This window comes from Scardinius erythrophthalmus, assembly GCF_964197995.2.
Source record: "Scardinius erythrophthalmus genome assembly, chromosome: 18".
Taxonomy (NCBI): domain Eukaryota; kingdom Metazoa; phylum Chordata; class Actinopteri; order Cypriniformes; family Leuciscidae; genus Scardinius; species Scardinius erythrophthalmus.
Window position 1 is genome coordinate 27,224,295 of NC_138238.1, and position 72,089 is coordinate 27,296,383.

Consider the following 72,089-nt stretch of genomic DNA (forward strand, 5'->3'; position numbering starts at 1 on the left):
GTTTAGGAAGACAAATTCCGGTATTTTTTGTGCAAAAGAATAAAACGTATTGTAAATAAAATCATTCATTTCAGTATTTGGCATAGGCCTATTATAAATTTAAATTTGAGCACTACATCTTAAAGCTCTTGGTATAATCTATCATTTACAGAAATAAACACAAAGTTTTGTCATTTTTATGGCTATGACTACTTGACGTTCTTAATCTCAGTAGATTATGCGACTTTAGCCGGTGTTTAACAGGTGGGGTCACATATGGTTTATCTGTTCTTCAAGCCATCTTAGGTATTTTCATAAGGATAATGTATATTTATAATGAAATGCCAGTCGACATAGACTTTATCGTTGTATAGAATACTATAAAATAATATAATTCCTGCCTCATCCTGTGATAAGAAGCCACATCAGTTCACAGAAGGAAGTTGATTTAAACTGGTTGACATTAAAGGGTTAGCTCACCCAAAAATTACAAAATTGTCATCAATTACTCACCCTAATACTGTTTCCCGAAAGACCCGAAAAGACTTTCGTTCATCTTCAAAACACAAATGAAGATATTTTAAATAAAATCTGAAATTTCCCACCCTTCATTGACAGCTACACAGCTACCACTTTGTCGCTTCAAAAAGTTCATTAAGAGAATCCATATGAATCGAGCGGTTTAATCCAAATTTTCTCGCTTTATATGATGAACAGGATGAATTTAAGGCTTAGGCACATATAAAAATTGATCAGCGAACATAAACAGAATTCAACCATACTGCTTGATGCACAAGAACAAACCTCATTGGTTCTTGCAGAAGCTCAAATGTGCTGCATAACATACGAGAACAAACCTCAATGGTTCTCGCACGTCAAACGAGCATGCTTGAGCGTCTGTTTACCATAACTGATGTGTGCGTTTATGAATGTTCATATGTGAATAAAAGCCTAAATTCAATCTGTTCATCATATAAAGCGATCATGTTTTTCTCCTTCTAGAGACTCCCGCTTTCCCTGACACGATCACGAAGGCCGTCCTAGAGACTCCCGCTTTCCCTGATACGGCCACGGAGGCCGTCCCCGAGACACTCAGCACTTAACAGCCAGCTCTGCCCTTGTCCCCTGAGCTGCCTGATCAGCCCTGGTCCCCGAGCTGCCGGCTCTGCCCTGGTCTCCCAAGCTGCCGGTTCTGCCCTGGAGACTTCCTATCCTACCTAAGGCACTCCAAGCCAACCTCCAGGGCACCCACCCTCCCACCCCACTTGACCATTTTTGCTCGATGTCGCGTTTTCCTAAGGGGGAAGTACTGTCACATTCACCAACTCAGTAACCTGTCAGCACTACATTTCTCAGCATACCTCCTGGGCCCCACCTGCACTCAGTCAGTCAAAGCTGTTAGAAAAAGTTGTGCAGTCACAATTGATCCTTGTAACGAGGTTAGATGTTGTGGGAAGGAGGAGGCGGGAACCGGTGAACATTTAAATACTTTAATAAATAAACACAAAATGAAAATAAAGACGGCAGCCCCTCATGGTTGACTGCCGCCACACATAATAAAACAAAACATCAAATAAAAAAGTCCAGGCCTGGTCCTCTCTCGTCCTTCACAATCGTCGCTCCTCCATGAGAGATACGAGACTGGTGCCTCGCGCAGGTGTCGCTCATCAGCAATCACGCCACCGGCCTCACGCCGTTCTCTCACGGCCCTCAGCATCGTCCTGCTCGCTGCATACCCCCATCGTCCCTCGCAGGCCAGGGGGGTACCCTCAAGACTGTACTCTACTTTGCTTTGCTAAAGGTGTCCAATGACATTTTACTTGCAGTTCATGCTGGTAAAAATGGTTTTGATGCTACTAGATCTTACAGCTGCCGATCATGACGTACTTCTTTGGCATTTAAAGCATTTGATTTGTATTAAGGGTACTGGCTTACAATGGTTCAGTTCATATCTTAAAGACAGATCATTTTAAGTTTTCCTCCTCTTCAGCTCCTATAATAAGTGATGTATCTCAGGGCTCCATTCTGGGCCCTCTTCTCTTTAACTTATAAATGCATCCACTGGGGATTATTATTAGGGGGCAGGGGCGGACTTAGCCAATAAGTGAGGTAAGCAGCCGCTTAGGCCCCTGAGTCTGACAAATACCAAGAAGCCTATATAAATCATATATTACTTATTCGTTTTCTATCATATATTGTATGGCCTGTCTATAACCATTAAGATTTTAATGTTATTATTACATCTGCTTGAATGCAGGGCCAATTAACTGTAAATAGTTTGTGTGTGTGTGTGTGTGTGTGAATTCAATTGTATTTAACTTTACATTGAGAAAATAAAAGTTCCAGGTTACAGGAACTTTAACATTTGTTAACATGCAGTTTATCTACAAATGTAAAAAAAGTCCGACCCTGTTATGGGGGCAAAGTCTTGTTTCATTTATATGCTGATGATACCCAGTACATACCATTGAAAGCTGACAATTCCATTCAACCCTTGTTGTACTGTCTTGATGATGTTAAGAAATGGTTAACAAATAACTTTCTCCAACTTAATGGGGACAAAACAGAAATAATTGTCTTTGGTCCCCCGAGATGGTCTCATTAATGAGCTTAGCAATCATTTCCCCTCAATTTCTTCCCAAGTCAGGATCCTTGGTATCATCCTGGTTTTGATCAATTACAGATTATTTCTAAACTTAAACAATTTTTGTCTTTCCAAAATTTGGAGAAGGTAATTCATGCTTTCATCACATCGCGGTTAGATTATTGGAATTCATTGCTGGGTCTTCCTCAGTCATCTCTTGCTCGCCTCCAGATGGTTCAAAATGCAGCTACAAGGCTGTTGACCAGGGCAAAGAAATATGACCATGTCACCCCTATTTTAGCATCACTTCATTAGTTCCCGGTAAATTTTCGGATCCAGTTTAAAATTCTGTTGTTTGTTTTTAAAGCTCTTATTGATCAAGCTCTTTATCTAAAAGATCTTCTTATTCCACATTCATCTAGCAGATCTTTATGATCTTCAGACATTCAGTTATTTTTGTTTGTCCCTCGATCCCGTTTAAAAATTAAGGGTTTTCCATCGCTGCCCCTCGCTTATGGAATCAACTGCCATTGGATATCCACCTTGCACCTTCTATTATCCTTTTTAAAAAGAGGCTGAAAACTTATCTCTTCTCCCAGGCATTTTAATCTTCTTTTAGTATTGTTTTACTGTACATATATACTGTATATATATATATATATATATTAAATTGCAGGTTTGTTTATGCATATATTCCAAATTTAAAAATGATTTCAGTGGCTTCTATGCATATATTATATCAAGCTGCCCAGTACAAATAAGAATAAACAATTTTATTCAACCTTATGACCAAAGCAGCAATACAAGATACAGCCAAAAATCATCAAACCAGGTTTAAAACTCATAAATGCCTATAAATGTTTTTCTTACAACATGACAGATGGAAACTAAATTAGAAATAATACATTCGCTTTATACTACACAAGAGTGTTGCATTCATAACTCAAGGCTTGCTTTCTAGGGTGGCCTCATCAAAGAGGTTGAGCAAGTTCTTTGGCTCAAAGTTGCTTTTATCAGACAAATCAGTGGAGATCCAGCTTCTCTTTCGGCTGCTGGGCGAGTCTGAGAGACTGCGCTGGTAGCTGTGATGAATCAGACTCGAGCTGCTGCTGGAATGGATTCTTGAGGGAGTGTGTGTGCGCTGGCTGTGCGCTGATGTATGGGTGGAGTCGATGTGCGTGTTCGACAGTGGCGTAGATGTACTGCCAACAGATAAGCTCGCCTGGACTCTGTACAAGTGAAAAAAACAGAAAATGAAAATGTAGACGATGTAGTCGATTTATAAATTTTCTGTGAGTGGGCCTAGTCTGTAAAATTCCCCACCATGACGGTGTTGTACAGTAATGGTAAAGCTGATGTGTCGCTAGGGTGTTCTGAGAGCAGGGCTCCTACTTTTTTAATGAACACCATATTCAAGGACTGTTCCAGGATACAAGGTATCATGAAAGCCTCAAAGATCATATATATTGTAAATGATTGCATTGACTGTGGAATTAAATGATAATAAGCACAATTAACATAACCGTAGGAAAGCCCAAAGTATGTGAGCACATTGGACTGACAGCACTTTCTCCTTGTTCAAATCATTACATAATCCCTCAGCCCTGCGTTTTCCAGTACCTGCTCATCACATTGTGGCAATAGAGTCAGGCATGAAAACAGGTCAGTGGTAAAAAAGGTGAGAAGGATGCGGCAGCAAAAAATCCAATCCAATCAACTTATATATATATATATATATATATATATATATATATATATATATATATATATATATATATATATATATATATATATATACACACACACACACACACACAGAGAGTTAACAGGTGAAATAAGTAAAAAAAAAAAAAAACACTTATTAATAGAACTGAACTATACTCCACAGTAATGAATCCCCAAAAAAGCTGTAAGCTGCATTGGCATAGCAATACCAAATTTTTCTCACAGGATTTTTGGATCACTGTGGTGAGTGGACCTGTCCCTCTAGGGGGGTTCGGGGGCATGCCCCCCTGTAAGAAAATTTTGTGCTTTTTAATGTTAAATTCATCAATCTGGTGCAAATTAAACAAAGAACCTCTTTTTGTTAAAGTGTCTGTCTACATTACTACTACATAATAATAGTTATAATATTAATCCAATGATAGTAATAGCCATATATTGTAAAACAAATGCACTGAAAAATAAAGGAAACTTTCATAATTAGTTTTGTACTAATTTCTATACTTCACATTAAAGATGTGATTGGGCTAGCCCAGTGTCAATCAAGAAAAGAACCAATGGGCCGCTGATCTACATGTTTCATGGGGTGTCAGAAAAAAAACTAACTCTGACTTTTTTTTGACCAATGAATTACACACATCGCTGTCTGTATCTGACAGGACAGTTAACATTGTAAGCTAACTTACCTAAGGCTTGCTTTCTGACGTTCGGTTCTTTGTTCGGCAGTTTGTCCAGTTGTCAGACTCTCGGTGTAAAAGACTTTGAAAACAATTCGGCCCTACTCTGACTCGGACTGGCTGTCAGGTTTCGGCATTAGGAATGATGATTGTTTTTTTAAAGCTGCGAAGATTATGGTAACTATAGAGATATAGCGGATAAATGCTGGCCACGATCACAACCACGACCCCCATGCTGAAAAGACTGTATCTTTCTCTCTAAGAACACGCATGTTGACGGAGGTGCAAAAAAATAAATAAAAAATAAATAAATAAATAATAAAAAAAAATATATATATATATATATGTAAAATATATAAGAGAAGGAGAGCTGTGGGCGAATATATATATATATATATATATATATATATATATATATATATATATATATATATATATATATATATATATATATATATATATATCAGCTCTCCAAGAGAAGGAGAGCTGTGGGCGAATATATATATATATATATATATATATATATATATATATATATATATATATATATATATATATATATATATATATATATATATATATATATGCCCACAGCTCTCCTTCTCTTAACACTACAAAGACAGTTCACCTATCAAAATAAACCACATAACATCTAGAATAAAGGTATATCAATGTGCATTTCATGCCAGTCCTGTGTAAACTACAATGGCATGCAAGGTTTTTTTTATCCAACGTTATCGTGAGATGCGGAGCGGAGCACAAGAGAATAATGGAGTCTGAAAGTAGCCTCTCAATCGTCCAATTTCAAAACAGTTTTCACAGAATGAATTTTGAGTTCGTAAGATTTTGAATGATACCTAATCTATGATGATTACTAAAATATGTGATATGAAAAAAAGGCAAAAAAAAAAAAAAAAAAAAGCGCCAATCGTCCCGCTTAATTTTTCTCAAAATTCTGTTCCTGAAAATCATAGTGATCAGCCGACTTCAGATAACCATAACTTTTGTTACCGACAAATGATGAAAGAAATAAGTAAAATTTCACAATATTATGGGTTTTCCCAGATCGCATCACATATGGTCATACTTCCTGGTTCTGGTAAGAACTCTAGCTGCTGCGTTTTGGACCAGCTGTAGTTTGTTTATTAAGCATGCAGGGCAACCACCCATAAAGAGCATTACAATAATCTAACCTTGATGTCAGGAACGTATGAACTAATTGTTCCGCATATGTCAATGAGAGCATATGACGTAATTTAGATATAATTTTAAGATGGAAAAATGCAGTATTACAGATACTAGACACGTGACTTTCAAATGAAAGATTGGTATCAAAGAGCACACCCAGGTACCTAACTGACGACGAAGACTTGACAGAGCAGCCATCAAGTGTTAAGCTAGGTTTATCCTCGACACGTCCGCACGAGCGCGAAGGTGTGCGCGACAAAAATGTGGTGTGGGCGGTCGTGCGCGTTGGGTGCGCAAGCCCCTATTTCGCTTGATGTGTCTTATAAACGCTTATAAACGCCTCGTCCGTTTGGGGAGGTGCGCGCGCAGTCTGCGGAGACTCGCACTGCGGAACCAGGCGAAAGTATAAACAAGGCTTTAGACAGTATTCTAGGTTATTACGTGAGGAAGTTTTTTGTCCAATAATTAGAATCTCTGTTTTTTTCAGAATTAAGTAGTAGGAAATCACTAGTCATCAAACTTTTTATATCAGCTATGCATTCCGTTAATTTTGTGAATTTGTGAAATAAGTTTTATCAGGGCGTGAAGAAATATAGAGCAGAGTATCATCAGCATAACAGTGAAAACTAATGCCATGCTTCCTAATGATATCTCCTAAGGGTAGCAAGTACAGAGTGAACAGCAACGGTCCTAGTACTGAGCCTTGTGGTATGCCATACTGAACTTTTGATCGATAAGACATCTCTTCATTTACTGCTACAAACTGATAATGGTCAGATAAGTATGATTTAAACCATGCTAATGCAATTCCACTAATGCCAACATAATTTTTTAGTCTATTTAAAAGAATGTTGTGGTCAATAGTATCAAATGCAGCACTAAGATCGAGTAACACTAATAGCGAGATACAACCACGATCGGATGATAAGAGCAAATCATTTGTGACTCTAATGAGAGCTGTCTCAGTACTATGGTACGGTCTAAATCCTGACTGAAAATCCTCGCAGATATAATTTCTTTCTAAAAGGGAACATAGTTGTGAGGATACTGCCTTTTCTAGTATATTTGACAGAAAAGGTAGATTCGAGATCGGCCTGTAATTGACTAATTCTGTAGGATAATGTTGTGGTTTTTTAACAAGCGGTTTAATCATAGCCAGCTTAAAAGTTTTTGGTATGTACCCTTAATGACAAAGATGAATTAATGATATTAAGAAGAGGATCTATGACCTCTGGAAGGATCTCTTTCAATAGCTTAGTTGGCATAAGGTCTAAAATACATGTTGTCGATTTAGATGATTTAACGAGTTTAGAAAATTCTTCTTCTCCTATAGCATTGAATGAATAAAATTTTTCCTCAAGGAGACTACATGTCACGATTCTGTTCTGTCTGAGTGTTTTTTGTCACTAGTCACATGTCTTCCTTTGTTCTGTTTTCCCGCCACTCCTTGGTTTCCATGGTTACCCTCATTAGTTCATTTGTATCACCTGGTTCCTCGTTAGTCTTGTCAGCTGTGTCTTGTTTCCCTGATCTGTTCTCCCCTGTATTTAAGCCCTGAGTGTTTCAGTCTTCACTTGTCGGTCAATGTTTTATGTTAGGCGATCTTTGCCTGAGCACATGCTCCCTGTTCCTTGTTTTTGTGAGATTGTGAATTAAAACCTTGGATTACTTCATCTGCGAGTTTGCCTCCTACTTCATCTACCCTGCAGCCTGACAGATTGACCGACCTCAAAAATGGATATCCCCGCTGTCCGCCTCCTGTGTTTGGATCAGGGGGATCAAACATTGGAGGACCACACGCAGAGCTTTCTAGAGACTGCTTCTCTCACTCACTATCCGGACTACTGCCTCTGCACATTCTACCGGGTGAGTCTGGACGACTCAAGCAGAGAGAAGTTGACTGGAGAAGGCCCGAAAGATAATTTCGCTGCCTTTGTGGAATGGGTGTTGGTGAGTTGTAATTCTGCTTTCACAGTATGCTCTGGTGAAGAGGATCTCGCCAGCACCCTTCCAGGCACTCCTCTCATCAGTCCAGCCGAGCCTGCACTTCACGCCAGTCCAGCCGAGCCTGCACGTCACGCCAGTCCAGCCGAGCCAGCACGTCACGCCAGTCCAGCTGAGCCTGCACTTCACGCCAGATCTGCCGAAGCCAAGACAGTGAGCGTCATGCCCGCCGCGCCTGAGACAGTGAGCTTCATGCCCGCCGAGCTAAAGACTGACAGCGTCATGCCCGCAGAGATTTTGTTTTCTTTTATTCCGCCGAGCTTGAAGCTCCCTTCGCCGCTGGTTCCGTCCAGCTCAAAGCACTCTTCGCCGCTGGTCCTGCCCAGCTCAGAGCCCTCTTCGCCGCTGGTCCTGCCCAGCTCAGAGCCCTCTTCGCCGCTGGTCCCGCCCAGCACAAAGCCCTCTTCGCCGCTGGTTCCGCCCAGCTCAGAGCCCTCTTCGCCGCTGGTTCCGCCCAGCTCAGAGCCTTCTTCGCCGCTGGTCCCGCCCAGCTCAGAGCCTTCTTCGCCGCTGGTCCTGCCCAGCTCAGAGCCCTCTTCGCCGCTGGTTCCGCCCAGCTCAGAGCCCTCTTCGCCGCTGGTTCCGCCCAGCTCAGAGCCCTCTTCGCCGCTGGTTCCGCCCAGCACAAAGCCCTCTTCGCCGCTGGTTCCGCCCAGCACAAAGCCCTCTTCGCCGCTGGTTCCGCCCAGCTCAGAGCCCTCTTCGCCGCTGGTTCCGCCCAGCTCAGAGCCTTCTTCGCCGCTGGTCCCGCCCAGCTCAGAGCCTTCTTCGCCGCTGGTCCTGCCCAGCTCAGAGCCCTCTTCGCCGCTGGTTCCGCCCAGCTCAGAGCCCTCTTCGCCGCTGGTTCCGCCCAGCTCAGAGCCCTCTTCGCCGCTGGTTCCGCCCAGCTCAGAGCCCTCTTCGCCGCTGGTTCCGCCCAGCTCAGAGCCCTCTTCGCCGCTGGTTCCGCCCAGCTCAGAGCCCTCTTCGCCGCTGGTTCCGCCCAGCACAAAGCCTTCACCGCTGGTCCTGCCCAGCACAAAGCCTTCACCGCTGGTCCTGCCCAGCACAAAGCCTTCACCGCTGGTCCTGCCCAGCACAAAGCCTTCACCGCTGGTCCAGCCCAGCACAAAGCCTTCACCGCTGGTCCTGCCCAGCACAAAGCCCTCACCGCTGGATCTGCCCAGCACAAGGCCCTCACCGCTGGATCTGCCCAGCACCGAGCCCTCACCGCTGGATCTGCCCAGCACCGAGCCCTCATCGCTGGATCTGCCCAGCACCGAGCCCTCATCGCTGGATCTGCCCAGCACCGAGCCCTCATCGCTGTCCAGCACCGAGCCCTTATCGCTGCCCAGCATCAAGCTCTCTTCACGATCCCTATCAGCCCAATCAGAGACTGTTTTTAGCCATCCTTCTCCTGTACCCGGGACTTTCCCCAAGTATTTTTTGGGGGGGGGCCATATGCCTCCGTCCTGGCCACTCGAGGGGCCATGGCCACCGGAGGGGTCCTCACCACCATGGCCGCCTGAAGGGTCCTCACCGCCGTGGCCGCCTGAAGGGTCCTCACCGCCGTGGCCGCCTGAAGGGTCCTCACCGCCGTGGCCGCCTGAAGGGTCCTCACCGCCGTGGCCACCTGAAGGGTCCTCACCGCCGTGGCCGCCCGAAGGGTCCTCTCCGCCGTGGCCGCCCGAAGGGTCTTCTCCGCCGTGGCCGCCCGAAGGGTCTTCTCCGCCGTGGCCGCCCGAAGGGTCTTCTCCGCCGTGGCCGCCCGAAGGGTCTTCTCCGCCGTGGCCGCCCGAAGGGTCCTCACCTCCGTTGCCGCCCGAAGGGTCCTCACCGCCGTGGCCGCCCGAAGGGTCTGCTCCACCGTGGCCACACCTACAGTCTGCTCCGCCCTGGAGGCTTCCTGCCTTGTCTCCCTTGCCTTGTCTTCCCCGTCAGCCTCCAGGGCGCCCACCCTCCCACCCCTTTGGTCTTTCTACGGCGCGAGGACGCGCCTACCGGGAGGGGGGAGTTATGTCACGATTCTGTTCTGTCTGAGTGTTTTTTGTCACTAGTCACATGTCTTCCTTTGTTCTGTTTTCCCGCCACTCCTTGGTTTCCATGGTTACCCTCATTAGTTCATTTGTATCACCTGGTTCCTCGTTAGTCTTGTCAGCTGTGTCTTGTTTCCCTGATCTGTTCTCCCCTGTATTTAAGCCCTGAGTGTTTCAGTCTTCACTTGTCGGTCAATGTTTTATGTTAGGCGATCTTTGCCTGAGCACATGCTCCCTGTTCCTTGTTTTTGTGAGATTGTGAATTAAAACCTTGGATTACTTCATCTGCGAGTTTGCCTCCTACTTCATCTACCCTGCAGCCTGACACTACAATACACTGCCTAATGCGATACTGTAGTAGACAGTTGCAAATTTATAATTTTCTTCCTGATATTATCAATCTTTCTAATAAAGAAGTTCATAAAGTCATTACTGCTGTGCTGCTTGGAAACGTCTGGGGTTGAAGATTTATTTTTCGTTAATTTAGCCACTGTTTCAAATAAATACCTAGGGTTTATTTTATTTTATTCTAATATGGTTGAAAAATAAGCAGATCTAGCAGCTTTTAAGGTCTCTCTGTATGCAATCGTGCTCTCTTTCATTGAAATGCGAAATACCTCTAGTTTTGTTTTCTTCCAGTTGCGCTCCATTTTTCTGGCTGCTCTCTTAAGGGCCTGAGTATGCTCGTTGTACCACGGCGTTGGACTATTTTCTTTAATCTTCTTTAAATGCAAAGGAGCAACTGTGTCTAAGGTGCTCGAAAAGAGAGAGTAAAAAGTTTCTGTTGCAATATCAAGTTCTTTTAAGCTATCTGGGATGCTGAGGAGATGGAACTGATCAGGAATATTATTAATAAAGCAATCTTTAGTGGCAGAAGTGATAGGTCTAACATATTTGTTACACGGAGTGGACTTTGCAGCCTTGGCTAAATTAAGTATACACAAGACTAGATAATGATCTGAGATGTCATCGCTCTGCTGTAGAACTTCAATGGTATCAACATTGATTCCATGTGATAATATTAGATCTAGAGATCCTGACACATGTTCTCTGCTGTCGAATTTCAATGGCATCAACATTGATTCCATGTGATAATATTAGATCTAGAGCTCCTGACACATGCTGTCTAACTCCAATAGAATTCAGAATGTAAATGCCAATCCCAATGCAACTTTTTCGTTGTATATTAAAATAACCAACAATTAGGACTTTACCTGCAGCCAGTACTAAGTCTGTATGTTGCCCTGGTGGCCTGTATACAGTAGCCAGCACAAATCTCAAACGTGATTAATCATTTACACTAGATAGTGTTACATTAAGCACCAACACTTCAAAAGAATTATATTTAAAACAAGACTTCTCAGTAATTCATATTACTATAAATTACAGCAACACCTCCCCCTTTACCTTTCAGATGAGGCTCATGTTTATAACAGTAATCTTGGGGGGTGGACTCATTTAAAGTAATGTAATTGTCTGGTTTTAGCCAGGTTTCTGTCAAACACAGCACATCTAGGTTATAATCTGTAATCATATCATATTAACAATAAGTGCTTTTGAAGTAAGGGATCGAATATTCAGCAACCCGAGCTTTATCATTTGTTCATATTATATCTGTTTATTTATTTGTTGAACATCAATTAAATTTTTACCCTTAAATGGGTTTAGGAGTTTTTTGTATGTCCTAATTCGGGGTACAGACACAGTCTCTATATGATGATATCTAGGTGAAAGAGTCTCTATGTGATATGATTTATCTGACCTCAGTGATGTGAGACAGCTAACAGATGGTCGGTTTAGCCAGTCTGTCTGCTTCCTGACCTGAGCCCCAGATTGTCATGTTTGAGCTCTAAGACTATGAGCCATATTACTAGAGAGAAGAGCAGCACCATCCCAGAAGGGATGAATACCATCTCTTTTCAACAGGTCAGGTCTGCCCCAAAAACTTTTCCAATTGTCTATGAATTCTATATTATTTTGCGGACACCACTCAGACAGCCAGCCACTGAGTGAGCAAAGTCTACTAAGCAGCTCATCACTCCTGCGAACCAGAAGGGGGCCAGAGCAAATTACTGTGCCTGACATCATACTTGAGAGTTCACACACCTCTTTAACGTTAATTTTGGTGATCTCCGACTGGCGAAGTCGAACATCATTAGTGCCGACGTGAATAATAATCTTAAAGAATTTACGATTAGCATTAGCAGCACTTTTAAATTTGCATTGATGTTAGGCGCTCTGACTTCCGGCAAACATGTGACTATGGTGGCTGGTGTCTCTATTTTCACGTTCTGTGTAATAGAATCACCAATAACTAGGGCACATTCATTCTCAGTTGAATGAATTCTCAGTGCGTGCTTCAATGAGTGGAGAGAACCTGTTTAATGTTGTAATCAGAATGGAAGATCGGTGTTTTGTCCCGCGACTACAGCGTCTCACGGTTACCCAGTTGCCCTGCTGCATGGGCTCTACAGCCGGATCCGAACAATGTACAGAGTTCACTAAACTAGTCGCATTCTGACTATCCTCGATTAAAGTTTGGATGCGTGTCTCTAGTTCTGAAATCTTCTCCGTCAGCCTGACTGTGTCCCCGCATTTATCACATGTATATCCTTCATTGCTGACAGAGAAGTCTATACTATACATGTGACATGAAGTACAAGTGACAATAACAGGAGAAGACATTACTCTTTTCTACTCTACACTAAATATGTATATATTTTTAAATAGATATAGAATAGATGAGAAAGTAGGGAACCAGCAGAGAACAGTCCAGGTGACTAGTATCTGTAAAACCACATTTTTCCATCTTAAAAATATATCTAAATTACGCCATATGCTCTCATTGACAAATGCGGAACAATTAGTTCATGCGTTCATGACCTCAAGGCTAGATTATTGTAATGCTCTACTGGGTGGTTGTCCTGCACGCTTAATAAACAAACTACAACTAGTTCAAAACACAGCAGCTCGAGTTCTTACCAGAACCAGGAAGTATGACGATATTAGCCTGGTTCTGTCAAAACTGCATTGGCTGCCTATTAAACATCGCATCAATTTTAAAATATTGCTGATTACTTACAAAGCACTAAATGGTTTAGCTCCGCAGTACTTGAGCGAGCTCTTAACGCATTATAGTCCTTCACGTCTATTGCGATCTCAAAATTCCGGCCAGTTGATAATACCTAGAATATCAAAATCGACTGCTGGCGGTAGATCTTTCTCCTATTTAGCACCAAAACTTTGGAACAGTCTTCCTACCATTGTCCGGGAAGCAGACACACTCTGTCAGTTCAAAGCTAGATTAAAAGACACATCTCTTTGACCTAGCATTCACATAATACATTATAGACTTCTATAATTCAATGTTAGGCTGCATAGATTAGGTCAGATGGAACCGTGAACACTTCCCATAAATCTTGATGTACTCGTTACATCATAAGAAGAATGGCATCTATGCTAATTTGTGTCTTTGTTTATCCCGAGGTTTTCCCGCAGACAGCCGGATTCAGGCCGTATCCAGATCTGATGAAGGACCTTCGCCTGGACCCGATCCAACGCAGTGCTGAAGTGCCAACTAGTCTCTCCCTATGGAGGATCCCTTTACCACTCTACAGATAAAGCGTTGTCGGGAAACTCAATTTGCATACCTACCCTGAATTGATAAAATAAAATAAAATTCTGTATCAAAAATTATAAGGAAACACCAGTACTTTGTTTAGGCTTGGTTTGTAGGGAATTCCAAACCTGCGCACATATATTTAAACGCACATAACTATAGAACCAATTCTTAATTCGCATGTGACCGCCATCTGCGTTTCTCACAGGTTTGCGTTTAAAGTCTGTGTAGAGAGAATGGTGTCGTCTTAGCGGCCCCAAATTTAATAACAAATGATCGTTGCGACGGAAGCGAATCAATCAAAACTAACTTTAGCTGTAAAATAACTTTATTAAAGAACCGCTATAAAGCCGTTTATCTCTGTAAAGCTGCTTTGAAACAATCTACATTGTTAAAAGCGCTATATAAATGAAGATGACTTGACTTGAAGGTCCGTAAAAGTGATTTTGTGCCTCTTTGAGATGATGGCACCACGAAGCTGGCACGTAAGTCTGAAGTAATGAGTTTAGGTAAAAGGGAGTAGATCCAGTGGTTGCTTTGTAGACAAGCATCAGCAGTAACCAGTGCATTTTGTGAGGAGAGGTGTGTTGTGTGCTCTCTTTGGCTCGTTAAATACCACTCTAGCTGCAGCATTCTGGATCAGCAAACCCAGAGGTTTGACAGTGCATGCTGGAAGGCCTGCCAAGAGAGCATTACAATAGTCCAGTCTGGATAGAACAAGCGCTTGGACAAGGGCCTGATCCTCCTAATGTTGTAAAAAGGCAAATCTGCAGGAATGGGCAGTTCTAGCAATGTGGTCTGTGAAGTTCAATTGATTGTCAATCATAACTTCAAGGTTCCTGGCTGACCTTGATGGAGTTATGGATGACAAACCTAGCTGAATGGAGAAGGTGTGGTGTAGTTCGTTTACTCCTTGTGTTGCTCCTTCGTTTATTTTTCCTGTCTGTTCTCCAGATGCTGGTCACCCTGTCAACAAGAACAACATTAAAGTGCCCCTATTATGCTATTTTAAAGTTTCCTAATGTTGTTGTGGAGTCTCCTACAAAAGGTTTACATGCATCAAAGGTCAAAAAACTGTTACATTTCCTCATAATATACATTTGCACAACACCACATTTTTCAATGATTCTAGACGACTCGTCAAATGAATCAATCTCTCTAAATCCTTCCTTTCCGTGAGCTACTCTGCTCTGATTGGCCAGACAGCTCAGTCTGTTGTGATTGATTTACCGCGTACAGGGTGCGCGTCGAAAACAAAAACGCCCATTGCCATAACAACGTCAGCTGTCCTGAGGCTTCCTACACCGTAAACTAAACACAGTAACGAAAAATGACGTCGATTTTACCATATCAATGCGAGCGCGAGTCCAATGATGAAACACTGGAAGAACTAGTTATTCAACCCGAACCTCCATCGCAAGGACAACTCAAGCAGGACGTTTCTCAGTGATACACTACTCAGTTTGAGGTACATTATGAGATGTTGCAACTGTAATTCCTCACCATCAGCATTAACAAGTGCATGTCCATCAACAAACCGATTATTTTACTTGTACTCATTTATTTACGGAGTATTTATGTAATATATTGCGGTGAACACGTGGAAACTGTATCAATAACAATGCATGTATGCAATGTATACATTAGCTGAGCTCTAGCGTTAATGACTGATGTAACAAACGTTGGTAAACAAATCTTGCTCCATGCTTAATCTTTCCTCAAAGTAGTGAGAACGACAGACAATCTGCATTAATAGACACAGTTATAGGTAATAGTGGCCCACAAACTGTTTAGCAGAAGTATTTAAGTAAGACAGTGATAACGTGAGTTAGCCAGTTAGCAGGAGACCTACACAATATAAAACTCAAAACTAAGTATTTTGAACACCATCTTTCAAGAGCAAGCGGTTTGCGAATCCTGCATTGAACTCCGAGATTTGAGAAGCAGTCGTCAGTGAAATAAAGGGAACACAGCAAAAGTTTAGGATTATACTGCTGTGATATCATGGTAAAGATGAATTTTAACCACTGATTCTTCACATGCTCGTCCTTGGGCAGTGAAAAAAAAAAAACTGGCTTTACCTTCACATTGTAGAGCACGTGATGATGATGATGATGCTACATGATGCTATCCAGTATCCACAGGAATCAGCTGCAGGTTTGAGGTTCAAGTTTTCCCTGGTATCTGCGCACGCAATAAGTGGGCGGGCAATATGCTAATGTTTCGTCTTGATGTCACAACGAAACGGCTTATGACTTGTTTGAAAAACAATTCATTTCATTGACTCCGAGTCGACTCTTACTTTTGAAAGACAATAACTTTATATACGGTGCACTTTCAAATTTAAAACTTTGCAGGATGTTTTCATTCACTTAGAGCTATGTTACACACTACATGGAAGGTCATTTTCAAAAATCCATAATAGGGGCCCTTTAATATCAAAGTAAAGTCTCAATCTCTGTTTGAACTGTAACTTACCTGTGTTTAGTTGTCTGCAATTAACTTCCGCATCTGGGTTCATATATTTCCGTTTCAGTGTGATCCATCAAGTCAAGCCACTTACTTATATAGCGCTTTTTACAATACAGATTGTTTCAAAGCAGCTTTACAGTGCTAACAGGAAATTACGCCTTCACTATCATCCATGGACCCTTTCACTGAGTTGCTGGAACATCTTTGTTGAGCTCTTGCTCTGAGGTTCATTCGGTTAACCCACCACTAGCACCCACTATTACACACCTCTGAAAGATGGGAAAGAGATGACAGAGGAGGTGCTCAGTGCAGTTCAGCCAGTCCTGTGATCAACCCAGTGCACTATTCTGACTCAGCAAAGGAGAGCAGTGGATTTCTGCTTCACTGCTTGCTCAAGCAAGAGATGTAGCTGCAACTCCTCCCCACGGGTCATGGCTAATACTCAATTCACCCAAACTCTCCTGGTCCACCGGTGAGGTCCTGGCATGGGGAGACGGCCACACCGCAGACTACCACTACAGTCAACCAGCACCTCGCTGTCCCAGTCTGTTCCCTTCTGTATCACAAGATCACCATCAAATACATGTACCCTCTTCTTCTGCTGTCTGTGAGATCTTGGACTTGCACATTGGAGGGGTCATCTTGATTACCTTGAAGACTGAGAGAGGTATGGCCCAGAGGATAGGTCCTGGGTCACTCGAGATGATAACCTGGATCTGGCCCTACTCAACAGCCTCCAGGTATCCTGTTGCTGCTGGTCCTTGGAATAGTCTTAACCATCCCCCCATTATGATGGTAGTACCAAGAGTGTTTCTATGTGATTGCTAGGTGTGCATTTGCCTAGGGTGTTATTGCTGGTGCGTTGCCATTTTTTGCTGGTACGTTGCCATTTTTTTCTGGTACAAGTCAAAAAAGCCACCCCCATGACTTCATGAAAGTCACACTTCTTAGCCAACCCAACACTTTATCACAACTTTTCCATTCAGCTAGGTTCGTCAACCATAGCTCCATACAGGACAGCCAGGAACATTGGGGTTGTGATTGATGATCAGTTAAATTTCACAGACCACACTGCTAGAAGTACCCGGTCCTGCAGATTTGCCTCATACAATATTAGGAGGTCCAGTCCTTCCTTTCAGAGCATGCTACACAACTCCTTGTCCAAGCTCTTGTTCCACCAGACTGAAATTTTGTAATGCTCTTTTGGCATGCCTTTCAGCATGCACTGTAAAACCTCTGCAAATGATCCAGAATGCTGCAGCAAAAGTGGTCTTTAACGAACCGAAGAGAGTGCACGTCACACCTCTCCTCATAAAATTTCAATGGTTGCCAATTGCTGCTTGCATCAAATTCAAGGCACTGATGTTTGCCTACAGAACAGCCACTGGTTCTGCACCCCTATACTTAAACACACTACTTCAGACCTATGTGCCCTCCATAAGCTTGAATTCTGCAAGTGAACGGCGCCTTTGTGCCATCCCAAAGAGGCACAAAATCACAGACCTTTATCTAGACTGTTCCCAAGCTGGTGGAATGACCAGCGCCTCAACCTGAGCTGCTGAGTCTTTAGCCATTTTCAAGAAACATCTTTTTCGTCAACATTTGAACCATTAAAGGGGTACTTCACCTCTGGAAAGATGAATGTGTATTTAAAATAGGTCATTTATGTAGAAGAAATGTGAAATTATTTTTGAATTTGGAGCTTTCTAGACTGAGAAAATCCAGAAAATGTATTTTTGGCTTATGTGGATGAAAGACAACAACTCCCAGAATGCACTTGCTTCGCTGCCCTACGAGGTCACTCCCAAGCCACGCCTACCGGTAAGAGAGCACAGTTGAAAACAACAAGGCTAGGCTACTAGTGAGACTCTGTGACGAGTTTGCCCGGGATTTCGAGATCGCCCAAAATCGCTTTTGCGTTCTACAGTCGCCATTCATTATGTTTACTGTGGCGAGCAGGACGAGGCTGAGGGCCGCGGGAGAACGGCGCGAGGCCGGTGGCGTCATTACTGAGACGCGCCGGTCTCGTATCTCTCACGGAGGAGTGGGAATTTTCTTAGCAATGTTAAAACGCACATCAACCGATCACTTTTTTAGCGTTCATGTAAACACTACATTCAGACTCCCCAATCGGAATGAATTCAGTTAGATTTAAACAAAAGGTGTGCATGTAAACAATGAATGGTGACTGCAGAAAACAAAAGCCGAATCCCGGACATTTTGGACGATCTCTACGGCCGGACATGTCCGGGAAAAAGAGGATGGTCGTAACCCCTACTACTCAGCTTTCTCTTACTACTCAGCTTTCTTCACAGAACAAGAGTCTGCTAGCTTAGCTTCCAAAGAAAGACGGCTGACACTGTGTACATTCTGTGAGTGAGATCCCACCTCCTATGGGCAGGTTGAAAACATGTGGGACAGCCCCTCCTACTGGCTGTAGTCTTTAACCTCTGTAGTCTTTGGCCAAAAAATCCTCTGATGATGCAAAATGACGATTTTTGCGTCAACGGAGGATTTTTTCCAGACAAAAAATACATAAATCTCTCGTCTCAGGGGGATATGACGGGTGGAAAGCACGGTAATTCTAAAATACTACAGGTTTTCTACTAATACAAAGCTTAATGCTAAATCCTGAAGTATCCCTTTAATACTAATACTGTTTTAAAAATAACCTTGCTCCAGTTGTTGTGCTAGACTAACTGGTGCTAGACTCACAGCAATTGCATATTGTTGCCCTGTTGTTGACTTAATTGAAGGAATCTTTTAATGCCAATACCTCCATGAACTGATCCAAACTATTAGTTTTCCTCCTGTGTAAAGTCAGTTCTGTTCTCCTGCTCTGATTCTAAGTCCCTGAATGCTTCAGAAACTTCAACAGATGACTGCAGGTCAATAATTAACACTGAGATATTTAAGAAAAAACTATCTATAATGTTGCTTAGTAGCAATCTGTATGTTTGTAGCTTAAAGGGACACCAGGCAAGTCTGAGTGTTTTTTCTCTACGAAGCTCCCCCCAGTGTCTGGTAGTAAATGCTTTCAAACACACTGTCGTAAAAACGAACTGTTGTCCCTCCCCCCTCGCCACGAGCAACCCAGCTGATCAGCTGTCAACCCAGCTGAGCAGAGGAACCGGCTATTTCAAAACCAGTTATGTCTACCGAGGCAAGTAAAGCAATATTTTCTTTCCAACTGATGGCGATTTTTTTTTATTATTGTGTTGTCATGCATACTAGTATTTTTACCGGGAACGAACGATATGAACGAGGCGAACTACTGCTTTCGTGTTTGTTTGTTTTTGGGAGAGTGGGCATGAGCATAAAAAAATATATACTGTATATCGGAGGCTAATATTTGTCTAAAGTTATATTAGCAAGGTCTATAAGTTCATCTGGTAGAATGACGGTTTACCTTTGCTTGTCTAAGAAAAAATCAGAACGTTTTTTCTAGCTCGATCATGATATGTGCAACATGTTTATTGCCTATTATCAGACGCGTTGACTTAATGACATAAAATAAAAGTGCAAGTTACACAAATAAAACCGACAGAGGATCAGCCAAACAACTACAGAAATCAAACGTGTTTGCTAATGACAATGCTAACATCAAAGTTATAGTATCTAGCGTACTAGTAAGCTCGTAATAGACAGCGATCATAATAAAAACCTTTACAGACAATAGCAAACATCCTGAGGTCACAATTACTTGAAATTTAAATCTTAAACACAGTTTATTCCAAAGATACTTGCAACAGCAGCCAGGTCAGCATCCGTTTTGCAGGCTTCTGTTTCTCTCAGTTCTCGCCATTCTGAAAAAAAAACGGTCCGATATTTACTCGAGTCTGACTTCTTGCTCGGTCAGTCTCCCGTTTCCTCTTTCGTTGGTCCTCCGACAAAGATTTCTTAGCTTTCTGCTTCTTTTTCACAGGCTCAGCCATAACTCAATCTATCGTTGCCCTTTGCTTATAGCTAGCCAGTGCTTGAATGGGGGCATGTACGTGTGCAGTGCCATCAAGCAATTCGTTACATCGCGAGACCTGATATCACGCGATACTTCCTGGCGGCGAGGCCGCCGACCCGCCGGCCCAAAGTTGCAAGTGAGTTTTTTTCCGCTCTCGGGCACCAGGGGGGTGCGAAACCACCACCATTCAACCCGAAATAAGTAATATAACCATTCCACTGACTCCGAAGCTGTTCAGTTAAGGTTAAAAAGTTACCTAGAGCACCTTTAAGAGAGCAACCATTGACCTGTTGCCGTTGACCTGTACTCTGAAGCTCTTGAGTTTTAGAGTAAGTTTAGAATTGTCAAAACCAAACAAATCCAACCCAGTTTAAAGCAGGTTCTGCAGGTTCACAACACTCACTACAAACATTGTCAACTAAGGGTTTATGATTAAATGAAAGTGTGACATCTGTAACAGTCAATCACAACAAACATGGAAAGCGTCAGTTTTCCACACTTCCAAACACTTGGTACAATTTACTTTTCTGCTGAAGATTAAGAGATTGTCATGAAAAATATAATGAATTTAAATGCATTTACAAGGCAGAAAAAAAAAAAAAAAAACACTTCTGCTGCCACAAAAGTTTGCTAAGGCAGCTGAAAGACAATCGGATTATATTAATGCAAGTGAATCAACTGAATTTATTAAATAATTTAGTTTATTTTAAATGGAAGCCCTCAACTGCAACGTGAAAAAGTGTCTTAGATCCTTCCTGAACCTCAGTCTTAAGATTTCTTTTCTCTATCTTAATTTTTTTAAATTTCTCTCTCTTCAAATATTTTTTCTCTTATTAAAATTTTTTCACTCTTCAAAAACTTTTCTCTCTTATTTTCCCCCTCAAGTAGGCAACACAAAAGAGAAAAAAACAATGATGCTAGCTAACATCAGCATGCGGTACCAACCTCGGCCACCAGGCGCCACTATCAGTAAGCATGAAATCCAATCTAAGCATGAATTATCCTTGAATAATAGATTTACAAGAAAGTTTTGCACATCATAAAAAAGCATAAAAAAAGAAAAATTTAAATGTGTATACTGTATGTTAAAGGAAAAGTTCACCCAAAAATGAACTAATTACTCACCCTTATGTCATTCCAAATCCGTAAGACATACGTTCATCTTTTGAACAGAAATTAAGATATTTTTAATGAAATCTGAGAGCTTTCTGTCCCTCAAATTGACAGCCTACACAACTAACACTTTCAAGCCCCAGAAAGGCAGTAAAGACATCGTTGAAGTAATCTGTGACAGAGTGACCTGTCCCTGTGGGTTAGCGCAGCACTTATACACACACACATACACACTTCATCTTACCCCGTTCCTCCGTTCCCTGCTGGAGCGATGTGGGTGCACACACACGCCATTAGCACGCTGGTTTTCACACACGCAAACATATCCACTCCATTTCCATCCCTGACAGAAATCCCTGCTATACATATACGCACACATCTAAGTTGTCTATTGTTTTTCGTTTAGTTTATTACTTTAACACTTACATGTGTTCAGTGTTTGTCAGCGTCTGTGTTGCCGGTCTTTCGTGTTGTGTTGTCTATCGGCTGGCCAGACCCGAGCACCACCTAGTGGCCTGGATAAATACCGGCAGTCGGCTCGTCCATTGTTTGAGTTAACAGGGGGGGGGGGATTATGTAAATGTAGCATTATTATTATGAGTTTATTATTTGTATTTGTTATTTTGTATGCCTTTTTGTTTCTGCTTTTGTTAATGTGTGTATATATATATATATATATATATATATATATATATATATATACATACACAGTGCTATGCATAAGTTTAGACACCCATACTAAAGTTGACTAAAAAGAGGAATAAAAAATCATCTTTTGGAAACTGAACTTAATGCCTTAATTTAAAAAATTAGGAAAAATCCAACCTTTAAGGACACCAATTTTCTTTGTGAATGAATAATGTATCGTAAATAAATAAATGTTCTTCCTTAAAAAACAGGGTGCATAAGTTTGGAGACCCCTATGTTAAATTCCCATAGAGGCAGGCAGATTTTTATTTTTAAGTATTTTTTTATTATTTTTTTAGGATATTATGCATCCTGATAACGTTCCCTTGGCCTTTGGAATTAAAATAGCCCCACATCATTACATAGCCTTCACCATACCTAGAGATTGGCATGGTTTTATTTCAGTTAGCCTAATAGCTAGTTTGATTTGCATTGAGAGATGATCTTATGGAAAGTACCCCATGCCAATCTCTAGGTATGGTGAAGGCTATGTGATGATGTGGGGCTATTTTGATTCCAAAGGCCAAGGGAACTTTATCAGGATGCATAGTATCCAAAAAAAAAAAAAAAAAAAAAAAAAAAAAAAAAATATTCATCCAAAAGATGATTTTTTATTCCTCTTTTTAGTCAACTTTAGCATGGGTGTCTAAACTTATGCATAGCACTGTATATCTATATATATATATATTGGAAAATGTATATACTGAACTATATACTTACCTCATAAAGGTTTTGTAATGGTTTTAACTAAAGGGGCGGGGCTTGGACTATAAAAAGGAGCCCCAAACTCATGTAGGGTGTCAGTTAACCTGGCGAACGAGCGGGCAATTGTAGTGCCGTGAGCAATTCCTTACTTTAAGTATTTGTGTGTATAGATTCATATCTTTTCTTTGTTCTTTTTGTGCGCCATTCTTTTTACTTATTTGTTACTTTTGTACATAGCTTTGGTCATTTCCTTTTTGGGACTGTATCACTTCTCGAGCACTGTAAATAAATAGCACTTTATACCAACATCACTGCGAGTATTGCCATCATCATTTTTTTTTTTTTTGCGAACCCAATTTTTCGCCAGACAGTAAGCCTGCGAAGACCCGTTGTCTCACATAATCCATGTGACTCCAGTGGTTTAACCTCAATTTTATGAAGCAACGTTAGAGCTTTGTTTGCACAAAAAACGTAATTTACCACTTTAGTTACAAAATAGTAATCTCCAACGTGCGTTCACGTAACAATGTCCGCTCTCGTGTCAACTCAACATGCATGCATGGTGGTACTCTCGTTAACGCACAAAGGAGATTCATATTTTGGAAATAATGAGGTATGTTTTTTTTTTTTTTTTACAAAACAAAGCACTCACATCACTTGATAAAATTGAGGTTAAACCACTGGAGTCACATGGATTACTTTAATCATGTCTTTACTACCTTTACGGCTGTCAATGGAGGGACAGAATGCTCTCAGATTTCATTAAAAATATCTCCATTGTGTTCCGAAAATCTTACCGGTTTGGAACGACATGAGAGTAATTAATGACTGAATTTTCATTTTTGGGTGAACTAAACCTTTAACAGTACCTCCTACATTTGTAGTGCAACAAATGCTGATTAGTGGCATTTTTACTTTTATCTTATTGAGCTAGTTTCCACCTGTTTTGCCTCTATGCTTGTTGTCTTGGCTCCAGTGAGTGTTGTGATTCCAACAAAACATCTGCACAAAAATACAAGCAGAAGCTTTAAAATAATGTTCAGAATTTAAAGGAGAACTCCGGTCAATTTTTACTTTGAGCTCATTTTTTTTTACATTTGGAGAGAACAATGACAAAATTCACCATCACCAATCACCAAAATTAATATTAAAGAGGTGTGTGAACTTGCAAGTACGATGTCAAGGACTGTAATTTGCTCTGGCCCCCTTCCTGTTCGCAGGAGTGATGAGATAGTTAGTAGATTGTGTTCGCTTAACGGTTGGCTGTCTAAGTGGTGTCCGCTTAATAATATAGAATTCATAGACTATTGGAAAAGTTTTTGGGGCAAACCTGACCTGTTGAAAAGAGATGGTATTCATCCCTCCTGGGATGGTGCTGCTCTTCTCTCTAGTAATATGGCTCATAGTCTTAGAGCTCAAACATGACAATCTGGGGCTCAGGTCAAGGAAGCAGACAGACTGGCTAAACCGACCGTCTGCTAGCGGCCTCACGTCACCAAGGTCAGATAAATCCCATCACATAGAGCCTCTTTCACCTAGCTATCATCATATAGAGACTGTGTCTGTTCCCCGAACTTGGAAATCCAAAAAACGTTTAAACCCATCTAAGGTTAAAAATTTAATTGATGTTCAACAAATAAAAAACAGCTATAATACAGATGAGCAAATGCTAAAGCTTGGGTTGCTGAATATTCGATCGCTTACTTCAAAAGCACTCGTTGTTAATGATATGATTTCAGATAATAACCTAGATGTGCTGTGTTTGACAGAAACTTGGCTAAAACCAAACGATTACATTACTTTAAATGAATCAACCCCGCAAGATTACTGTTATAAACATGAGCCTCGTCTGAAACGCAAAGGGGGTGGTGTTGCTGTAATTTATAGTAATAGTTTCAAAACCACTAACAAATCAAGTTTTAAATATAATTATTTTGAAGCATTGGTGCTTAATGTAAATATATATAGTGTAAACGATAAATCACGTTTGAGATTTGTGCTGGCTACTGTATACAGGCCACCAGGGCACCATACAGACTTTATCAAAGAATTTGCGGACTTTCTATTAGAATTAATATTGACTGCAGATAAAGTACTAATTGTTGGTGATTTTAATATACACATCGATAATGAAAAAGATACATTGGGATTGGCATTTAAAGACATTGTAAATTCAATTGGAGTTAGACAACACGTGTCAGGACCTACTCATCGTCGTAATCATACTCTAGATCTAATATTATCACACGGAATAGATGCTGATGCCGTTGAAATTCTGCAGTAGAGCGATGACATCTCAGATCATTACCAGTCCCTCCAGTTTTTCGCGATTCCGCGATCGCTGAATACAACGCAAAATCAACAAAATGTCGCATTTTTTGGCGATCCTGCATAATTCCTAATTTAACCGCAAAATAATCACAAAAAAATGAAAAATACCTCACAAAACATTAAATTATAATCACCCAATTGAAATATCTCTAGTTTAATTAAAGTTTCAATGCATTTTTACGTGGATACAGATGTTGCAGGAAAAGGGGAAACTCCTTTTCCTTGATTAACTGAAGCGCATTTTGAAGGCTGCAGCTGCACAGTGAGTGTCTGGCTCACTCATTGGCTGTGCTGCGGAAACTGCACATCCAATGGCGCGGGCACCTCTGACGTGTACGCCAATGAGCTAGCATCACGCCATTACACATCAGAGCCCGCCAATGGGGCACGGCCTTAGCCCATATTATTCTTTTACCGTCTATGACAGGGGTCGGCAAATAACTTTGGCCGCGGGCCAATATTTTTTTTAGCCAGTAGGTGGCGGGCCAGCTACACGGAGTAGGGATAAACCGCTTAAAGTATTCACCCGCTTTATATCCCGACCTGACGGTCCGCAAAATTTAGATCTCATTTCCAGAATCTCACATTCAAATGTCGGAAAGAAACATTCAAAAAACGGAAAGAGAGAGATTAAGTAGCCTATAACAATTATAAATGCTATACAAAAATTGTGTTTGTGTTGTGTCAATATAAATATTATTTTAACATTGTACTGTCAGCAGAGAAAAAATGTCACAAAAAAATAATGAAATATAAATAACAAATAAATATCAAATCACTCAAGCAACATAAATGAAAACCATATTGCCCTACTGACAAATGAAGTAGGTTATTTTCTGCCAAACTATTTCAAACATCCTTGCAAAAAAAGAATGTTGTTGACTGCAAATGGTTTCAGTAGCCTACCAAACAGCTCCTCAGAGCTAGGTGTAACTTAACAGGTGGTCAGAATGAAGTGCGAATGCGCTGTCAAAACATGTCGGGAGTGGGCTATTGTCAGTCAGACCGCCCGCTCCGTCCAAACTACACCAGAGTTCTGACCGCTACCGTCTTTATACTTTAAAATAGAGTCCTGCACGGGTTCGGGTACCCGACGGGTCACCCGCAAATTTTGCTCAAATAGGTGAAAAATATCCAACTGTGTCAGATACGGGTGCGGGTCGGATCGGACACGGGGGAAACACGGGTTTAAAACAATCACATTCAAACGTAAAAATATATGCATATTTTTAGGAACACATCTACAAAAATATGCCTGTATTTCAAGTTTATAAAATAATTTAAAATCCACATCACCACACCCCGCAGGATCTCCTTTCACTTTTAAAAATTCATCATAACCGCGCGCGCGATCTGCACTTGTCGAGGTGGATGCTGAGGAGTTGAAGAAAAGAATAGCTAGTGGAGATTGTAAAGTTGTCAACAATAGTCATCAAAAATCAAGTCCAGTGTGTGGGAGAAATTTGGAGTTATCTGAAGAAAATATTGTGAAAGGCTTTGCTGCATGCATTTTCGTGTTGGATAGCCGCAAATGTGGAACTTCATCGCAGGAAAAACGCAGATAACTGTGGTAACAAAGCAGTTCTATCGAACAGTATTTTTCAAATTTAACCCTGTTAAGTAGGCTAGCCTACGTGTGGTGTGCAGCGCGTGTTTGAACCCAAAAGCGCGCGGCCACTGCTTTTCTCAAGAAGTGGAAGAGTTTTGTGCAGCATTTACTGCAAATATTTTTTATCAGGTCATACATATTATTTATCAGTGTGTTATACCCGAATAAATAATAATGAAAAAAAGTTCAAAAGTCGGACTGTAAGCGAATGAGACTTACAGGAGAGCATGATTGCTATTCACACCCTTATTAAAATGGCTGTAATCTGTTACCACAATATTGATCTGTTTAAAATGATTTCATTGGTATATGTCTGCTAGGTGTTAATTTAAAATTCAACATTAAAATTCGTCTAAACCTGTTATTCATTTTTTCTATTTTTGATCTGAGAGCACAATCAGAAAATCGGAAAACGAGTCGTTATTTGTTTTTTTATTTTAGTTCAGGAAATAAATAATGGAAAAACAAGTTGTTTTTAATTTTTTTTATTTTAATTTGAAAAAAAAAACGATTGAACGAATGATATGCGGAGCGTTTATAAACCGTTATTGTAAAATAAAAATAGGCTGATAAAAAAAAAAACAAAAAAAAAACGGACTTCCAAAATAATCCGGCGGGCCAGAAAATATTGCTGGCCGCCTATTGCCGACCCCTGGTCTATGATATTAGTCCCCGAAAAATGCCATTTTAGCAGGTTTAACGACTGAAGCGACAACTTGCCAGGTTTCTATAGTGCGGCCGGCTACGCAATACTCGTTCCCTATAGTCTCAGGAAACTGAGGTTACGATAGTAACCGTGTAGTTCCCTTTCGAACTGTCACTTTGTATTGCATTGCTATACGCAGTGGGGACGCCATGCAAAACGCCGCACTATAAATAACTGGTTGCCTACTGCAGCTCAGGAGAAGCCTCAACTCAGGATTTACACACAGTTCTACAGTATAAATTACTACACCTGCTGTTAATATTTACATAGGTCAGGTAGAAAAATTGTCCATAGGTTGTTTTAAAAGTTAATTTGATTAGACCAAAATAAACAAGCTTTATGCATTTTGTTTGTGATTTGTGTCATGTATGACTATTGTGCATCTGACATAATACTATTATGGTAAATGAGATGTCCTAATTATAAAATATAAAAATCGCAAAAAATTCACACATTTCTGGAAATTACCACCACAAAATTAGTGATTTTGATCGCAAAAATCACACAAAAAAATCGTGAAATCCTGGAGGGACTGCATTACCTAGTCTCGTGTAATTTGCATTTAGCCAAGGCTGCAAAGCCGACTCCGTGTTTCAAATATGTGAGACCTATCACTTCTGCTACTAAAGATTGCTTTATTAATAATCTTCCTGATCAGTTTCATCATCTCAGCATCCCAGATAGCTTAGAAGAACTAGATATTACAACAGAAACGTTTAACTCTCTCTTTTCCAGCACTTTAGACACAGTTGCTCCGTTGCGCTTAAAGAAGATTAAAGAAAATAGTCCAACGCCGTGGTACAATGAGCACACTCAGGCCCTTAAGAGAGCAGCCAGAAAAATGGAGCGCAACTGGATGAAAACAAAACTAGAGGTATTTCGCATTTCATGGAAGGAGAGCTCAATTACTTACAGAGAGGCTTTAAAAGCTGCTAGATCTGCTTATTTTTCAACCCTATTAGAAGAAAATAAACATAATCCTAGGTATTTATTTGAAACGGTGGCTAAACTAACGAAAAATAAAGCTTCAAGCCCAGAAGTTTCCAAGCAACACAGCAGTAATGATTTTATGAACTTCTTCACTTATAAGATTGATAATATCAAGGACAAAATTATAACTATGCAACCGTCTACTACAGTATCGCATCAGGCAGTGCATTGTAGTCTCCCTGAGGAAAAATTTGATTCATTCGTTGCTATAGGAGAGGAAGAATTTACTAAACTCATTAAATCATCTAAATCGACAACATGTATGTTAGACCCTATACCAACTAAGCTACTGAAAGAGATGCTTCCAGAGGTCCTAGATCCTCTTCTTAATATCATTAATTCATCTTTGTCTCTAGGATACGTACCAAAAATCTTTAAGCTGGCTATGATTAAACCGCTTGTTAAAAAAACGCAACTTGATCCTACAGAATTAGTCAATTACAGGCCGATCTCGAATCTACCTTTTCTGTCAAAGATATTAGAAAAGGCAGTATCCTCACAACTGTGTTCCTTTCTTGAAAGAAATGATATCTGCGAGGATTTCCAGTCCGGATTTAGATCGTACCATAGTACCGAGACAGCTCTCGTTAGAGTCACAAATGATTTGCTCTTATCATCCGATCGTGGTTGTATCTCGCTATTAGTGTTACTCGATCTTAGTGTTGCATTTGACACCATTGACCACAACGTTTTTTTAAATAGATTAGAACATTATGTTGGCATTACGGGAAATGCACTAGCATGGTTTAAATCATACTTATCTGACCGTTATCAGTTTGTAGCAGTAAATGATGAGATGTCTCATCGATCACAAGTTCAGTATGGCGTACCACAAGGCTCAGTACTAGGACCGCTGCTGTTCACTCTGTACATGCTACCATTAGGAGATATCATTAGGAAACATGGAATTAGCTTTCACTGTTATGCTGACGATACTCAGCTGTATATTTCTTCAAAACCTAACGAAACTTATCAATTCACAAAATTAACGGAATGCATAGCGGATATAAAAAAATGGATGACTCGTAATTTCCTACTTCTAAATTCTGAAAAAACAGAGTTTCTAATTATTGGACAAAAAACTTCCTCACGTAATAACCTAGAATACTGTCTAACACTCGATGGTTGCTCTGTTAAGTCTTCGTCGTCGGTTAGGAACCTGGGTGTGCTCTTTGATATCAATCTTTCATTTGAAAGTCACGTGTCTAGTATCTGTAAAACTGCATTTTTCCATCTTAAAAATATATCTAAATTACGCCATATGCTCTCATTGACAAATGCGGAACAATTAGTTCATGCGTTCATGACCTCAAGGCTAGATTATTGTAATGCTCTACTGGGTGGTTGCCCTGCACGCTTAATAAACAAACTACAGCTGGTTCAAAACGCAGCAGCTCGAGTTCTTACCAGAACCAGGAAGTATGACCATATTAGCCCATTTCTGTCAAAACTGCATTGGCTCCCTATTAAACATCGCATCAATTTTAAAATATTGCTGATTACTTACAAAGCACGAAATGGTTTAGCCCCGCAGTACTTGAGCGAGCTCTTAACGCATTATAGTCCGTCACCTCTATTGCGATCTCAAAATTCCGGCCAGTTACTAATACCTAGAATATCAAAATCGACTGCTGGCGGTAGATCCTTTTCCTATTTAGCACCAAAACTCTGGAACAGTCTTCCTACCATTGTCCGGGAAGCAGACACACTCTGTCAGTTCAAAGCCAGATTAAAGACACATCTCTTTGACCTAGCATTCACATAATACATTATAGACTTCTATAATTCAATGTTAGGCTGCATAGATTAGGTCAGCCGGAACCGGGAACACTTCCCATAAGTCCTGATGTACTCGTTACATCATGAGAAGAATGGCATCTACGCTAATTTTAGTGTCTGTGTTTATCCCGAGGTTTTCCTGCAGCCTGCCGGATCCAGGCCGTATCCAGATCTGATGAAGGACCTTCACCTGGACCGATGACAACGCAGTGCTGAAGTGCCAACTAGTCTCTCCCTATGGAGGATCCCTCTACCACTATACAGATAAGGCGTTGTCGGGAAAATTCGTTTCGCGTTCCTACCCCAAAGCAACAAAATAAAATAAAATTCTTTATCAAAATTTATAAGGAAAGACAAGTACTTTGTTTAGGCTTGGCTTGTAGGGAATTCCAAACCTGCGTATTTTTAAACGCACATAACTATAGAACCCATTCTAAATGCGCATGTGAATGCCATCAGCGTTTCTCACAGGTTCGTGTTTAAAGTCTGTGTAGAGGGAATGGTGTCGTCTTAGCGGCCCCTAATTTAATAACAAATGATCGTTGCGACGGAAGCAAATCAATCAAAACTAACTTTAGATGGAAAATAACTTAACTCTGCTATAAAGCCAAAACAATCTCTGTTACCTTAAATTATACGCTTATCTCTGTAAAGCTGCTTTGAAACAATCTACATTGTTAAAAGCGCTATATTAATGAAGATGACTTGACTTGACTAGTTTCATTAAAGGAGAACTCCGGTCAATTTTAACATTGAGCTCATTTTTTTGTAAATTTGGAGTGCTGTCAGTACAGAGAACAATGACAAAAATCGGTGTTGCCTCCATCCGTGTTATCCTCTTTTTAAAATTTGCACCCTGTTGACTTCAATGGGGCAAGTTTTAAACCTGCTTTTAGCCTCTTAACATCCTTGATGTGTCATTACAAGTGCACAGCCAATGTGAGTGATTCCTTCAGAGTGAACACGGGTGAATCTGACTGCAGTAGATGTGAAAGATATGAATAAAAGTGATGTTAATTAAGCCAGCGCTCATACCTGTATTTACATCCTGTTTTCGGTCGAAGTCCACAGTAGTCGATTGTCGAGTTCACGCGCATAGGTTTAGTTAAATATGATCACGCGCGTGAACTCGACAATCGACTAATTGAAGACCCCATTGAAGTCAACAGGGTGCAAATTTTAAAAGGAGGATAACGGTGTAGGCAACACCGATTTTTGTCATTGTTCTCTCCAAATGTAAAAAAAAAATGAGCTCAATGTAAAAATTGACCGGAGTTCTCCTTTAAATTCTGAACATTATTTTAAAGCTTCTGCTTGTATTTTTGTGCAGATGTTTTGTTGGAATCACAACACTCACTGGAGCCAAGACAACAAGCATAGAGGCAAAACAAGTGGAAAGGTTTCAGAGAAGAGGAACAACAGTCAACCCTCATGTGTGTGCACATCTTTGAGTGTGTATATATTAACTCAAATAATATATTAATATATTGAAAGACTGAAAAAGTTTTGCCAGTAAAATCCTTGCAATGCCTTGCTGCCAGTTTTAATAAATATTTACTTGCAACACCCTTGACTTGGTTTTTATTCATTTGTAAATGTATTCAGATAGTGTTCATCCTAATGCATTTAAATCAATATATTACAGTTTACTGTTAAAAATTATTATTTTAAGCATTTTAAATGTTACTATTACAACATCATCTTGGATTTTTGGGGTATTTACAGGATTTTATTGGCAACTTTAGTTGCCAGGTAAATACTGTACTTTAGTGAAATTACAAAATATTGCTGTAAAATAAACAACAAGTTTATTTTAGTTGCTGTAAAATATTTCACATACAACAATTAACAGTATTATACTGTAATTAATTTTACAGCAATTAACAATATTTTTACAGGACTTTATTGGCAACTTTTTTGCCAAAAAATTCTATGTTACATTTTTTACAGTGTGGAATGAAAGTGTGAATAAATGCAATAAAAGTGTGAAAATATAGAATGAAACTTGAATACATATAGAATGAAAGTCTGAATATATACATAGTTCCCACAGGCCAATTAATGTCACGTGACCTCCCCGGAGACGCCATCTTTGAGGGCAAAAGCTGCTGTGTTTACAATGTTTTACCATACTGTCTATGAGTTTTACAAGCAAATTTCGAATATTTCTTTCCATTTATAATGTTACGAAAATCATGAAGAGACAAAGTGACAGAGATTATAATGTTACGAAAATCATGAAGAGACAAAGTGACAGAGATTATAAAGAGACTCTATTAACACAAGACAGAGAGAGGTACAATGCGAAAATTTCAGTCATAAATGGTGTGGATCCGTATGCGCTAACAAAGGAAGCACTGAGCACTGATTATGCAGCTTTGCCTCAGATATAGTATTATCATGTGTATCATTATCTGGTATTGGCTAGGAGTTTTAATACATGTGAGCAATTCCGAGCCTGGAAATATGTGCATGAATATGAATATACACGGTATGAAAATAAATAAAACTCGCGTGCAAATTAATTAATGTAATGCGGAACTACTTTATACGCGGGTTCTTTAGGGACATAATCTGAGATTGCCGTGCTGGAATGTGTGTGTGTGTGTGTGTGTGTGTGTGAGAGTGAGAGTCGAGGGCGCGATCGAACAGTGGAAACAATGTTGTTTTTGTATGTTTTTAATATCTCGTAATTTTGTTCATACAGGACATAATTCAAACTGCAAAGTGTTAACTTATATTTGTGTACACTCGCAATAAAAAACAACAAATTCTTGCGTGTTTTGAGGGAGTTTCTTTCCTGTTTATCCTCCCCAGCCATTACCTCCGTCGTTGTTCTGACAAAAGCTTAGTCTTCTCACATTCATGAAGTCTAATGACGGGTATACTGTAAAATCCAAATTTAACTGAACCTACGACACGATTTAAACATCCATTGACCCAGCAGGAGATCACCATTTTCACTTTTTATCACGAAATTAACTCGCTTCAGCTTCTTCTACTATTGTTCTGCCCACAGAAATGGCGCCGGGTCGGCAAATGCTAAAAAACTAAATTTAACTGAACCTCCGGCACGATTGGAACATCCATTGACCCAGAAGGAGATGACCATTTTCACTTTTTAATCACAAAATTTCCGTTTCAGCTTCATCTTCTCATGTTCTGCATTGTACGAATGTTGTGTTCTGCCCTCAGAAATGGCGCCGGGTCGGCAAATGCCCGTATGTTGTGACGTCATGTGGGAACTATGTATAGAATGAAAGTTTGAATATATGGAATGAAAGTCTGAATATATGGAATGAAAGTCTGAATATATAGAATGAAAGTCTGAATATATGGAATGTAACCTGAAAATATGGAATGAAAGTCTGAATATATGAATGAAACAAATATACAGAATGAAAGTCTGAATATATGGAATGAAACCTGATGATTTAAAAGGGAAGTCTGAATAGAGATTCGTAAATTGTGTTACACTTTATTTTACAGTATGTGTACACAGTGTAGTTACTAAAGAAAGTACTGGAAATATAAGGTGGGTAAACTACATGGGTTAATGTTAGGTTTAGGGATAGGTTCATGGTTAGTACCTAGTTATAACCCAACTATTATAATTGCTATAATAAGTACATAGTATGTACACGCAGAACAGGACTGTAAAATAAAGTGCTACCGTAAATTCCTTAGAGAATGATGCATGAAGATCTTTCAGCAACATTTTGCTTTTAATTTCTCATTTGTGTGAATTGTACCTGTGGGTAAAGGTGGGAGTGTGTTCATGGCCATCTGGAGGGAACACACAGTTATGAATGGGGCTTTCGGAGTCAAAGTGAATGCTGCTTACATCTGCGTCTCTCTCCCACCTCTCTCTTGGAGGAGTACAGGTTGATGAGGACTCATAGACCGAGGTAAACAGCAGATTGAGAGAAGATATAAAATTCCAACTGGCTGTAAGGACGAACTGTTGGAGAAAAAAAAAATCCTGTTTAACAAAACATACTTGAATAAGCTCTTAAGGTCTGTTCACACCAAGAATTATATCATATAATAATAATAATAATAATAATAATAATAATAATAATAATAATAATAATAATAATAATTAATATAGCTACAAGCAGTGATTAAGGGTTGGCACACTAACTGTAAAAATGACTAATTAAAAACATCTGTAGATAATTATAGGGACGTCCCGCGTGACGTCACGCCATTTGGAGCAGCCATTTTGACGGTATAGAAAATGCTAAACCGCCGGTGATAATACGAGGTCGTCGGGAAATATTCACCTATTCTTCTATCATGCCTGCGGTGATTATTGAAAAATCCTTCCCTGCTGGCGTCCAAATCAAAGAGTTGCTGACCCATCCGGACTCGTGATACCGATAGCCTGCTAAGCTTTTGTATGCTTTTAATGAAGCTCCGGTGTAGCATGATGGGAAGTGAATAAGGTAGCTGTAAATGTCACCGAACTCAATGTCAGGAAGTTTTTCTACACATTTAATGCCTGTAAAAAGAACTTGTGGTGCTTCATAAGGATCTATGATTCCTAATTCCTTTATCTTACTCTTGTATATGTCTTTTTGTGATGACATGACGTGAAGAGTTGCCCATCTGACGGCCGCTGCGCTAGATAGTGGTCAGTGTTCGTCTAAACCAGTGACGGCGACGCTGCTAAAGTGTGTGAGAACAAATGAATAACATCAGTGCGAACCACGAACATTTATTTATTTGGATTAAATATTTAAATATTCAATTTTAATCGTTCTGTGTCATTTTTCAATGTCAATACTTTCACTATTTACATGGCCAAAATGCTATAATATTCTAAGTTGACTGTCGTTCTCCTCTACCCTGTGTAGCCTACATTAAATAGCCTAACGTTAGCCTATTTAACATCGTTACAGGCACCTCGCGAGCATTCATTCATTCAACTATTTTAAAAGACTGGAATAAACACCAACACACAAGCAATCTTTTTTTTATAGTCAATTTAATTAAAAAATGTAAGCCCAACCGGTATAAAATGTCAGAAAGAGAAAAAAAAAACTGTTAATGGGAAGACAAGCATAGGACTGCTGCAGTTTAGTGGATAAATATATTTAGCCTATTTTTTATTCAGATTGCACAGTTGGAAAGAAAATATATTTATAGGAACATTTCAGCAGGCTCAAGATAATTAATACAGTGACCATTATTCATTATTTTAATCAATTCGCAGCCATAAAACATGTGATAATCCGCATTCTCATGTATGTAGTGCGCTGAAGTATTCCGTCAAAATGGCTGACACGCGGCTAGGGGTCACGTGACTGGGAGACCCCTATAGGCAAAAGTTTGAAAAATTATAAATACAACCACTTGTAATATGATTTCATTGCCAATCACTTTTGGCCAAAAGGTGGTGCTATCACCAAATTGATATGGTCTTGTCACTGGGGGCTGTGGAGTGAAAATGACACAAAATTTGGTGTCAACATGGCAAAGCCCCTCAGATTCATTTGGCATCATGCAATCAAATTAGTTGATACATTAAATGATAATAATTCTGTCTACCAAAATTTTTTGCTGGCATGGTCTGAAGATGATCTGAGTTGAATTTTGGTGAAAATCGGACTAATGATCTAGGAGTTCGAAAAGGTAGTTTTTCAATGTAATTCAAAATAATGGACAGCAAATTTGATACTGTGCCATACTTAGTATCACTGTTCTCTGTGACTGGATGACTGAAGGAATCTATCAAGACCATCTCAATAGCTTAGCTAATTAGCATCAGCTAATGCTCAGCTTCAACGTTGTTATTATAGCCTAGTAAAAACCCCATTAGATTTATAGTTGTTATTTTTTACCTTTAATAATAATCCGAGCTGACTGGGCTCTTGTCAAAAATAAAAAAAATATTTATTTTTTTCTTGAGAAAAATTAACATCTATCTACTGTACCTAATATTTATCCAAATTAATCAAATCAAATCACAATCACAAGATTTGAATTGAAATCGTGAAATTTGTGTCAAGCAATAATAAAAACAGTAGCCTACTAGTCATTGTACCATGTAAACATTGTGACATGTTGTCTCTAAACTTAACAAAACATTCTGTTTAGTTACCAAATGTTTTGACACACAATACACATCCTGCTTAAATGTCCCTGTTTGTCTGGACAGAATGTTCAAAATATCTTATTTTCTTGAGCATATTTGTTCTTATTTATTGTTCTATTTATTTTATACTATTGTACTATTGAGACATTAACAAGTTTGCAGTAATGCAAAGATGTCATTATTTAGCCTAATTTTGTAAAAAATATATATAATTTCAATTTGAAAACACTGTGCATTTAAGTTGTTGTTGCTAGTTTGAGTTCAGAAATATACATTTCAGCATTATCACTAATCTGTGTGTGCATTTTCCTTGAGAATCAAGTAAGTTGACTCATGAAACCATTTGTTTATTATATCGCAATCACAATATTGACCTCAATAATCACAATATGACATTTTCCCCAAATCGTGCACCCCTAGTAGAACTGTCACGGTTGCGATCGGACCAGTGCTGCATGGTCACGAAAGTTTGCATGCGTTTTCAAGCTTTGCTAATTTAAGCATTCCAGCACAAGAATATGCGAAAGAGAACTAGCGCATGCTGTGTTAGAAGTTTTGTGAGAAAATTGCATGCCTCTGACAGCAAATAATAAAACGAATTCTTTCACGTCTCTGTGCGCTTGAATGGACAAATTCACAGATTTATCTAAAAATGCCCACCTTGGCGAGTATCATGAGTAAACATAGTTGGTTATGGTTTAAGTGAATGCAAACAGTAGAGAAAGACAACGTGGATCCGTGCATTAAACATTTTTAATGTTTAAACGATCGCAACCGTGACAGTTCTACTAGGGGTGCACGATTTGGGGGAATGTCATAATGTGATTATTGAGGTCAATATTGCGATTGCGATATAATAAACAAATGGTTTCATGAGTTAATCAAAGACAAATCACTCACTGCTCTTCACTGAATAACTTCAATAAAAATTAGCCTTTATTCAATTTGTACAGTGAAGATTATATGCACTGTTGTTTTACATTTCATAACTTTTTTCAATTTCTGTACCTAAAAAAACTGCAGTTAGACCTACCTGAAAAGCACTAATTATTTTATTTATTTATTTGTGCTTATAGTTTGATTATTTGTTCTTTTTTTATTATTGACTGTTTACTTTTCTTAAATATTATCTTTGAAATTTAAATTAGTTAGATAGTACTTTTAGCTATAGTATTGAAATAGGAATAGAGAATTGTTACATTTCTAAAATGTTGGTGTCATAACCTTATTTATTACAATGCAAGGATACATGGGTCAAAAACAACAAAAACAATACTGATTCCCAGCCCTATAAATATGATATGTTTTAAAGTAATATGAATGTTTAGACATGATTTTATTTGACAGTTCTGGATAGTTTATGAAGTGTTTACAGTAAAATACTGCCTCATCAATTAAGTTTTTGTTTGTGAATTTCTGCTCAGATATAGATGTTTTGAATGAGCTAGTAATAGTTAAGATATAATATGACAGCGCTGAGAGCGTCTGTCTCTGGTTCAGCGCCAGCCAACACGCAAACGCAAATTTGAATTTATAAGTTGATGATCATGCAATCTGAACATTCTAATCACACCGGTTTAAATCAAAGGGTTAAACTAGCGATCACATGCGGTGATGATGCTTCTTACGTCTGTTTCGGAGAACCAGAGGGCAAATATTTCAACAGACAGCTGAGGCATTTAAGTGGCACTGAAATGAGGCACCGAAATCTGCGTTTTGATCCGGTCCGGTTACATACCGGACTACCGGTTACTTGGTACCTACTCATCATTTGTTTGGTACAAGAAAAACAGGAAGAACCGGCAAGTCAGTTGACCCCAGAGGGTTAATATAGAGCTAATATCCCAGATAAATCCTTAAGCACATGAATGAGCAGGGTGCTTTTTAACTTCACCTTTTTTGTAAACTGGATATATACACAGAAATGTGTATATTTCCAGTATGCATTATGTAATGCTTACCTGACACCAGTGGAATAAGGACAGAAAGCTCTCAATGATGCAGAGGGAAACCTGTCGTCTCCACTTGCGTTTGCACACTGTGGGCAGAGAGAGCAGCTGCTGTGCTGTGGCTCTTTTGCAGGGCTCTGGGGTTAGCATAAGTTGTAGCATATACTGCATGTCTTCTGATAGCCCTGAAACACACACATGCACAAATGCTAGCATGTAGGGCAACTGTTTTGGGAAAAAAAATTCTAATCGCATAAGTTGGCTATGTATTAAGTAAATGTGAACGGTAAGGGCAAAAAAAAAAAAAAAGGCCTGTGTCACTATAATGGATCTGTGTATTAGATCTTAAAGTGACAGCAGCCTAATATACCTTTTACCAATCACATTAAATAATTTACACTGCAAAATTACAACTGCAATAAATAATGTTATGAGATTAATGTTTTAAATAAATTTCTAAATAAAATGAGGTTCAGTTTGGAAAAAACTGAGTCAATGACACCGATTCGTTCAAAACGCTAAAGCATTCAGTATCAAAACTCAGCTGAGTTTTGCTTTGAGAAAGCGCAATAGTTTTGCTTTGATCTTTGTTTGGAACTATTACATGCATTACACAAATAGTACAAAAAGAGTCAATACTGGGTCTAAAATGTAAGTAACTTAATATTAACTACTTGTTTATTGAACTATAAAATAAATGTAACATTTGCATTCGTGATAATATTCGGCTAAACACCTCCCTTGGTCGTGTTATGTTACTTAACTATATTATGTTATAAATAAACTAAACATTTAGAATTTTTACCTCAGTATGTTTCTTCACGTGTGCTGTTACGCTCATTTGTTTTGATTTCTCCACAAAAGTCTCTCACAAAGAGACAGGCAGTGTGAGCCTCAACAGCATGACCTTGTTACCAGAAAATACACTATTCAATATCAATCGCTGTTTACACAGAATGTAGGCCTAATAAAATCAGAATCATTCTTGTGTTTCGATGCTTCCCTAGTTACAGGGTTCCTACACATTTTCCATTTCAAAATTCCATACTTTTCCAGACTCAGATTTCCAAACCTCTCTGTAGATTTTCAGACCATATTTAAAGTGCCCCTATTATGCTTTTTCGAATATTCCCTTTCATGCAATGTGTAATGCAGCTTTCTGCAAAGTTATGAAGATGAAAGAGCACGCAATAAATAAAGTTGTTTCTCAAAAGAAAGAATCGACTCTGAAGTCTGAAAACCACCTAAACGAGTTATCAGGAATTTGAATCTTACTTCCGTGACGGCTACACATTACTGGGCAACACATTTGCCTAATGCCCACCTATGTTTTATGTAGTCCGCCTGCAAACACTGTAGCGGGTTCGTGTTGTGTTTGTCGAGAAGATGTTGTTTTCTGCTCTGCAAAAGCAAAATCTCTTTGTAAACCCTTTCAAAAGATGCGGATGTGAAGAGTCTGGTTAAAATTACCACAGCAATACAACAGCAGTAGGGTAAGTGTACCCATTAAGCCCATGTACCCTTTAAGCCCACTTTCAACTCTGAAGTCAAATTTAAAAAAGAGAAAATAATATTTTATGCTGCTTATTATTTTAACCAATCCAGTGATTTGTTACTTCCCTGGCATTTTTTATTGCATACCAATTACATTTGGCAATGTTGAGTTAGCCCCACCCATGTGCATGCTTTATCAGGGGACCTCACACAAAGTCACCCCAAAACTTTGGTGTTTCGGGACCCTTCAGAAATCAACACATTTCTGCAATTTTCAGCCATTTCTTTGGTAACTACATTGATATTATGTCAAATAAGAGATAAATATATTGTTTTTTGTGTATGAACAAATAGTAATTTATCATTTTATATCATTTTCCTTTAAATGAAAAGATGAGTTTTATTAGCTTGCGTTCAAAGCTAATCTCTAGGTCAAACCATTAGCCTTTCAGAAAGATAGACTGCCAAAGAATTAAGCATGTGAACTGCAAACAATAAATGTTTTGTGATTCTTTTTACATTCATTTACAAATAAATACATCATAAATTGGTTTGTAGAGAAGATTATTTTTATAAATTAACTTTTTTTTAAGATGGGCTTAAATGGTACAGTGCCACAAAACACATGCAAACTAGAGCCAACACAAGCTAACTTTGAATGACAAAAACGTAACATTTCTCAATGTGGGCACAATGAAAATTACAATGATACTTAGTCCACAGTATATTTAAGCTCTATGCATGTATTTGTAAACATATCTCACGTTTTGAAAGGAAAACATTGTCTTTTTTTTTAAACTGGGAGGGAATTCCCTGCTTACATGGGTCACGGGGGGATCTAAAGATTATGGGGGAGGGAGAATAACTTTTGATGCATCGGTCTAATTTAATCATTTGTATGCATGAATTGTGCATTTCCAGTTCTCAAAACAGTTAAAAACAAAACTAAAACTAAAACTTTATACAAAATACATCATGCTCTTCTTCGCTAAACGAACAAACAATTCATTGTCTGTGGCTGTGTTTGTGCGCACGGGAAATATGCTGCGTATAACAATAGAAAACAAGGAGAAATGCGCAGTCACATGCTCAAACAATCAACAACGTCGCTCTAGAGGTGCGTTCCATTTGACCGTAAGTGGACTGCGAACTGGACTTCACAGGGTATTCCGCCATCTTAAGTAAGATTCCAATCCGAAGGGAGCGAACATGTTCAGTTCGAAGGGCACTGCGCACGGCATAGGGAATAAGGGAACATCGATACATCACTTCACAGGAAGTGGAGAGCGATGATCACCCAACTGTCATTTCGCGCACCACGTCATCACCAGTCAGAACGGTCATAACTTACGATGGAGGAGTTTACGTATGTGTGTAAGTATTCATACATTTCGCCATTGTTAAACAAATGACAGTATTTTTAACGGTTTTTGTTGTGAATATTAAATATACTATTTTTGATGATTAAAATTTACCTCAGTGAATGCAGCCAGCTTAGCTAGTTTGTGAAGTAAAGTGATTTTATTTTAGGTAGTTGTAAAATAGTGCAATATAATTGTAAATATATAATATAATAATAAAAATTAAAATATGAATGTAGTCCTATATATATTTATGTTATATCATAATCTGCGCGACTCCGTCGTTGACTTTATTTGATGACGTTTGCAGGGCGTTTCAAATGAGCGGTAATTGTCAGTGAAGTCCACTTCAACTGATATACCGTGCTCAGGGAGTAGGGGAGCAGTGAACACTGCATATGGACCCTGTCAAATGGAACGCACATTAGATGTGTAAAAACAAGTGGAAAGCGCGAGCGCGCCGCTGTCTCCTATCCACAAGCGCTTGTTCTCCTGTGGCGTCTGTCGTTGCTATGCAACCATGAACTGCGCTCTCCATGATGACAAGAGCTGTGTCTGAAATCGCTCCCTATCCACTATATAGTGCACTATTTAGGGTGTCGGACATTTTGTAGTGGTGTCCGAATTCTGAGTGAACGACATCATTCCCTACATTCTTCACTACTTTTACTCACAATCCTCTCTGAATTCGAGTGTACATATGATGTACACTTGCTGAGACACTATTTCCCACAATCCAACACGATAAGGCGATAGAGCGCGAATGAAAAATAAACAAAAATGTCACCATGGCAACGGTGCACGCGTGTTAGAAAACAATCATTTATAAGACCAGACGCCTGGTTATTTATTTATATATACAGTTATATCTATATTTGAATAAACAAATGTGTTATGTAGTGTTTTGTTCTCTTTTATTTTCACATATAAATGTAAAAAGTAAATAAATATGACAAGCAAGTGTTTTTATTATCTTTTTTTTTAATCAAATAACGCAATAAACGTGAAAAATACATACATACAATTGTTACATACAATTCATACAGCCAAAAAAAGGAAATATTAAAGATGGGTAGGTAATGTTTATGACAAATTGTCCGAGCTCTCTGGCGCGTGATAATTATGTCAGTGTCCGAATTCTTTGCTGAAGTAGTGCACTCAACTGCCATTCACTATGTAGGGATTAGTGAATGAGTGAACGAGTGAGCGGTTTCAGACACAGCTAAGGAAGTATCAGCAAAAGATTAATAGATTTCTAGCCCTTGCATTAGCTTTACTACTAGATATATTTATGGAGATGAAAAATAATAAGGCGCCCTGTACAGCTATGATCAGCTGTTCGGCCGAGCATTCAATGTTGTTATGCTGCAAGCTGATCAGTTGGTTCGTTGCTGCCGCACTCTATCACTCGCACACCATAAAGAGCAAATTGTTTTTTAATGTTTCAATTTCATGATTAAAATGACATAATTTGGAAGCGGATAATTTCTTCACAAACAGCTCATTATGAGTCAATGTTAGAATGCGGTCCAGCTCTGATTGAGGAATTAAATTCGAAAATAAAAGACAGTTTGACATCTTTTTTCTCGCATCTGTGAATTTATTTTTTAATCATTTGTTCTGAGATGAAGCAAATATATTTGTGCGGGAATTTCTCGCACTATAAAAGCTAACCTTGCGGGAATGGTTTAAATTATGCGCAATTCCCGCACCGAAATTCAAGCCCTGAAATGGCAGCGGGATGTGTAACTCTAGCATATAGCGCATATGTCATATAAAGTTAGGCAAGGCCAAACAGCGTTATCCATGTTGTTGCGATTGCATCGCTAGAGTAAACTAATAGTGAAACTGATAGCGTTTTTCATTTAATTACAATATGTGGACTGACGGTAGGCTATAAAAATCAGCGTTTCTGTGTAGGTGATGACAAACATCTTGACAGCAGCAATCAAAGCATCGCTAATTACGGTAGACCATAATTTGAGATAGTAAATTTGTTCCTAATCAAAGGTAACACTCAACCACAGAACAGCTGGGTGAGTTTTGTATTGGCTTATTGGATACAGTAAATGGAGACTGTCAACTTCTTTTCAACAGGCTACTATTTCATCACCCAAAACACTCCCACTCTCTGCTATATATTCATAACCAATTATTTCAAAACCAACAACCAAGCCCAGGGCTCTACAGTGTGCCCATTTCATTCGCACATGCGAGTAAATATTTCGGCGTGCGAACGTGAAAAAATATTTGGGCGCACTCGTGCGAGTGACAGCATTTTTCTATAGAAACAGCTGCAAATACATCATCATGAGGAGGGGCAGAGTAGGACACTATATTACCGGGAGATCAGTTATTTAGGCCTAAATCTTAAGTAGCTAGTCTGTAGCCTCATAAAAAAAAACTACAGTTCCCACACACGAACTATTTTAGGGCCCTATAATTTCCGCGATCACGGACGGAATCGCGGAATTGGCAAATTAACGCGGAATCTAGTGTCAACGCGGAATTTTACATATTTGGAATAAAATTCTGTTTTTGTGTGGGACAAAAACGTATGTCTGAGGAAAATCGCATATTACTGAAAGAACGAGCAGAGAGAGGGGCCCGGTCGCGCGCGCGTCTTCAAACTGTCTTGCTCTCTCTCACTCCCTCGCGCTTATTAATCTAAATCAATTGAGAATTGACACAATGGTAAAAGATCGGAGGAACGAGGTTTCACGTGGAGCATTCGGATATTTTTTTTTCTGAATTAGGCTACCGCTGTGTGTGAATTGTGCAAAAAAAACTTTTTTACCTTTCCTTCTTCTCTGAAAAGCGTTCCGCCCATTCAGCTGACATAAAAAAACACTTTCAATAAACTAAACAAAACCTATCCAATGATGAAATGTTTTCTGTGTTGACAAATCTTGTGCGATGTCCTAAAACTGCCGGGATAATCACACAACGCGTACAAGTCTGCTAATGGTACGTCCGATTCGCGAACTAATGACTCCTTTGAACCGATTCACTTTAATGAATGGTTAAAACAACTGATCTGTCCAACACTGAATCGGTTCGGTGTATAACAAAATCGGTAACACTTTACAATAAGGTTCCATTTATTAAACTCTACTTAACTAGATCAGTTAACATTAACTATTAATAAACTGCACTTCTACAGCATTTATTAATCTTTATTAATGTTAATTTCACCATTTAGTAGCCTACATTATTTTTTATTATTTTTTAAATGAAAAGTTGTATTTGTTAACATTAGTTAGCTTAATGCACTGTGTGAAGTAACATTAAAAATACAGGGTTAGGGTTAACTAAGATTAACAAAGATTAATAAATACAGTAACAAATGTATTGCTCGTGGTTCATGTTAGTTAGCCTAATACATTCACTAATGTAAACAAACCAAACCACATTTAACATCTCTTAAAATGAGAATTTTGTTTGTTACCTCAATAAATTTAGGGTCATTCCTATTTTATTTGTGTACATTTTAATCATTAACATTAAAAACACTCTTTTTACGACTAAAATTACAGTAAAGGGTAAAAAAAAAACTGAATTCCCAAAAATTAAAACGGAAAAAACAGAATTTGCAAAAATTAAAACGGAAAAAACGGAATTTGGGAAAAAATAAAACGGAATTTGGGAAAAAATAAAACGGATTTTATAGGGCCCTACTTATTCAGATCAGCACAGAGGGGCCCTCCCTGGAACTGTTTGATCCTACAAAATGTGCTGAAAATTGGCTGTCTGCAGGAAAGAGGTCAAGGCGACCAGGCTACAAAGCTTGGCCAAGTGACTCAGACATGATCTTCATTTCAGATAAAATGTGAAACATACAGAGGGTCGAAATACAATGATAAATGAAATCTACATGACGATAAAATAGAATTAAATTAAAATCTTTTGTTTGAAAGTTTTGGTCTGATGTTCTTAACCTTACAATGAGCATTGAAAATTTAATTGTTGAATAATTCTAATAATAAAACTATAATGATAAACTTATACAACAAAAATGACTGTGCCCCCAAATATTTGTCTGTGCTCCTAAAAATTTTTATTTAGGCGCACCAGTGCTCCTTGTTCAAAAAGTAAGTGTAGAGCCCTGACGCCACATAAACAATGCCATTGGCACTAGTCTACATTGCAGACATGTCTCTTAATGCACATAACTTTTCACCTTTTTGCACAATCTTGAAAAAAGTACTATTGTAGAAATTCTCAGATCAAGCAAACTTCAACGCACCCTTATCCACTACCTGCTCACGTTAGTGAACCGCACCCAAGCAAGCACACTTCGCAGTTCTTCCGGAAATGCATTCTAGTTATGTTTATGCTTCATGAGAGATGTTTTGCGAAGTAACTATGTATCGCAAAAATTTACTAATGGCGATTAGCCAAATATAATCGTAAAGATGTATGCTCGTATGTGACAGTACATTGTTAGAACAGTAGCTGTTAGTCTAACTTGTAACGGTAGGTATCTGTCATTAACGTAAGTATAAGCACAAGCCTAAGTCACTATGTGTAACAGATATCAAAGATACAGCTATTCATTTAGCTGACGCTATAAGTGAAAGCGACCAGCTGTATTTTTTAACTAGAGCAGAGCTGGCAACCCGGATGCCGAAACACTACTGACTTCGTGATTAGTAGATAGGTGGAGGGTGGCGCATCAGGCCAAAACACAACATGACATCAACATCAGTTGAGGGTTGCAACTTCACTTTTAAATGACAATATCCTGGCCGGACTACTGTTGTCAGTGATATAAGTATTTGAAATGAACATGATGACTTAATGTCTAGTGACATATCAGGGCCATTTTATGATTAATTGAAATACATGTCTTACATACGGTTCCTTTATGAACGTAATACACAAATATAATTCAAACTAAGTACTGAATATAAACTAGGTTAAATGTCAAATTTCATTTACGGCTATATAAATTAAATAAATGCAGCCTGTAAATGGCAGCCTTGAGCACCCGGTAATTACATAAACATTTAATGAACTATACTTAAACCCAGATACTCAGGGCTTGAATTTCGGTGCGGGATTGCGGGTATTGCGCATATTTTTTATCATTCCCGCAGGTCTCCCATTTATAATGCGGGAAATTCCCGCAAACATTGATTCACTTTAGCATGTAGGTTCAGGTTGTATTAGTAAATTAATCCACGCAGATGGAAAATCAAATCAGTCATTTTAAAACTGTCTGCGAGACGCAATTTCACAAACAGCGTGAGTGATTCAGCGGCGCTGCGTCTTCTATCTCGCGTCTCTCAAAATGGGTTGCACAATGCAATCGTTAAGCGCGCAGCAGGCGGCGGAAATACACTCTCGCGTTTCGGGAGTCGATCGGGCCAGCATTGCATCACGAGTAACTAAAGTTTACCATTTGCACGTCTTTTCAAGTCTCACCAGTTTAAACAGTCACGCGATTTTAAACTCTTCGGTACTTGCGCGCTGTCTGAGAAGCTTTTTTCTCTGCACACATACATAGAGTAAAGCAGCCTCACAAACAGCTCGCGGGTAACAAAAGTTATTTTTCGTGGATTATAAATCGCTTTAACAGTCAAAAACATAAGAAAATGATGTCAATTTCGGTCTTGGAGAGTATCCTCTAATCTAAACACAGTCGGTTATGTCTTAAATAAGCATAAATCGCACGTGACCGTATAATGAAAACAGGATCCGTGCACTAGCTCTTAAAGGGACAGCAGCCATATGTGTCTGTCATTAATTTGTTTGTCAAAACAACAAAACATAGCTTTCATTTTAAGGAATCAGGATTAATAGCCTATGAATTTAATTTAGTCAGGACTAAAATACTACCCAGTGTTATTTTACATTTGATTAGGCTACTTTATTCAGTCTCTGTAGTATTTCTGAATAGCCTACTAGTTTTAGACCTAAGCAAAAACTTTTCTCTTTATTTCTCTTTATTGATATCTTTATTCTATTGTATTTATTTGTGCTACTTTTTTCAATTTAATTCAAAGATTGAAATCAAGCTTCCTTGAGTTGTGTAAATTCTTAAGAACAAAATGACCCCATTGTAAAAATGCAATGAGTAGGCTAAGCATACATTTAGGCGAGATAAATGTAATTAAAAAAAAAGTCTAAACTCCCCCCTCAAATTAAAAATTCCCCCCCATAAGAATCACCTAAGGGGGGATTTCCCCCCCATTTTCCAAAATGAAATTCAGGCCCTGATACTGAAATAATAGCCTTTTACAGATAATCCAGTATGCTGAATTACGTACTTTTTAATTTAATTACTATTTCTTCCTTTAGAGACCAAGGCACTTCTCCACTGTTGGACTGAACGGTTCTAAGAATGCTAAGGAAAGGTTCCAGTTATATTTCCACTTCAGCCTTGTACAGCACGGCATGATTACAACCCGTTCTTGGACTGGAATTCTCAGCATTGTTAGCTAACCTTGCTGAACCGTGCTGCTAGAACGCGCGAAGTGACGTCGCATCTCAGAATTGGTCACTTGTCTGCTGCCTGACTAGCAGTTTCTCTATAGCTGTCTAAGAGTGCTATTTGAGAGACGTAAACACAAATTAATAATAAATTAAAATAAATATCTGATCATGCCCCAGAACACGGTTTCTATTTACATCTCGTCTGTAAACTCTTGCGTTACCAAGGCAAAAACTGACACACTTGTATTGCATTCCAAAGAGCTCCGTTATCAGCCCCACAGAGGAAAATGAAACCATATCCATACCGGAATGAAACAGTTAAGCAAAGACAACGATTTGGCCTGACAGTGGAAAAGCGAATTAAAGTGTAATTGTCAGTACTTTTTGCAACAAAATAAAAGCTTCAACAAAAGCCACAGCAGAACTGCATCACACAGCAGTGTTGGTGAATGAATCTGCGGCTTTGAACAAATTGTGAGAGTCAATGATTCATTCATAATTACAGCCACTTGCTTCGTTACTGAATGAATGAATGACTCGATGACTCACTCATTACTGACACCTACTGGCGGTTTTAATTTAAAATTTAAAAGCATCACGTTTTTACCATCATTGCATATTTCTCTATTGAATTGTTATTTATTTAAAGCATTATTTATTTTATAAAGGTACTGGAAATGCACTGGAAAAATTTATTTGAGGTGGAAAATATTGTCCCTTACTGAAAAAGGTGTGAGAGTAAACTGCAGAGAGGGGGTACGCAGAAGGATGTTAAAAGCCTTAGGGCGCACGCCACTCTAAAAAGTTTGAGAACCACTGATCTATATGATATCCATTTAAACAACATAGACTAAACAATATATAGACTGAAATCGCGAAATGGCTTTAAACAATATTAAATTGTGAGCGAGACTTCTCAGCAATGAACAGGGTATTAAGTGATTTTAAACCATAATTCAAGAAAGCACAATTTGAAAATTGTCAATTAATTTTCTCTTGTGCTATCTTCCAAAATGGTTATGCAAGTTTGTTTCTATTTCATATCAAAACTGACATGCGAAATAAACTTCAAAGAGAGCACCTTGCTGCTTGCTTAAGGATTAGTAAACGGACCTGCCCCTGAAGTCTATCCATACAGGCTGGCCTTAGAAAGGTTTTTTTTTTTTTTTTTTTTTTTATTCATTGCTCATACAGAAACTGTCAACTTTGTAAAGTTGAAAAAACTCAGTTTTGGGAATCTTCATTATGAAAATATTTGTTCATGCTTGTAGTACAATTTTATGAATATGAATTTATGCATAATGTGAATTTCTAATGTGATTATTTCTAAATTATTAGTTAATGATATTGAGTATTTTCTGTAATAAATAGTTCAAACCTTTGTTTGACTAGTTTATTCTGAACACGCTCAATAAGCGCCACGCCACAAAATAAAAGTCACAACAACAAGCGCGGCTTACGTCACTTAGGAAAATGTTCCTAAGAGAACCACCCTGGTGGCTAGTTCCTAGAAGTAAGTTTCTAGAACTACCCGGTGTGAAACCCCTATTGTGTGAAACTGCAAGGCCCTTAAAGTGTCCCTAAACGTACCAAGAACATTTTCAGCATTTCACTTAGCCACATGAAATGATAATGTACAGTACCATTTGTGAATTCTGCGGGTAAGTGACCCTTTCGGAGCTGCTGCCAGTCATCTTCTCCTTTAGGAACTTCAATGTTACAGGCCAACTCCAGGATGGAAACACCCAAACTAAAAGAGAATAGAAGAGAATAGAATATACAAATCTTTATACAATAATTTACAATTTATACAAATCACAAAATAACTAATTTGGTTCTTACCGCTGACATTTAAATATAAACAAGATAACATTCACTAACCTAAAGATGTCTGCAGCAGTCCCATACTCTCCTCTCAATAGCTCAGGGGCCATATATCTGGGGTCTCCTTCCTGTAAATCATCATCCATCTTCATTTCTCTCTTTTCCTCTATCTCTTGTTTTTGGACATCTCTAGAAAGCTTGATCAACAAGCCAAAGTCTCCAAGTTTGAGCCGTCCAGACTTTGTAATGAAAATATTTGCTGGTTTGATGTCCATATGGGCAAACCCATGAGTGTGCAAGTGGTCGAGCGCTGAAAGCATGTCACACAGGTATGTCCAGGCATTTGTCTCACCTGGTACAACACAAAACACACACACACACTCGTCTTGAGTAACTTATATTTGCAATGCAATGCAAAAAAAATGCAATGTTTTAATATAAACCACTCTTTTGTTGCGGTCATTGGTGAGGGAGTTTTTCTTGTGTAGTTTGCTGTACCAGTGTGAAATGACGTTTCCTCAGCGTATAGCTGTAGGCTGGTACAGCAGAGTTCAGTCTGGATGTAGAGGTGACCAGCCTCCTCCCAAGCCGCAATGAAGCCCAGCACGTAAGGATGTGGCAGTAGTCTCTCATGATTCCAAGCCTCAGTAATGCTTTTTGCTCGTTCAACCTCACCACGGAACCGCTGCACTGAACGCTTCACAGCGTACTGGCAACCATCCAAAAGACTCACCACCTGACAGACAAAAATGAATGAATGAATGAATGAATGCATTTATATAGCACTTTTAGATACAACTGTACCGTCAAAGTGCTTTACAATGGGATCAGGGGTCTCTCCTCAACCACCACCAGTGTGCAGCATCCACACACCAGCTTTAGGTGGAGAAGAGAATAAAGCCAATTCAATGGAAGGGGATTATTAGTAGACCATGATAGATAAAGGGCCAGTGAGGAAATTCAGCTAGGACACCGGGGTTACACCCCTACTCTTTACGAGAAGTGCCATGGGATGTTTTATGACGACAGAGAGGACAGTCACCTGAAGAACATCAGAAAAAACACAGTAGCATTAGTGTATTCATTGATGATCTTGAAACATCACCATTATCTGAAATGTATCATGTATAAATGTATTATATGTATCAGTTTCAGAGTACATTCTTTACTTCAGCCAATCAAGTCTAGTATTTTGAAAAATATTTGAGACATTGGGCAGAAAAAGATGGTGGCTGATATTACTTCTCACCGGAAATAGAAGTACACATCCTGCAGAAATAGTATGAATATAACATAAACCCTTAGAAGGCATTTAGCATGTCTCACCTTGAAAACCTCACCATGTCTCACCTTGAAAACCTCACCAAAGGAACCTCGTCCAATCAGGCCCAGGTTGATAAAGCACTGGCTGAAAAAAGACTGCAGTCGAGACGGGTCGTACACAGAGCGAGAAGGGGGTGACTCAATAAGGGAGCGTGACAGGGGCGTCCACGGAGTGGGGTGATGGAGAAACACTCGGCTGAGGGGGGAGCATCCTTTTGATGGTGGCCGTGGCGGTAAAGAATGAGATAATGGCCGCGGAGGGGACAGGGAGGAAGATGATGAGGAAGAGAAGGGAGGTCTCCGTTTCTTTAGGGAAAAGGACTGCTGGGCATGAAAGAAGTGGGTAGGCAGAGGGAGAGGGGCGCTGACCACTGATGTCTGATAAGAAGACGACATAGAAAATGTATAGTCAGTTCTTCTAATGTAAATGTAGGCTTGACAAATTTTCAGAAGATTACTTCAAATTATAGAATTGTGAATGCTGACTGCTTATCCAGATGCTCCACATCAATATGCACTAACCTATAACAGAACAGGAGATGGGGTGTTTAATATTACGACTGAAATATAATTTATGACATAAAATACACAAATGAAGAAAACAATACCAAAACAAATATATATTCAACCATCAATTACTAAGTTGACAATACTACAAGGTACCATTACAAAAAATTGTGGCAGTAAAACAGTACTTTGATGGTATCAGATGGTGATACCATAGCACTGAATAATTACCATTACCAAAACATGGTAAAAACCATGGTACTTTTGTTAGCGACAAATTATTTGAAGATAAAAGACTTGTCTTGATGATTACCATAACGGTAACCACATTGGTTACTTTTTAATAGTCCACGGAACACCAGCACAGTATGCAGGCCTAGCCTAAGTTACATCACAGAATACCAAGTGTTACCAGGGTAAATCTACATGGTATTACCATCGCATTTATATATAAATAAAACAGTAACATACTTTGTGGCACAAATTAAAGTATAAATTGTGTACCGTGAATGATCATTTAGGAGAATATTTCAAATAATATTACATTATGTGCCACAGTACATCGACAGATAATACAAATTGGCATTATCCGATTAACCTGTGTTAAGAAAAAAAAAGTTCTTATCGGAACTGAAGCAGTTGTGATGATATAAAATGAACTTTTAAGAAAGTAAACATAAAAAAGAAATGCACTCCTTCAAAGGGATCTTCCGTCACAAATATTTATTATGTTTCAGAAACGTTACATACCTACATGTTGTGTTGCTCTTGGTTGGTATTCAAATATCCATTTCTTTTAATCAATCAAATATATTATTATTAATCATATCTCGCGCCATACGCGTTCAAATACTTCAGGAGCGGGCGATGACGTGACACTGTGTGCGTTCTCGGTGCATTGTGGGATAGTGGAGAGTTCTTCTTCTTCTTCTTCTTCTCGCTCTCTCTCCACCGGATGTGCCAATACATATAGTGATTTTTTTTTTTTTTATGCTTCAACAACACAAACAAACAAATCTCTGAATATATAACCGCAATTGTCCAACGCATAGTGACATGTGCCATTGGCTTCTGTGCGTCAGATGCCATGTCACTTAATGTTACAGAAAGGCATTTATAACTGAAAGATTTACAAACAAGACTGAGCTTACATTCAATCATCACATCACAATAAAGACAAAGGGGAAAGAAAGAAAGAAAGAAAGAAAGAAAGAAAGAAAGAAAGAAAGAAAGAAAGAAAGAAAGAAAGAAAGAAAGAAAGAAAGAAAGAAAGAATTAAAGAAAGAAAGAAAGAAAGAAAGAAAGAAAGAAAGAAAGAAAGAAAGAAAGAAAAGTCGTTTATTATTATTATTATTATTTTTATAAAACCAAAATCTTCCAATAAGGAGTACAATAAAATGCTTTGGGACTTTTCATCCCTCTCAGTGTCTTCAAATATACTAGAAATTCCTCATTAAAAACCAGTAATCATGGAGGAATTTTGAAAAATGTACATTTGTGTATGTAAAATTTCAGCAAAAGCAACACATTATTTATTACATGATACCTTTTTATCCTTAGTCAAGTCAAGTCAAGTCAAGTCAAAGTTTATTTATATAGCACTTTTTAAAAACAACAGGTGTTTAACAAAGTGCTGTACACACATATCCTTTATCAATAATGCAAACAACCAACATGACTTAAAAAAAAGGACTAAAAAACAAAAACAATAAAACAATACTCTCACATAGCATCACATGCCAAGCATCGAAATGCTCTTTCACCTCTGCTTTTTAATTTCACCCGAGGGACAACCAACAGCAAATGGTCAGCAGACCTAAGCGCTCTTGACGGAGCATATTGCCTAATCAGTTCTGACATATACTTAGGAGCAAGGCCATGAAGCGATTTAAAAACAAACATCAAAATTTTGAAGTTAATTCTAAAATAGATTGGCAACCATGAAGAGAGGAAAGAACAGGTGTAATATGTTCGCGCTTTCGTGTCCCTGTCAACAAGCGAGCTGCAGCATTCTGAACCCTCTGCAGTCTAGAGAGAGAGGCCTGACTAATGCCTATATAGAGGCCATTACAATAGTCTAGACGCGATGAAATAAAAATGTGGAGAAGTCTTTCAAAGTCTCTAGAAGACAGAAATGATTTCACCTTGGTGAGTTGTCTCAATTGGAAAAAGCTCGATTTAACTACCAAGTTAATCTGTTTATCCAATTTAAAATCACAATCCATGGTGAAACCTAGATTTTTGACATAAGGTTTCACTAGTGGATTCAACTCACCAAGATCAAAATTTAGTGATTCGTAAGTACCACCGGGAGTAAAAAGCATAACCTCTGTTTTGTTTTCATTAAAACATAAACAGTTCTGTGCCATCCAAGCTTTAATTTCCTCGAGACACTGGAATAAAGGCGCTAAGTTGCAAGTGTCTTTTCTTTTCAAAGGCAGAAAAATTTGGGTATCATCTGCATAGACATGAAACGAAATTCCAAATTTCCTAAAGATATGACCCAGGGGCAGTAAATACAAGGCGAACAACATAGGCCCCAAAATTGAGCCCTGGGGGACCCCAGACGTGAGAGAAGCCGTAGAGGAGACAAATTCTCCAAGGCGAACTGCAAAAGTTCTTTCGGACAAATACGACTTAAACCATGCCAGCGCAATACCCTCAACACCAACATTCTTCTAAACGTGAAATTAAAATCCTATGGTCTAAGGTATCAAATGCAGCTGAAAGGTCCAATAATAATAAAATCGCACAATTCCCTGAGTCAGTGGTAAGTAACAAATCATTTGAAACCCTCAACAATGCAGTTTCTGTACTATGCAAAGACTTAAATAACAACCCAAACTTAACAGTTTCCCAAAACAGTCTCAGCCTTCCAGGTATTCTTAGCTCATTCCAGAACGTATTTTTGCACTGAGAAAAAAAAAAACAAGTGTTCAACCATTTCTATCTCTAACTTGCATATTTGACATAAAATGTTATCCCCAACATTAAATCTTATTCTTATTCTTTTGCTTACATTTTCTATAATAAGTTGTTGTATTTAAGGTATTATCATTGGATATTTCACTTATATATTACACTTTAGAGGAGCAGCTTAGATTGCATTTACCACAAAAGCATCATGGCTCATGTATTCCCAACGTTGTCCATAACATGTAGTGACCATATGCCTTTCTGCCACCACTCATCAATAAACACAGATTTCTAAAATTTCTAATTTCTAAAAGAAGGACATAAAATTATGTTTGAAAATCAATTACCAATGTAATAATACTTTTTGAAGTCACACTGCAACAAAAAAAGTATGCCACCACATTTTTTGAATACAGCAGTATGAATCTCAAACCAGAGAGAGGACTTATCATTAATGAAAGACATCTAAGCTTAATGACCCCATTCATAATATCAAAGTCAATCATTTTCCCCATTCATAATATCAAAGTCAATCATTTTAAGACCACATTCTTCATAATCTTTAATCATATCTCGTTTACGTATAGAATGAATCTTAATTTTCCATATAAAATGAGTTTAATTTGTTAATTGCCTTTATCTTTTTTTTTTTTTTTTTTTTTTTTTTTTTTGCAGAAACTAGCTAGAGAGAAACATGGACAGATGAATCTAGAAAGATTCTCTACTTTCATTTAGATTTCTCCACAGTTTTATCAATATTTACATTTTCTAAATTATCCACCTTAGATAACCAGATACCTAAATATTTACCTTCATTTTTAACTGGGATATTGTACAATGTTAAATTAGGATGATCATGAATGGCCAATAGCTCGCATTTTGACATATTTACCCTTAAACCTAGCCTGGCTAACGTCAGACCTCTTTCTCATTGAGACGCTGTGTCCCAAAGTGAAGGCTGCGTCCTTTGAAGGACACGTCATTCGAAAGACCCAGCCTACCCAGCCTTCCCAGCATTCGAAGGACGCTCCGAGTCTAGCCTTAGTAGGATTGTAATTGCCACTAGGTGTTTCCCATTATGCTGTCACCTAGCAACGCTGCGATAGGAGAGCTGCCATCCTACACGGCATTTATTAAAAATAAAAATGGAGCAAGATTTCATCTTTTTATTTATTTATGTTTTACTGGAGGAGATGGTGGGGATGTTTCATCCCCGGCGGCGCCGGCTGATGTATCTCCGGCTTTGTCAAGACCGTGGCCAGGTAAAGTAAACTGAATTTGAAAAAATATTGTAAAAAAATGGTAATTTCTTCCCGTTGTTTTTACGGAAAAAAACTGTATATTTAACATTGGATTTCAGTATTATGATATAATGTTAATTTACCGTCCTATTGAAGTATTAACATCTGTTTTATACACTGATAACCACCAATCACAGCAGTGATGAGAGTCACATGATTAATCAAAGCTCAACACAAGCAGTTCTTCCACAAGGAAATTAATACTAATATATAGAAGCTGCACAGTGTCATTCACACAAACATTAAACACCATCATGGTAACACATGAAATTTTAAAAATGCAATAAACATTAATTTAACAACATTAAATGTAACATAAACCCCTAATGTACATAACTGATTAGAAAAAACGAAGAAAACTATGAAGAAACATAGTTATTTCAACAAAAATACATCAAATGTGAAGTGTCACGCAGGGAATTGTGGGAATGTCAATTTACGGTTTTTCACTGTAAATTATACAATGAGTTGTTTTTTCACTTTCAAAAACTGTAAATTTAATGGTATGTTACAGTAAAATTACATTAAATGTACCGTTAGATCTATCACAGTTATTTACTCTATATAGTACGGAAACTTTCTGTTAACCAATTAACAGAATTAACAATTTTTCACTGTAGCATTTTTACAGTCTTTTACCGTTAAAATTATGATCATTTTTTACAGTGCGGGGAACATATAGTGTGAGGCGCAACGCGCGAGAGCGGCGTCGGGGGCGCAATGTTTGTTATATGTGTGAGCGCTCGAGGGCGGGCACAGGACTTACATTTGAAACATGACCGGTAGTGAGAGGCCGTGTATATATATAAGGTAGGCCTATGCTAGCCTACTCCCGCTCGCCTTCGGATGCAGCCTTTTATGCAAAATAACCTGTGGTTGACTGTAAGCACTGTCACATACAAATGTGAAGTAGTGAGGTTTTTTTTCTCTCTCACAGGACAGTAACACTACAAAACCATGGTATTTTACAATATGATGCATTGTTGTATAGTAAACTACTCAACAGTAAATTACTTTAAATATAACAACCTTCAACATATTCAGAATTAAAATGCAATATACACATAGCCAAGCAGTAATATGAATGCAACAACATATCTAAAAACCCTGACAAGGAGGTTTTTTATGCAGAATACATAACTGTACTTTTACTCTTCATATCTAAAGTAAATTAAATACAAGTATGCAAGATAACACTTGTACATAAGTAAGGTTTTAAATATAACTAATAAAATTTCCCCAATGTGCCATTAATACTTACTAAAAGTAGTTTAAGTATCACTATATCTTCCAACAATTACTTTGTCACAATTCTAAACAATTTCTCTTTTGTTTGTTTCTCTAAATCAGACCAGACCCCTGTACTGCAGGATAAACCTGAGCGTGCCAGTGCTGGACAGGTTTTTTAATGACCGTGAGTCTGTGACACACAACCTGATTTTCGGCTGAGCAGGGAGGCCCTGAGAGTGCTGCTGGACCTGTTGAGAAGTGACCGGCAACACAGATGGGGTTCCACAATAGAGACCCTGGTATTTCTTTTCTGGCTGGCGTGTGGTACAGGGTCGTCTCTAAAGCATTTGATATACCTCGTTCCACTGTCCACCGCATTGTCCACCGAGTCGCTGAAGAGGTGGTGGCCATCCGCCACCAGGTCATTCGGTTCCCCAACACCCCAGAAGACCTGGAGGCAGTTTGCTGTGGGTTTGCAGGGCTGGCCAGACACAGAGCTTTCTTGAAAGCTGCAGAAGCAATCGACGGCTGCCATGTCCACATCAAGCCTCCATGCGGCCCTGATGGTCAATGCTACAGGAACAGGAAACATGATTATAGTTACTTTATTTTATTCTTCCCTCTTTTTGAAATGATCTCAGTGAGATGGCAGCCATCGATAGAGTCAGCCCAGCAAACCTGTTGTTAGACAATGCAGTGGACAGTGGAAATTATGCAGTCAAACACTCTGGAGAACATCCTAGATCAGGGGTGCCCAATCCTGCTCCTGCCGATCGACTGTCCTACACAGTTCATCTCCAACCCTAATCAAACACACCTGTCTTTAATTTTCAAGTGAACCTGAAGACCTTAATTGTTTGCTACAGGTGTGTTTGATTAGGGTTGGAGATGAACTGTGCAGGACAGTCGATCGGCAGGAGCAGGATTGGGCACCCCTGTCCTAGATGATGTCCCACCCACCGGCAGAGAGGCCTTACCAGGGTCTCTATTGTGGAGCCCACCCGGGTCCAGCAGCTCCACCAGGGTCTCCCTGCTCAGCTGAAATCTTAATTTATGTACTGTTCATTTAAATTATGTTGTCAGATGATATTTAAGTTATGTTGTAAATGGTTATTTATTATTTATAAAACGTTATTTATCTATATAATTTATTTTATCCAAATGTTATTACAAAATATTGTTTGTTTGTTTGTTTTCAAATTGCCTGTCAAACCTGACATTAAAAAAATAAGCAATGTCAAGAACTATTCCTTTTTATTTCATATCCCAACACATCAAGTTATTTAAAAAATAAACAATGCACAGAAATGGAACAAAAATAATGTTTATTATTCATTTATTTATTCATATATATTTTATATATATATACACTGCTCAAAAAAATAAAGGGAACACTTAAACAACACAATGTAACTCCAAGTCAATCACACTTCTGTGAAATCAAACTGTCCACTTAGGAAGCAACACTGATTGACAATCAATTTCACATGCTGTTGTGCAAATGGAATAGACAACAGGTGGAAATTATAGGCAATTAGCAAGACACCCCCAATAAAGGAGTGGTTCTGCAGGTGGTGACCACAGACCACTTCTCAGTTCCTATGCTTCCTGGCTGATGTTTTGGTCATTTTTGAATGCTGGCGGTACTTTCACTCTAGTGGTAGCATGAGACGGAGTCTACAACCCACACAAGTGGCTCAGGTAGTGCAGCTCATCCAGGAAGGCACATCAATGCGAGCTGTGGCTAGAAGGTTTACTGTGTCTGTCAGCGTAGTGTCCAGAGCATGGAGGCGCTACCAGGAGACAGGCCAGTACATCAGGAGATGTGGAGGAGGCCGTAGGAGGGCAACAACCCAGCAGCAGGACCGCTACCTCCGCCTTTGTGCAAGGAGGAGCAGGAGGAGCACTGCCAGAGCCCTGCAAAATGACCTCCAGCAGGCCAAAAATGTGCATGTGTCTGCTCAAACGGTCAGAAACAGACTCCATGAGGGAGGTATGAGGGACCGACGTCCACAGGTGGGGGTTGTGCTTACAGCCCATAACCGTGCAGGACGTTTGGCATTTGCCAGAGAACACCAAGATTGGCAAAATCGCCACTGTGGCCCTGTGCTCTTCACAGATGTTGCAGGCAGCAGAACGTTCTCCATGGCGTCTCCAGACTCTGTCACGTCTGTCACATGTGATCAGTGTGAACCTGCAACATCTGTGAAGAGCACAGGGCCCCAGTGGCGATTTTGCCAATCTTGGTGTTCTCTGGCAAATGCCAAACGTCCTGCACGGTTATGGGCTGTAAGCACAACCCCCACCTGTGGACGTCGGTCCCTCATACCTCCCTCATGGAGTCTGTTTCTGACCGTCGTCATCAGCCCACGTGCAGCCCAGTGCAGCCGCTCTTGAGAAGCTGCGCTGGCTGAGTTCTCCGGCTACTCTCGAATTGCTGTCGCGGTACTTTGATGGCATACGTCACAGTCACGTGGCGTCGGCGCTGTATCAAGTCGGACAAAATTTCTAACCGGCATGCACTGCTTTAAGTCAGCCGCCGATCGGTCTGCGCAGAGCTGCATGAAGTCAAACAAGCCTATAAGCATAAGGCTTGTTTGAGATGAGCAAAATCTGCGCAGAATCGATCACCGGTGATCAGCGCGAGATGCATGCCGGTTAGAAATGTGTCCGAGTGCGGTCCGCCTTGCTCTGATGTCATGCTGACGTATGTCAAAAAACTCTCGTGACCGCAAGGCGCACGTGTCGGATTCTGCAGGCGAGCGCAGTTGCTCTCCACTGACTGTGCTGATCAAAAGGTGTGTTCGACATCGGCTGCGGCTGGATGTAACCGATCGGCGAGAGTAGCCGCGTGCAGGCGGGGAGGAGCTGCAAACGGAGACGTGAAGTCGGACACTTTCTGGTTTCCGTAGTGACCGCTCACGTGGTGTTTGCATACTTTACCACAGCTGAAGTGAAGTAAATGCAATATTTGCCAAATAATGTTTCAGAGACATTTTCATTCAATACTTTATGTACTGCTTCACACAGCGTCTGTTTGAACAAGAATAAAGTTCAACATAAGCTACTATCAATGAAGTGGAGTCTACGTTTTTTAATCAGTTTTATTTTGATAAACATGACACAATATAACATCGCAACTACATGAAAAGAGTGTTCACTGTTATAATAAACTGATTTGTGCGCTTTAGAGGAACTAAAGTTGTTTGAATAAACACGCAACACATGTGATCGTTGTCATGCAATGGATATGGCCAATCGTGGAACAGTTGTGTCGTCATCAGCCCTGATGCAGCCCAGTGCAGCCGCTCTTGAGAAGCTGCGCTGGCTGAGTTCTCCGGCTACTCTCGAATCGCTCTCGCGGTACTTTGATGGCATACGTCACAGTGACGTGGCGTCGGCGCTGGATCAAGTTGGACAAAATTTCTAACAGGCATGCACTGCTTCAAGTCAGCCGCCGATCGGTCTGCGCAGAGCTGCATGAAGTCGAACAAGCCTAATAGCATGATGGGAAACGACTTACTGATGACACAGCTTAATGCTCATTGGTTTAAACAACCGTGATGTATTGTTCTCTTTTAAAATGTTTGATTTTAAAACTCTGATATCATGTTGTATATGTTATGTGTGAATAGTCCCAAACTATCTGACAGTGCGATCTCTATGGGTTATGCAATGTAATTTTTATAAAAAACAAAAAACAAAAAAACATGTATGTCTGTATTAAAGAAAAAGATTGATAAATATACTTGGAATGGAATTAAATAAGTAGGCTACTTTGGGTGTCTTGTTCATTATATTTATTATGACCGCCGCTAGCGTAGCTAGCGAAAGCGGTCATATAGGGATTGTCAAAGTTTTTTTTTTTTTTTTTTCCCGTCACCTTACTGAATTTTTCGTCAACGATACCAGGGACACCGAAACACCGGGGAACATGAAATTTGGTGAGCATGTAGCCCCACTAGACTTCTAAGGAAAAATTTCGTTTGGTCCCCGGGGGCCACTCCCCCCCCGCGCTGGGCCCCCCCAAACCCCAAAAAATGCAGTTTTTCCTAAATAACTACCTGAACCGTGGCACCGAGGATGAAGAAATTTTTATGGTATGTTGGTCTACTAGACTTTTACGGAAAAATTTCATTTGGTCCCCGGGGGCCACTCCCCCCCCCCGCGCTGGGGCCCCTGTAAATTTTTCGTCAACGATACCAGGGACACCGAAGCACCGGGGAACATGAAATTTGGTGGGCATGTAGCCCCACTAGACTTCTAAGGAAAAATTTCGTTTGGTCCCCGGGGGCCACTCCCCCCCCGCGCTGGGCCCCCCCAAACCCCAAAAAATGCAGTTTTTCCTAAATAACTACCTGAACCGTGGCACCGAGGATGAAGAAATTTTTATGGTATGTTGGTCTACTAGACTTTTACGGAAAAATTTCATTTGGTCCCCGGGGGCCACTCCCCCCCCCGCGCTGGGGCCCCTGTAAATTTTTCGTCAACGATACCAGGGACACCGAAGCACCTGGGAACATGAAATTTGGTGGGCATGTAGCCCCACTAGACTTCTAAGGAAAAATTTCGTTTGGTCCCCGGGGGCCACTCCCCCCCCGCGCTGGGCCCCCCCAAACCCAAAAAATGCAGTTTTTCCTAAATAACTACCTGAACCGTGGCACCGAGGATGAAGACATTTTTATGGTATGTTGGTCTACTAGACTTTTAGGGAAAAATTTCGTTTGGTCCCCGGGGGCCACTTCCCCCCCCGCGCTGGGGCCCCCGTAAATTTTTCGTCAACGATACCAGGGACACCGAAGCACCGAGGAACATGAAATTTGGTGGGCATGTAGCCCCACTAGACTTCTAAGGAAAAATTTCGTTTGGTCCCCGGGGGCCACTCCCCCCCCGCGCTGGGCCCCCCCAAACCCAAAAAAATGCAGTTTTTCCTAAATAACTACCTGAACCGTGGCACCGAGGATGAAGAAATTTTTATGGTATGTTGGTCTACTAGACTTTTACAGAAAAATTTCGTTTGGTCCCCGGGGGCCACTTCCCCCCCCGCGCTGGGGCCCCCGTAAATTTTTCGTCAAAGATACCAGGGACACCGAAGCACCGGGGAACATGAAATTTGGTGGGCATGTAGCCCCACTAGACTTCTAAGGAAAAATTTTGTTTGGTCCCCGGGGGCCACTCCCCCCCCCCCGCGCTGGGCCCCCCCAAACCCCAAAAAATGCAGTTTTTCCTAAATAACTACCTGAACCGTGGCACCGAGGATGAAGAAATTTTTATGGTATGTTGGTCTACTAGACTTTTACGGAAAAATTTCATTTGGTCCCCGGGGGCCACTTCCCCCCCCCGCGCTGGGGCCCCCGTAAATTTTTCGTCAACGATACCAGGGACACCGAAGCACCGGGGAACATGAAATTTGGTGGGCATGCAGCCCCACTAGACTTCTAAGGAAAAATTTAGTTTGGTCCCCGGGGGCCACTCCCCCCCCGGCGCTGGGCCCCCCCAAACCCAAAAAATGCAGTTTTTCCTAAATAACTACCTGAACCGTGGCACCGAGGATGAAGAAATTTTTATGGTATGTTGGTCTACTAGACTTTTACGGAAAAATTTCATTTGGTCCCCGGGGGCCACTCCCCCCCCCCGCGCTGGGGCCCCCGTAAATTTTTCGTCAACGATACCAGGGACACCGAAGCACCGGGGAACATGAAATTTGGTGGGCATGTAGCCCCACTAGACTTCTAAGGAAAAATTTCGTTTGGTCCCCGGGGGCCACTCCCCCCCCCGCGCTGGGCCCCCCCAAACCCCAAAAAATGCAGTTTTTCCTAAATAACTACCTGAACCGTGGCACCGAGGATGAAGAAATTTTTATGGTATGTTGGCCTACTAGACTTTTACGGAAAAATTTCATTTGGTCCCCGGGGGCCACTCCCCCCCCCCGCGCTGGGGCCCCCGTAAATTTTTCGTCAACGATACCAGGGACACCAAAGCACCGGGGAACATGAAATTTGGTGGGCATTTAGCCCCACTAGACTTCTAAGGAAAAATTTCGTTTGGTCCCCGGGGGCCACTCCCCCCCCGGGCTGGGCCCCCCAAACCCAGAAAAATGCAGTTTTTCCTAAATAACTACCTGAACCGTGGCACCGAGGATGAAGAAATTTTTATGGTATGTTGGTCTACTAGACTTTTAGGGAAAAATTTCGTTTGGTCCCCGGGGGCCACTTCCCCCCCCCCCCCGCGCTGGGGCCCCCGTAAATTTTTCGTCAACGATACCAGGGACACTGAAGCACCGGGGAACATGAAATTTGGTGGGCATGTAGCCCCACTAGACTTCTAAGGAAAAATTTCGTTTGGTCCCCGGGGGGCACTCCCCCCCCGTGCTGGGCCCCCCCAAACCCCAAAAAATGCAGTTTTTCCTAAATAACTACCTGAACCGTGGCAACGAGGATGAAGAAATTTTTATGGTATGTTGCTCTTAAGGGCCCACATCAACCTAGCCCATAATCACTCATTTGTGATTTGCGCCCCTCCCATAAAAAATGAAAATGCAATATTATTCTGCTTTAATCGCCCCTATCTTCAGTGGAGATGTTCAGAACTGCACCATATTTCATGTGTATGATTAACTTGACATCCTCTGGGGGTATCCTCTGCTAAGTTTTGTAGAATTTCATCCATGGGGGGGTATAAAATAAATTCATTTATGTGCACATTTAGTGACTGTACACTCATCGGCCTGTAGATGGTGCTGTTGAGCGAAGGGTTGCTGGTTTAGGATGATACTGTCACACACACACATGCAGGAATACAAAGAAACGCAAGCATGCACACACACTGACATCCACACGCACAGACACACACCCATACACACACATACAAATCCACATGCACAGACACACACACACAAACACACACGTGCACACATGTACGCACACATACATACACGCACAGACACACACACACACACACACAGACACACACATACACAAACACACACACACATACACACACACACACACACACACACACACACACACAGACAGACATGCACATACTATTACTTTTTTTAGGTATATACATAAACACGCAATACAGCCAAATTACTCCACGTCATTTATTTTTGTGGAAAGCCAGTGCAGGCCTGAGCGGCGGTCATATTTTGTAGCGCGATGCGGTACATCTAGTTTTCATATAAAAGCAACAGCACTTAAATTACATCCAGTTTATTAGCAACACTGTGCACGAGCGCGAATCCCGTGAATCCCGCGGTATCCATCTTTGATCTCACAGGTGTCAGATCCACTGTGAGAAGAGAGAACTGTCCGGCTTGCCTGCGCTTTTTTCACTCCTCCTCTCACTGCAGCCGCCTACTCTCGCATACATTTCAGGCAAGGCGCATCTCAAACAAGCCTATAGATATAAACGTTTATAGCCTATATGATATCTATGGGCATAAGGCTTGTTCGACTTGGACCGGCGCTGCACAGACCGATCGGTTTATGACATCAAAGTACCGCGAGAGCAATTCAAAAGCATAAGGAGCCGTCTTTCTATTCGCTCTCGCGGTACTTTGATGTCATTCACCGATCGGTCTGTGCAGCGCCGGTTCAAGTCGAGCAAGCCTATAGAAGATGAGCACAGCCAAAGCCCGTCTACGGACTTTCTCTGGCTGCGTTCGAAACCGCATACTCAATGAGTAGGTCCTTAATTTCAATAAGCACTTACTTAACGAGCGCTAAAAGAGTAGACTACTTTATAGCCAGATCTCGTTAAGTATGAATGCGAGCCGGACATCTGCCATGTTGACATTATATGACCCACGACGCGTCACAAGCGCAACAACTTAAAAGATTTGAACGACACGTTCGTTTGTGGTCTTTTTGAAGAAACTGCTGCACATTTCTTTTGTGAATACATTTAGGGTTGATTTGAGTTCTTATATTTAACCCTGCTAATATGACCCACCGTTTTATCCTTAACGATATTAGCCTATTTATTTTTATTACGAAATCCCAAAATTGTCATTTCTTGAATATGTTGCTAATTTCTTTATTTTATATCCAAACATTTTCAACCACAAGCAAAAGTGCCAATTACTGCTTTGTTTTCCTCTTTTGTTGTTGTTGAATTTAACTCTCTTTTCATCCCCCAGGCCTATAAATAACAAAAAACGCATTTTTTAAAAAATGTATTATAATGAATTATTTAAGAAAATATATATTAATATATTCAACCTTGTAGGTTATTTTTTCCTGTGTATAAAATATAATATTATGTATGCAAACCCATTATATATATATATACCTCATAACATCAGTAACTTGACAGCCCTACCTAGAATGTTTTGTTGTAATGTCTGCACAAAGGGCAGCTGTGAAGATTCGCCTTTGGAGAAAACTGTTGATATATGCGAAAAATTTAAGTATCATTAATATGTATGTCATATGAAATAGCTATGCATGAATACACTCTAGATGTGTATATAGTGAACATATCTACATTTTCATTCAAACAATAAATAAAGCATTAATTAAATAATTATATTTTATTTACTGACAACAATGTTTTTTTACAATAAATTAGTAAAAGAATGAATGAAAGTCACCATCACACAATAAACAAATGCATTTACAAGTCAACACATGAAACAAAGCTTTATTCAAACTACAATCATGTATGTAGGCTGAAGGCGCTGAGGTTGTTGCTTGATGTGTTGTGCTTCACAATTTGAGGCAATAAGGGCAGGCGGAGTGATGGAGGGTCTCGTAAGTGCTGGTGGAGTGATGGAGGGACTAGTCCATGGCACCATCTCCAGGATTCAGCTCTGTGCTCTTCATCCTCAGTGTTCACACCAGTCTGCAGAGATTTCAGATCCTACAAAAATGCACAAACATAACACAAAAGCAGTCATTTTAACCGCACAATGTCATTTGATTTCAGTATTATTTAGAAGACAAAAACGTTTTTTTTTTTTTTTTTTCACAAACGCCGCCATCATCTTCCCTTGCAGGTCCTGCTCCACCACAAAAGCTGTTCAGCAAATGCACAGAAATCAAGAATCAGAAAAGTGCTGTAATTAGGGCCCAAGCCCTGAAAGGGCGAAGGCCCTATTGTTTCCGTAAGGATTATTTTTTTTTTCTTTTTCTTCATTATTTTTTTTTTGCCTTTTTGACACTTTTGGGGCCCTTAACATGCTCAAAAACTCTTGAAATTTTGCACACACGTCAGAACCTGCGGCCATCAGGGCCGGGCTGAAGCTGGTACCGGGGCGTGGCAGGGGGGCTCGACAGCGCCCCCTGGAATGGGGTCCGAAAACTTGGTCCATAAATCAAACAAGCTTGCATGTAATAATATGAAACTCAGTACACATATAGATCTCATCGGGCCGAACAACTTTCGTGCTCTAAGTTTTACAAAAGCCCAACAGGAAGTCGGTTATTATACGTTGTTTGGAAAACGCATACAATGGAATGTGAAATACTCCTCCTAGGGATTTCATCCGATCGCCACCAAACTCGGTGAGAATAAAGTCAAGACATTGAGGATGAATTCTTGCGAACGGATTTTTGATATCTCGAACGGTTTGGCCGTGGCGAGGAAACGAATTTATGGCGAATAATGGGACACAGGAAGTGTGTTATAACTTCTGCATACATTAACTGATCTTGATGAAACTTTCGCAGTGTGTTCGTTGTAAGAGGCCGATCACATGGATGTGACTATTGTGAGTCAAAGTTATAGCGCCACCAACTGGCAGCAGGAAGTGTGTCACTTTCAAAATGCTTTGAAGTCACCCTCTTAATTTTACCCGATTTGCTTCAAACTTTATGTGTATAATGTAAACACACGGCAGATGTAGACCTGTGAAAGGATTATTGATATCTTAGATACTGTTGCCGTGGCAACGCATCAAATTTTAATATTCTTTTCGGATGCGTTTGAGACTCTTAACATGCTTGAAATTGGATGAAACTCGACAGACACATAAGACTTATTAGCCCGTAGACATGTGCAAAGTTTCAGAAACGGGCATGGTGAGGGTCTCAGTAGCGCCACCTTTACTCATAAGTGGGGGGGTTAGTTTTATCAACAGCAACAAAACTTGGTATGTGTATTGTTCTCATCAAGACGGACAACTTTCTAATTGACATTAACTATCTCCGACCAACAGGAAGAGAGATATTTTGGTTTGAATGTGGATTTTCTGAAGAATTTTCTCTCCCTCTCTCTGTGTCTCTGTGTGTGTGAGGGGAGGGGGGGATTTGACTATTGCTTTTATATTGTTAATCAAGGTTTCAGGGGCTTTTGGGGTCCTTAACGTGCTCAAAAACTCTTGAAACTTTGCACACAAGTCAGAACCCCCTGCCATCAGGGACAGGCTGAAGCTGGTACCCGGGCGTGGCAGGGGGGCTCAACAGCGCCCCCTTGAACGGGGTCCCAAAACTTGGTCCATAGATCAAACACGCTTGCATGAATTAATATGAAACTCGGTACACATATAGATCTCATCGTGCTGAACAACTTTCCCCTGGTCAAGTTTTACGCCAGCCCAACAGGAAGTTGGCTATTATGGGTTGTTTGGAAAACGCTTGCTGTGGAATGTGAAATACTCCTCCTAGAAAATTCACTGTGTCCCCTCCAAACCCGGTGTGCATGTAGTCAAGACTTTGAGGATGCTAAATTGCGGACGGATTTTTGATATCTCGAACGGTTTGGCCGTGGCGAGGAATCGAATTTATGGCGAGAAAAGAGAAACACGAAGTGGAATAACTTCTGCATACATTAACTGATCTTGATGAAACTTCAGCAGTGTGTTCGTGGTAAGAGGCCGATCAGATGGATGTAACTATTGTGAGTCAAAGTTATAGCGCCACCAACTGGCAGCAGGAAGTGTGTCACTTTCAACATGCTTTTGACAAAAGTGGGGGGGTTAGTTTTAACTACAGTAAAAAAAAAATTGTTTGTATATTGGTCTCATCAAGCCGGACAACTTTCTAATTTACATTCATTAGCTCCGGCCATCAGGAAGTCAGATATTTTGGTCTGAATGTGGATTTTTTTGCAAAATCAGCCTCTGAATTTTTAGCCACTCCTCTTAAACTATTTATTTTATTCCCACCAAACTTTTTCAACATGATGAAAATACATTAAATATGCTAAATTGTGAATGGATAATAAATATCTCAAACAGTTTTGCTATGGCGAGGGATTAAAGTAATGTCCAAAAAGGAAACACTAAAAATCTTCTAAAAATGTAATTATATACCATTTATTTCTATATAAAAGTATACAAATATCACAACTAAACCCATTTTATTCTGTTTTTGCAATTCAAGAAGAATGAAAAAGTTAAAAACAGGCTATTTAGTGCTATTTGGTTAAACAAAAAAGCAAACATAGGGCTATACTGCCCTCTTGTGTCCAAAAGGACATCAAAATAGTATATAAAACTTTTTACCAGGTAGGCCAATATTGTATTTAAATATACATTTATTAGGTATGTGTCTGAGGATATTTTACCACCGGTTAATCGACGTGTAACACTGCTGGGGGCTTTTGAATTGCCAACTTAAAAACGAAAGTAAAATATGTTCGTCCGCACTGACATTGATAGTGGTTGAGCGAGCGTTTCAAATTAATTTCTATGGAAGTAGGAATTAACTGAAAAACGTTCACTCTGTTCTGCTCGTTCCTCACCGTGGATGCGCACCGTTTTAAATCGTTAATATGAGCATTTTAGTTTAATTTTAAAATTAGCACCTTTTGGGGGGAGGATTGCTTGAAATTATTTTACAAAAGCACAATGTTGTGTTTTATTGCGACTGTACACAAATATAAGTTAACACTTTGCAGTTTGAATATCGTCCTGTATAATGACGGAGTATGTTTTTATGTGTCCACTGTTCAATCGCACCCACGCCACACACACACACACACACGCACACGGTTTACTATCTTTTTTGGGACTCTCCATAGACTTAATGGTTTTATACTGTACAAACTGTATATTCTATCTCCTCACACTAACCCTAGCCCTAAACCTACCTATCACAGAAAACTTTCTGCATTTTTACATTTCCAAAAAAACTCATTCTGTATGATTTATAAGCTTGTTTACCCATGGGGACCTCTATTTAGGTCCCCACTGTGACACGAGTCCCCATGAGTCTGTGTGCATTCAGGTTGAAGTCCCCACCGGGATAGAAAAACATGAACACACACACACACACACACACACACACACACACACACACACACACACACACAAACACACACACACACACACACACACACACACACCAGCATTGTAATCTTGACATCGCAGCCTGTTCATTATAGCCTTCATAAAATATAATAATAAAATAGTCAACCTAACATATAAAAATTACACTGCTCTAAATAGTCAGTAGTACAATTCATACATTCACACATTCTCCACCGGATAAACACAGTAAGCACCGCTCCACTGTGATGTTTCCATGCACAATTTTGCGCTTGTGAAGAGGATGATTTTTTCCATCGATATTGGAACACGAGTGAAGAACAAAGCCTATAATAAAGAATAGTTTAGCATCCAAATACATCGCAAATGTTGAAACATTTTGATTCTAATGAGAGGGTTACGTGAGCCCAACACTGCTTTCTTTCATTTTTATTTTTACATTAAATTTAAAGGATTTGTTGTGGAATATTTTGAGTGTATCATAAAATCAGAATAAGGTAAGTCAAGTAATATTTTTGGTCTTTTATATACATACATATATATATGTATATATATATAAATATAGCTGCGAGCAGCGATGAAGGGCCAAAGCCGGCGGTACCGCCACCCCGGTGCCTTTAGGTAACTAAAGGCACCGGGGTTGCGGTGCCACCGGCTTGGGCCCGTAATCGCTGCTCGCAGCTATATTAGCTCTGTTTGAAATTACAATAATTAAAATAAACTACAACTTAATATTTAAATAGATTTTGTTATTCATTTCTGTAGTATACTCACTCAAAGCCTTCTTCAGCCACTCTCCACCGGATAAACACATCTGTTCATCTGTCCCTGTAACATCCAGACGAGATTCACATTACCTCTGTGATTTATGGGCTCAACACTACATTTACATGTTGAGGTTGTTTTAACTTTTTATCCAACATAAATGTTCCTCAATTTATCAACAGTACTAATGGACAAAATAGATAACTTATGTTTAGTTACTTTATAGATTTGTTCTACATAATAGCACACATTCATCACTCAGATGTCTATTTCATGTTGTGATGTGCTCTTCTGCAATACTTACTGAAGATTTCCCTGTCAGATGTAAATAGATATTTAAAATAATCGTCTTTAAGATGTATATGGTTTATGTAAATCCACTTTAGAGACGTAACTTACTTGTCCTTACTGGAGCTCCCCAGTTAGCTATAACGTTACATAATAAAACGTGTTTTTACTGCAAAATCACAACTATACTATACTGTGTAACGTCTTTACACCTCCAACAATTCAACAGTTTACTCTTCATTAGTTCAAAACATGCCATTTTAACCAGTGTTCGAATTGAGGGGGGGTTGGGGGGTCCGGGACCCCCCATAAGCATCAAGGGACCCCCCATAAGGCCCAAAAAAATGACCTCGGGGGTCCCCTGGTTTTTCATTAAAACTAAAATAATAGAAACATAATTTATTAGGTAATATATATATATATATATATATATAATATATATATATATATTTAATCAAAGTATTGCGCTACCGCTCCCATTAGAAATTCAAATTAGATTTGCGTCTGGAAAGACGCTCAAATTTATAAACTGATACATTTTATTGATCGTGCCATTTATACGCCAAAAATAGTTTTTTTGTTTTGTTTTGTTTTTGCGTGTAAATGATACGCACTGCAAACCCCTTGGGTAGGATTAGGGGTGTGGTGTACGTGTGAATTACACGCCATAAAGTGCGTATCATATGCACGCAAAAACTATTTTTGGCGAATAGATGGTACGAGAAATAAATTTCGTGCTATAGATAAGCACTTTCACGAGAGTCTGGCAGATCCTCATTTTCACCTCACGATGACGGTAAGATAATATTTCTTTCTTTTATGATTGTTTGGTAATTTACAGATCTGAATAGAATTTCGACATTAATGCTTGTCCGGGACATGTGCGTGTTTTTTAAGGGACAAGTGAAAGAGAATTGTACTTGCCCAACCGGACAAAAGCCCTGATTAAAACAATTTTAAATATCAAAAAAATAAAATAAGAAATAACGTACTCAGTTCACTGAGAGTAGGGAAAGAGTAGAGAGTAAAAATTAGGGAAAGAAATGCCCTTTATAAAGCTAAAAAAAATATTCTGATAAGAGTGTTTTCCAACAGTGATGCAATTAAACATTGACAATTTAAGTTTGAAGGGAGTAAAGTCTCTGTTTAGGCTGGAAATGTAATTTTGACAAAAGAAGAACTTTTATTTTAAATAAATCTTAAAGGTCCCGTTCTTCGTGATCCCATGTTTTAAACTTTAGTTAGTGTATAATGTTGTTGTTAGAGTATAAATAATATCTGCAAAATTATAAAGCTCAAAGTTCAATGCCAAGCGAGATATTTTATTTAACAGAAGTTGACTACAAAAAATGGCTCGATTGGACTACACCCCTCTACTTCCTTCATTAATGACATCACCAGAACCGTGTTTTGACTAACCTCCGCCCACAGGAACACAGGCGTATTGATGGCGAAATGTCAACAGACGGTTGATGTTTATCTATAATCGGATACCGCAAAAGTTTAATTCGAAGTTGTTAGTTTGCTCTGTCCATTTCACCACGGACTGTTTTTCTAACCTGGGATAATATCAAGCAGGCTTCTCTCAGCGTTTCATACTGACAAAGGGCGCAATTTCAACTATATTCCAGCAAGCGGTAAGTACAAGTAGTGATTTAATATGGAAGTAGCGATCAACTTCACATCGTTTCTCTTAGTAGGATGAAAATAATCTTACTTAAACTGTGATTAATATACAGAGAGCGATCACAGAACAATCCCTTTCCAATCGTCCAAGCTGTCAATCAATCACACAGCGCGAGTTTATCTGGACACTTGCCAAAACTCGTTATGAAATCAATGACGCTGTTACACTGCACAACGAAGCTCTACTGTATTTATATGCCTCATGTTTGCATTGGTGAAATCATTAGTGAGTGCAGAAACTGCGTTGCAATGATAAGATCTTTTTTCACGCGATCAACAGGCTGTCATCTGCTCAATGCTCATCATCACTGCAATTTTTTATGTGATTGAAATAGATCTAAATACTTAAAAAACTTCTCACGATTCGTTAATCCCGATAGCTATAATAGTAAAAACGTATAATAGCTGTAATAGTAAAAGTTTTCCAGATAGTTCTACATGTAATGCCAGATATTTCATATGCAAGCATGTCAGCCAATCACAGCAGAGGGCGTTTACACTGAAGTCTCACAGCAGACACGCCCCTTCAAACAGAGTGTTCAAACCAGGGAATGA

General features: G+C 39.6%; 1 protein-coding gene across 2 annotated transcripts; it reads right to left on the reverse strand.

Annotated features, from left to right (window-relative positions):
* Window positions 1–3,299: 3,299 nt before the first annotated feature.
* On the reverse strand, window positions 3,300–52,069 carry pkmyt1 (protein kinase, membrane associated tyrosine/threonine 1). Of its 2 annotated transcripts, none has more exons than XM_081392116.1 (8): window positions 51,885–52,069; window positions 50,655–51,149; window positions 49,803–50,040; window positions 49,362–49,656; window positions 49,124–49,230; window positions 38,200–38,372; window positions 33,891–34,099; window positions 3,300–3,792 (listed from the first exon to the last, which is right to left on the reverse strand). In XM_081392116.1, exons 2-8 carry the CDS (start codon window positions 51,021–51,023, stop codon window positions 3,507–3,509), a joined length of 1,677 nt encoding a protein of 558 aa, XP_081248242.1. In that variant the 5' UTR covers window positions 51,024–51,149; window positions 51,885–52,069; the 3' UTR covers window positions 3,300–3,506. The 2 variants fall into 2 exon arrangements, with proteins under 2 accessions (XP_081248242.1, XP_081248243.1); XM_081392117.1 differs by having other exon boundaries at window positions 3,317–3,792; window positions 33,983–34,099.
* Between the last annotated feature and the right edge of the window lie 20,020 nt (window positions 52,070–72,089).

Coding starts and splice junctions, on each gene's coding strand:
- pkmyt1 (XM_081392116.1), bottom strand. CDS start 51,023: ATGTCGTCTTCTTATCAGACATCAGTGGTCAGCGCCCCTCTCCCTCTG. Junction 50,041..50,654: donor CCTTTGGTGAGGTTTTCAAG/GTGAGACATGGT, acceptor TTTGTCTGTCAG/GTGGTGAGTCTTTTGGATGG. Junction 38,373..49,123: donor ACCCGCAGAATTCACAAATG/GTACTGTACATT, acceptor TGTGTGTTTCAG/GGCTATCAGAAGACATGCAG.